The 72,089-nt window shown below is 39.6% G+C and overlaps 1 protein-coding gene across 1 annotated transcript; it reads right to left on the bottom strand.

Moving 5' to 3' along the window:
* Positions 1 to 33,519: 33,519 nt before the first annotated feature.
* Positions 33,520 to 69,369, bottom strand: SYT10 (synaptotagmin 10). The gene is made up of 7 exons (XM_056482585.1): positions 68,933 to 69,369; positions 56,795 to 57,152; positions 50,212 to 50,776; positions 39,809 to 39,929; positions 38,009 to 38,180; positions 36,395 to 36,524; positions 33,520 to 35,314 (listed from the first exon to the last, which is right to left on the bottom strand). Exons 1-7 carry the CDS (start codon positions 69,081 to 69,083, stop codon positions 35,243 to 35,245), a joined length of 1,569 nt encoding a protein of 522 aa, XP_056338560.1. The 5' UTR covers positions 69,084 to 69,369; the 3' UTR covers positions 33,520 to 35,242.
* Positions 69,370 to 72,089: the final 2,720 nt, after the last annotated feature.

Genomic DNA, 72,089 nt, shown 5'->3' with positions numbered 1-72,089 from the left:
TGGCTTCCACCATGGTCAGGACATAGCGCTTGCCCTGGCGGGTCTGAGGCAGTGTGATATAATCAATCTGCCAGGCCTCTCCATACTTATACTTAGACCACCGCCCCCCATACCAGAGGGGCTTTACCCGCTTGGCTTGCTTGATGGCAGCGCACGTGTCACAGTCGTGGATAACCTGGGAGATGCTGTCCATGGTTAAATCCACCCCTCAGTCTTGTGCTCACTTATAGGTGGCATCTCTGCCCTGATGACCCGAGGCATCATGGGCCCATCGAGCTAGGAACAACTCTCCCTTGTGTTCCCAATCTAAGTCTATCTTCGACACCCCTATCCTTGCAGCTTGATCTACTTGCTGATTATTTTGCTGCTCCTCATTGGCTCTCTTTCTGGGGACATGGGCGTCTACATGGCGAACTTTCACAGGTAGTCTCTCTAATCGAGTAGCGATGTCTTTCCACTCTTCAGCAGCCCAAATTGGTTTTCCTCTGCGCTGCCAGTTCGCCTCTTTCCATTTCTTCAACCATCCCCACAAAGCATTGGCTACCACCCAGGAATCAGTATATAAATAGAGTTTCGGCCAATTCTCTCTCTCTGCGATGTTAAGGGCCAGTTGGACGGCTTTGAGTTCTGCGAATTGACTGGATCCACCCTCTCCTTCAGTGGCCTCTGCAACCCGTCGTGTGGGGCTCCATACAGCTGCTTTCCATCTCCGGTTCATCCCCACGACGTGACAGGAACCGTCAGTGAATAGAGCATAGCGTTTTTCCTCTGCCGGTAGCTCGTTGTATGGTGGAGCTTCTTCAGCCCATGTCACTGGTTCTTGTTCTTCATCCGCGACACTGAAACTTTCACCTTCGGGCCAGTTTGTAATTATTTCTAGAATCCCAGGACGATTTAGTTTCCCGATTCTGGCACGCTGAGTGATGAGGGCTATCCACTTGCTCCATGTGGCACTGGTGGCATGGTGGGTTGAGGGAACCTTTCCGCTGAACATCCTTCTGAAGCGGCTTGGACTCCCTCATAGGCGGCCAAAATTTCCTTCTCTGTTGGGGTGTAATTGCCTTCGGACCCTCTGTAACTTCTGCTCCAGAATCCCAGGGGTCGGCCTCAGGTCTCACCAGGCACCTTCTGCCACAGGCTCCAGGACAAACCATGGTTCCCGGCTGCAGAGTAGAGCACATTCTTTACCTCTGGTCCCGTCCTGACTGGGCCAAGGGCCACTGCATGAGCGATCTCCTGCTTGATCTGGGCAAAAGCTTGTTGTTGTTCAGGGCCCCAGTGGAAATTGTTCTTCTTGCGAGTGACCTGGTGGAGAGGGCTCACAATCTGGCTGTACTCAGGGATGTGCATTCTCCAAAAGCCTATGGCACCTAGGAAAGCTTGTGTCTCCTTCTTGTTAGTAGGTGGGGACATAGCTGTAATTTTGTTAATGACATCAGTAGGAATCTGACGCCGTCCATCTTGCCACTTCACTCCCAGGAACTCGATCTCCTGCGCAGGTCCCTTAACCTTACTCTTCTTGATGGCGAAGCCGGCTTCCAGGAGAATTTGGATAATTTTCTCTCCTTTCTCAAACACTTCCGCTGCTGTGTTCCCCCATACGATGATGTCATCAATATATTGGAGATGTTCCGGAGCCTCACCCTTTTCCAGTGCAGCCTGGATCAGTCCATGACAGATGGTGGGACTGTGTTTCCACCCCTGGGGCAGTCGGTTCCAGGTGTACTGCACGCCCCTCCAGGTGAAAGCAAACTGAGTTCTGCACTCTGCGGCCAGAGGAATGGAGAAAAACGCACTGGCGATGTCAATGGTGGCATACCACCTTGCTGCCTTGGACTCCAGCTCGTACTGCAGCTTCAGCATGTCCGGCACAGCAGCGCTCAGCGGTGGAGTCACTTTATTCAAGGCACGACAGTCCACAGTCAGTCTCCCTTCTCCATTAGATTTTCGCACAGGCCAGATGGGGCTGTTGAAGGGTGAGTGGGTTTTGCTCACCACCCCTTGGCTCTCCAGTTCACGGATCATCTTGTGGATGGGTGTCAGGGTCCACACCACATGCAGAGTCCTGATAGGTTCTTTTAGGGATCTCAAAGCGCAAAAGACACAACAGGGGACAAAACCAGTTACTTTTGCAAAAGATGCACTTTTATTTAGTGCCAACAAAATGCGATAGAGGGACAGAGAGAGAGACAGAGACAGAGAGAGAGAGAAAAAGGGGGTTGGGATTATAGCTACCAGACGGGCAGACGATCCTCGTGGAACCAGCCAATAGATGTCTGTTGCCGTCCGGGGAGATCTCGGGGGTCTTCAGTTTGAAGGTGTGTTTTATAGTCCTTTCCAAGGCGTCGGGCGACTGGCCAAAAGGGAGGAAGATTTATGGACTATTGTATGTGGAGATCGTTGCTCAAAGAAGCAGGTGGAAACAGGACGGTCAGTCCTGCAGCAGCCTGCGTAGGAACAGCACACCGTGAGCAGTCCATTGTTCTCACACCTGTGGGAGCAGACCGGCCCTGGTTGGGATGGGCACCGCCTGAGAACAGTCACTTGGCATTCTTCTCTTCCCTGGCCAGCGCCTTTAAACTGCAGTTCTTTAGGCCTCAGGCGAGGGTCGTTGGGCAGAACAAACGAGAGGCTCAAAGATGGACTCTTACACCACCCCGTGACCAACGAGCGTCGCTGAGGATCTTCAGCAGTGTGATGTAGCATCTTCAGGACCCGTCATTGGTAGCATATCCCGGAAAACAGGGACAGAAAAATCAGGGATAAGAGGGAAAGAGGTAAGGAAAAGGAAAGAAATAGACACAAAATTAATAAATTAAAATAATCACAAGAAATTGATTGAAAACCAATTTTTCATAACTTGAAAAACAACTTTTCAAACAAATCAAACAAATCAGAATCATGACAAATTGAAAAACAATTTTTTCAAACAAATCAGAATTATGACAGATTGAAAAACAATTTTTCAAACAAATAGTTGAAAACTTTCAAACAATCAAAATTAATCAATAAAATAACTTTCAAACAATTATTAAAGCAAATCAATCAATAAAATAAAATAACTTTCAAATAATATTAAAGCAAATCAATATTGATTATAATATGTTTCTAAACATAATTAAAACTAATAATAATAATAATACCAATCATAAGAAGCAACAAACAATTCTAATCAATCTGCTGTTACAGGCTTAACTTTTACCGCTCGCTTATTTTGTCTGGTGTCAATAACTTTCGGGATATCTTTAGCAGATGGAGTAATGATCAGATTATGTGCTTCCATTGTTGATGCTAATTGTGTCAACCGTTTTACTATTCTCCAATTCAAGATGTATAGAATGGTTGACAAGACAAAACCGATCAAAACCAAAATTAAAAGCACAACAATGGGATGACACACTTTGTTTAGGATGCCAGTAGCAGTAGGTGACCACCCAAAAAGAGTGTCCCACCACCGGGGTTCAGCATCCCTTGTTACCCTTTCTAAAACCCGATGTATCTCTCTCACATCATGATGAACAGTCACCAGGGTCTTCTGTCCATTTTTCTTGATCTTTTCTAAGATTTCAATTAAGTCCTGGTGAATCAACAATTGTTTAATCAGAATAATGTTCATTCCAATGGGAGCAGGTGCTAATTGGTGAATCAGTGTAAAATTGGATTGCAAAAGGTGATAAGACATAACTGGGACAGTATAGGAAAAGTCACAGCCCATAATTGTGGTAAAATTACAAACACAAAGATTTGAATGATTCTTTACATTCACTGCTACATTTTCTACAAACACTAAGTTACAAGCAGTTCTTACACACACACATCCATTACCTATGTACACCAGCACTGTTGCAGGAGTTTCATCAAGATGTATTTCAAAATGACAGATATTTTGCTCTGTGTCTAAACAGATGTCTTGGGCCACAATAGCATTGCTTTCACAAATGAAACCCTGTTGCTCCCGAACAACACAAGATTCTAAATTAACAGTTTGCCATTTCTCACCAATTTGACGGGCCCATTCTCTATGCTCGAAAGGATAGAGAATAGCTCCATCATGATTTAGCCCTAATGCAGTGATAGGGAATATTGAATGTACGGAAACATTACATATGGTCAGTGCAAAGGCTGTTGCTGTGCTTATGCTAGGGTAGTAGTTTCACTAGGATTGGAATTCTTTTTCAAAATCATGAACATTATTCCAAATTATTCTCCGAATTTCAGTAGGAAAAGTGGTTTCCTCCACTTCTCGTATAATTGAGGCAGCAACCGACTGCATCCACAATTGAACCTGGATACAGCAGAGAGCTAAAGAAATGTTAGCCAATTTATTCATTAATACTTTTAAATCAATACTATTCAAAATTCCCAATCTTGTTCCCACAACACCGGTTATGTCTCTTGTTTGTTTCTTGAAAGGATCCTCCTGGTCTTGCATTGGCAATTTGACTTGTTTAAAAGACCATGCCGAATTAAGCAATATTTGTTGTTGGCCAGTTTTACCAAATTACCTAAGATCCAATTTTAAAGATTTTCAGGCTCAGTATAACCGGTGGTTGGGTAGTAGGTGTTATAACATTAACATCAAGTTCCCCTCAGTATTTTATATTGTTTTACCACACATAATTTCATAGGAAAATTGTACAACAGTTCAATTTTGATTTTGAATCTTCACAAAATAGAACACAGCTGTAAGGTCCTGTGCTGTAACTGTATACACGTTTGATGAGGGATTCAGCAATTAATCTTCATGTTCTGTGGTATTATTCTGTGAAAAGTAAACACAACAGAATCTGCCACAAAGAGGCAGGAGGTTAAAATGATGGAACTATTCAGCATGTAATGCAGATTGGGATTCTGTTAACTTCCCAGTAATTTGCTGCCAAAAAGGGAGCCACTCTGTACCTCCTTTAAACACAGGATAAGAATTAGTGTAGTTGCAGACAAAGGAGGCACTCCGTGCTTCAAGCTGGAAAACATTCCAAATAACCATCAGCAACCCAACCCAAGAGCCACCCCGTCCCCCAGCAATAATTTGTTCAGCAGAAACAACATTAGTGAACAAAAAATTAGTGAACAAAAATTGTTTGGGGGAGAGAGCAGAGGCTACTTTAATTACCGAGGCAGGTTTGTCATAGCTGCTACCCAAGCTCTTAGTTTCTGTTATTGCCAGATTTTTTACAGTTCTTTCTGTTACTGAGAATTTCTGGGCCACCTCGTCAGGGGGGGCAGTCCCAGTAGTGGCTGTCTTCAAAAACTTCACTTCCTGAGAAGGTGTTTGCATTTTCCCTGAGCCAATTTGCAAGTTAGGGCTTTCCAAATGGGAGATTATTTTTTGTTGGGTATCCCCCACTACTTCTATTTCATTTCTTCCCACAAGGGTATTATCAGTATATTGACAAACAGCCCTATTGTCAGGTTTGAGTTTTTGGTTTGGCCATACAGGGGAGTTTTGCAAGTCCTGTATAACCGGTTTGAGCCCTTCTTTGGCACCAGAAGGAGGAGGGTATTGTTTTACATTTACAGGTAATTGCATAGGTGATTTATAGCCAGCAGTGAGTTTTATTTCATGTATAATTTGCAAGCAGGCAGATTTTTGAATGTTTTCTAGGAGTTGGTCGGGAGTACCAACTAAAGCTACAAGGTCTCCCCTTTCCAAAGGGTTAAGCCCTGCTGCCCAAAAAACAGCGTGCTGAGTTAGGGACCATAAGTTACGTTTGACTTCTGTTGGTAAGAAAGTCCCATGTCCCCAGTACCCACTAGCTGCTTCTTCTGATGATTTAGTAGCAGTGTACAGGATTTTTGTAGTGGCTATTTGTGGGTCAAAATTCTCATCATTGATAAAACTGTATTCTGTTTTAACCAAAGGTCTCAAGCTAGGGCAGCAATATTCCCTACTATTTTTCATCAGAGTCAGTTCTTTTTGAGGATATAATAGATTAATTTCCTTTTCCTCTGTTTCTTTTGGTAAATCAGTGTGTTTTAAAGTGTTGGTGTGTTTTTGTTTTAGGGCAGCTCTTAAAGAATGATTCTCATCTCTTAAAGAATGAATTTCATCTCTCAAAGCGTGATTGTCATTCCTTTCTTCATCTAATTGTTTTTGCAAAATTTCCACTAAATTTTGTAGGGAGTCAATAATTGCTCTTTCTTCACTTCTTCGCGTAAAGCGAGTTTCTATAGCTGCTGTAAGACAGGCCCCCAAAACTGAGCAGAGAATGGTCTTATTTTTGCCCAGTTTGAATTTTGTTTCATGTTGCAAAGAATGTATCTTATCAATCACATTTTCTAAATTAAACCAGTTACTGTATGCCCAATCTTCATCCCCTTGGGAGGCTCTGGCTTTGTACTTAGCTAGCAAAGCATAAAAAGCATTTTTATCTTCTTCAGACATTTTTACGAAGGGACTAAAACTACTCTCAGGGAGGCACACTTAAAATTACACAAAAAGCACAGCTAAAACTGTGTTTCCCTTCTCGTCCCTGGAGCGGGTGAAGAGACCACACTACTTGGGAGGTACTACCTTAGTTACAAAACAGCTTGTCTCTTCGCAATCCCAAGTAGTCAACAACAAAACAACAAACACCCAGCCTTTAGCTGAGGACAATCCCCTTTCTTCCCTGCCTGGGTTAGGGGTCCAAAACAAGAAACACCCAGCCTTTAGCTGAGGACAAATCCCCTTTCTTCCCTGCCTGGGTTAGGGGTCCAAAACAAGAAAACACCCAGCCTTTAGCTGAGGACAACCCCTTTCTTCCCTGCCTGGGTTAGGGGTCCAAAACAAGAAAACACCCAGCCTTTAGCTGAGGACAACCCCTTTCTTCCCTGCCTGGGTTAGGGGTCCAACAAGAAAACACCCAGCCTTTAGCTGAGGACAATCCCCTTTCTTCCCTGCCTGGGTTAGGGGTCCAAAAACTGCCTGGGAGGTTCTCTCCTCAACTATAACAAGCAGCTCAACAACACATACACTACAAAAACACAAGTCCCATCTTTTGCACAGTTGAGATCCTTTACAAAAAATTCTCCGATAACTGAAATGGAGTTGATTCTCCACCTGGGTCTGTGTGCAGATTGTGGGAAGAACCCAATACCACCTCCCTTGCTTTCCAACACTGTTCAGTCCTTACGGTACTGACAGGCTGGGTGCGGCTGAAATGGCACAGGTCTTCCCCTGGTACAAAGTGCACAGAGAACCCCCAACTCCTCCAGTATCAGGGAATCCTGCCGACTACGCCAATTAAATGTCAGGGTCCACACCACATGCAGAGTCCTGATAGGTTCTTTTAGGGATCTCAAAGCGCAAAAGACACAACAGGGGACAAAACCAGTTACTTTTGCAAAAGATGCACTTTTATTTAGTGCCAACAAAATGCGATAGAGGGACAGAGAGAGAGACAGAGACAGAGAGAGAGAGAAAAAGGGAGTTGGGATTATAGCTACCAGACGGGCAGACGATCCTCATGGAACCAGCCAATAGATGTCTGTTGCCGTCCGGGGAGATCTCGGGGGTCTTCAGTTTGAAGGTGTGTTTTATAGTCCTTTCCAAGGCGTCGGGCGACTGGCCAAAAGGGAGGAAGATTTATGGACTATTGTATGTGGAGATCGTTGCTCAAAGAAGCAGGTGGAAACAGGACGGTCAGTCCTGCAGCAGCCTGCGTAGGAACAGCACACCGTGAGCAGTCCATTGTTCTCACACCTGTGGGAGCAGACCGGCCCTGGTTGGGATGGGCACTGCCTGAGAACAGTCACTTGGCATTCTTCTCTTCCCTGGCCAGCGCCTTTAAACTGCAGTTCTTTAGGCCTCAGGCGAGGGTCGTTGGGCAGAACAAACGAGAGGCTCAAAGATGGACTCTTACAATGGGGATCACAGCATCTCGAGTTGTTCTATATTGCCGGCAATGTACTATTGAAGTGGCAATCGGTACTCGTTGGTCTTCTCCTTTCAGCAGTCCTACTGTAATGGGATTCTCAGCCAGTCCAGGCAAGGTGTTCAATTGCCGGATGTGCTCTGCCATCACAGCTGCTATCCCGAATGCCCACTTAAGGCCTTTTGGGTCCTTAAAATACCCGCTCCGAAGGTAATCTATGCCCAAAATGCATGGGGCCTCTGGACCAGTCACAATAAAATGTTTCTTCCATTCCCTTCTAGTTAAACTCACTTCAGCTTCCACCAGGGTGAAGTCTTGTGAGCCACCTGTCACACCAGCGATAGAAACGGATTCTTCCCCCACATATCTTGATGGAATTATCAAACATTGGGCACCTGTGTCAACTAAAGTTCTGTACTTCTGTGGTTTCGATGTGCCAGGCCACCGAATCCACACAGGCCAAAAGACACGATTCTCCCTCGCCTCACCCTGGCTAGAGGCAGGGCCCCTCTAAGCCTGTTTATCTTTCTTTCCTGGGGCATGCATCTTAGAAGTTCCTTCGAGAGGGTCAGACATGTCATTATCACTATCATATTTGGCACTTTGGGTACGGGCAACAGGAGCGGCTCTCCTACGGATAGAACTTCCTCTTTCAGTCTTGCCTTCCTTCAAATCCCTCACCCGTCGTGCCAGAGCAGCCGTAGGCTTTCCATCCCACCTCCTCATGTTCTCTCCAGAATCCTGCAAGAAAAACCATAGCTCAGCCCGGGGAGTGTACCTCCTCTCCCCATCGGGAGAACGTCTACGTTGAGTGCCAGGACGTCTAATTTGCACAGCTGAAATTTGGAGGAGGTCCTCCTTAATTTCCTCCCTGAGCCTCTTATGATTTTCCTCTATCTTGTCCTCTAAATTTTGTAATCGTGTTTCCACGGCGCGATTCTGGCATGGGTTGGGCCATGCACAGCATCCGCGTATGCCCGGAGCTTCTTTGCCATGTCCAGCACCATTTCATATACCTCTTCCCGCTTCATTATTGCCAAAGCAGACGCATATTCAGATGGCCCGAGTCGTACCAGCTTCCTCCACATTACAGGTGTGCATGGTACCAGGTCTGGGTTCCTAGTTGTTATATCATCTGAAAAAATAATCTCCGCCACTGCCATCTCCCTCAGACGTTGGATCCCTTGCTCTATGGTTTTCCACTTGGTCTGCTGCATATACAGGTCATCAGCACACAGATGTCTTTGTGCTACGCTGTCTAAAACACGTGCCCAGAGGCTTTGAGGGTTAGCCTCCCTCATCATACCTTGATCGATGACCGAATCATGAGACAGGGATCTCAAATGTCTCACCTCAGTGCCGTCTAGGATAGTAGCCTCACCTGCCGCATCCCAAAGCCGGACCAGCCAACTAATTATGGATCCATCAGGCTGTCTTGTATAATCCTTTCTTAAACCCCGAAAATCTTTTAGGGAAAGGGACTCATTAGTAGTCTCTGATCTCACACTAGTTGTTTTAACTCTTGATTTAATATCAGGAGGCGTTGAAGGTCCTTCTCCTGCATCCTCATCATCATCCTCCACTGGCCAATCGGTCTTCTTGGTGCACTTTCCACTCCTTGTACTAGTAGCCACAGCCATTGGTTGAAGCTTACTTTCTAATTTCGTCCCTGTCCTCGAGCCTGGGGTGCTAACTACAGCCTGAGTAGCTGGCATAGTAGCTATGTTATCTCCCTGTTCCCTTTCCTTTGTTTGTTGTTCTCCACTATCTAACAGGGTACGATAAGCATACGCCAGAGCCCAGCTCACTGCAGTAATCTTTTTTTCCCTAGAGCTATTGTGGCATTTCTCTTTCAAATATTTTACCACCTCAGCCGGGTTCTGAATTTGCTCATGTGAAAAGTCCCAAACCATAGGATCAGAAAATTCCTTTAACATCTGGCCCAGGTCCTGCCATTTTCCACACCACTCAGGACTCCTCACACTTCGTCCTGCTGCTAAATCAGGAGTTGCACTAGCACCTCTAGAAATCTCAGCCCTGATTTTATATAAACTGTAAACTGTGTAGAGGAAGCTTACAACATTAAACATCAGAAAGATGATCTCTTTAATACTAAAGGAGAACTGCACATATCCTAATAACGATGTAAAAAATTCAGAGGAGACAAAGGGAAGCAAAGGCTGAAAAGCCTCCTCCCCTGCTTCTCCTCTAACAAACTGGATGCATATCCATAACCAGGATCCAGAAGATATCCCTGGAACCGATTCCAGCATCTTCATAAACCTCTTACAAGCCATTGCAACCAAGCCCAGTCCAATCAATATTTTGGTCATTATCCCTCTAGTATAAAAACTACAAATAAGGGACAGTACTGGAGCTATTTCCGGGCAGGAAAATAACCCCAAAGACCAAAGAGGCATTAAAACCTCAAAAAAACCCAGTATCCAGAACCACATACTGAAATCCATTCCAAACAGCATTATATACAGTTACACAGTTTTTTCCACTTTCTTCGGTTCCCCGTACGGGCCACCAAATTATTTGTCCAAGTTTAGGACAAAACTGGGGGGAAGCCTCCAAAGGAGCCCCCCAAAATAAGCCCCCCCTCACAATTCCTCCCCCCCACTGGGCTCGGAGAGAATTTTACTCGGGGGGAAAAGTGGAAAAAACTTGTTTATTAACAAACACAAGAAAAACACTTCCCAGCAACAGGAAAGTACAATCCCAGATGACAAAAACGTTTTCACCAGTGTGAGAGACGGTCGCTGCTGGGAAGGGCGAGAAGCTTCTTGGGCAGGCTCCGGAGGCAGTCTCTGATGTCCAGGTCCCGTCCGGAGCCGGTACAGATCTTGGAGCTGAAGGAGAGAAGGGGGAGGGGAAGGCAGCAGCCGGGGCACAGCCGGGGCAGAGCCAGGGCAGCAGCAGCGGGGCAGAAGCAGTGGGGCAGAAGCAGCGGGCAGCAAGCAGCAGCAAGCAGCAGCAAGCCAGGCAGCCGGGCAAGCAAGCAGCACAGCCCCGGGGCACCACCCCCCCGGGGGGGGAAAGGGCACCGGTGGCAGCTCCATGCAGACAGAGAGGTGTGGGGGTGGGAGAGGAGCAGACACAACACCAACCCAGGACAGTACACAAAAGAGATTCAGGTGTGAGCTGACCTTCAATTTACAAGGACACAAGAAAACATATGCGAAAGTCAAACACCCCCTTCCTCTTGAAGGAGGGTCAGGTTACATCTGATAGCACAGTTTCTGCATGCTGTTATAATGTTTACAGTGGAGATGGGAGACAGACAGGACCTCAATGCTTACACACCCCCTTTGTACCATTCAGAAACAGCAAAGGGCCCTGATTTGCCTGCTAAGCAGAGCTGCCTTAATTAAAGAGAAGTTTATCACAGATAAAACCTTGTAGCTGCTTGCCACTCAGTCTTCATCTTCCAAATACACTCAAGAAGAGGCCAGAGTTTGAGAGGAAAATATGCCTTATCTGTTCCAGTGCTTCTGGCTGTTTTAACATCACTGCAGAGCAAACTAAGATGAACAGAACTGGCTCCCAGAATTTTACACTTGAGCAGCATTTGGATGCAGCAAAGGATTCTCTTTGACACATATGGCAAAGCACTGCTCCTAAATCCACGTGTTTCTGGCTCAGCTCACCACTGACTTGCTGGTGCAGTGACTGGCTTTTTCTGAGACATGGGTCTTCATGTAAACACAAAACTTTGGTTCTGCATAGATCAGCCCTCTGCAGAATTTTAAAAGTTATGTTCATTCAAGTTTATTTCTTCTTACCTTTTCCAGTGAAGCCAATTATTGTGTGAACAGTCAATTAGCTGATACTTATTCTTTCTCTTTTTGTATTTGACAATCACCATTTTGAAAGCACACAATGGGAAACGTCTCATGATGACACTGTAATAAACAAAAGTGCCAAATGTGCCTCTAATTAGTTACACCTCCAGTGTTGAATGCACAGCCCTCACACTTCCAGTTTTCTTAGCACAATTTAACAATGGCAGAAGCAGAAATAACAAGCTTCTTTTATCCTGATTGACAACTCTTCATTTACAGGACAAAATGCATCAGGGCAACCACACTACAATACCTTTTTTCTCTTAATTCCTTGTTTTTTGTGCCTATTAATCCAGCATTTTATTTTTGGAATTCAGGAGCATGAAAGAGACACAGAAATCTGAAGTCTAATTAATTTCAAGTGAAATTCAAGTTTTCGAAGCTTTTAGAGGCTTTTTTTCCCACTTTCTCCTTTTAAGGTCTGCTACCATTTTTCTTTAAAATAAAGATTCCAGGTGAAACAGGAAGTTTTAAAAGGTGGAGTCCTGGGCTGGGCACAGTTTTCATTTACAGAGATTTTGATGCACCTGTGTGGTCATAAGTACTCTGAACTACTATAGTGGTCTCACTGGCCACTGCTCATGAAGTTTGCAGAGCATGGTAGCTGAAAGCGTGACGAAAAAGGGAGTGACAAAAGTAATTTCCCTCCATTCTTCCCCTCCCCGCCCCCCTCACCTTGAACTTTAGCATTATGCAGTGCCTTCATTTTTGTGGATTTTTTTTCTGGTTATGCTAGACTGCTGGAACACTGTTAAGCTGTTGGCTACCTGAAGACAACTTGATGTGCCTGAGGCAAGATGTGCACTATCCACCTATCAGCATAGAGGGTATGTGAAAGACACACAAAATTCCAAGAAAGAATCACTTCAGAAGACATCTTCAAGCTTGTACAGAGGATCTGAGCATCACTGGATAGGGTTCAGTCTGGCTGCAGAGATGATAATCTTCTTAAGAAACAAAATTTAGAGATCCTTCCTATCTCAACATCGAAGCAGAATGAAATGAAGAAAATTGCATAATTTAAAGTAGACATTTTCTTAAGGACAAATATTAAGGCCTTTCTTGGGCTCTGTATGCATGAACAAGACAGAGAAGGTGTCAGGTCTATGTCATTACTACATCTGAGGTAGCTGTCCTTCAAAGCTATTGTGACATCCAGCATACTCTGGATATCTGGCATCTCATGTCCCTATTGACCTTATTGGCAACCGATGCTCAGCTGGAATTTGAAAAGAACACAGACCCAGTTGTCCCTCACCATAATTTTTTTCCTACAGGAAGCCATTACAGACTGTCTTGTCCACCAGTCATGGTCACAGGACATCAGACACAGTTTAGATGGAGGCTGTGGGACCAGACAAAGAGTTAAAAACTTTTCGGGTATTTTATACATGGAGAGTGTTTTCATGTGGACAAGGGGCACCCCTGGGGATTAGATAAAGTGAATGAAAAACTTGGCCTTGATCTTGGTAGTTTTCTAAATCAGAAACCTTAAGGTTGAACTCTGAGAACTCCCTGTTTTTATTTGGAGAAGCAAGGGAGATAGGGTGGAGGGGAAAAATTTTTCAAAACACAACTACCTTTAAAATAGTGGAAGTGCATTGATTGAAGACAAAACTTTTATTCTGAGCATCTAAAATTATAAAAGCTACCTATTTCTACTAGTTTAGATTCATGAATCTATATTTTGTAGTATTTGTTAAAAGTAGGAACCTTTGAGATTACTGTCCCCAGCCACTATTTGACATTTGCCCATGTCCTTCCATGATCCACATTGCTGCTTCAGCCTTTGGGGGTTTCCAGGTGACACCTGAGCAGTCAGCCATTCAGTTGACCTCCATCCCTACTCATTTGCAAAATAGTTCTTAAATTCTCTGAAAGGCCTTCACACAGGTGGCTGCAACTTGATGTAGGCAGACCAAACACTTCCTCTGTTGTGTGTGTGTCGGCTTTTATGTCACTGGCCTTTGTAAAGTCCATAGCATGGACATACCAAAAATGCTTACAGAAATTTGGCTAATTCTAATTGATTTCTCATTTCTTTATTTTTCCTGAAGACTGTGTTACTCAACTGTATTTATACATATTTAGACTACATATGTGGCTCTATAAAAGATAAATGTTTTTTCATTTTTCTTGGGGTTTTTTTGTTTGTTTGTTTGTGTTTTTTTATCTACTTAGCAATCGCAAGCACACTGCAATAAGACAGAACAAGGCACAAAAGATGAGGAAAGAAAAGATATCTGCTCTGATCCAGCTGACAGTCGTGCAATTAAACTGCCAGGAAAGAAAACGAACGTGCTTTACTTGTCTAAAGAATGGTTTCAAGCCAAGCACATTTTGTACTGCACATTCAAGGAAGTAATTAGCATATCTGCCATTGTAATAGCCCAGCTGATGGGCAACAAGATATTAGTCACTGCAAATAGCTGCAGTTTGTGACTAAAGTAAATTACATGGATGCTTGTTTGACACCATTTATTTGATGAGAAAGAGCACACAAATGCATCCAAATAAATTAGAATGCAAATTACATTTGTGCCTTCCTTTTGAGAACAGGATTAAATTTATTGAAATAAATTTTTCATGCTTGCCTCACATTGGCTCGTGTATTTTTAAAGACTATGTGGGCCATAGACAATGGGCAATCAGAGATCCTTTAGTCTGTGCATTAGTACATTGGCTCTAAGAGCAGCAGAGGTGGGGATTATTCTGAGTCCATTTTCTGCAGTAGTGATATGGACAAATCCAGTAACATCCCATATAATTTTCTTTGTGTAGGACTCTATGCTCCCCAGGTGAGTCAAGAAACAATTCAGCTGAATCAGGTAATCATGAAAATGGAAGTATAATACAAGACTCAGTGCAGGAAGTAAATTGTTGCAAGGAACTACACTCGGGCCCAAAATCTCAGTGTCAGATGGGAAATAAGTCAGCCTCTGTTCTCACACTGGATAGGCTGGGATCAAGGACAATCATATTATTTTTTTTCTGATAGAAGCAAAACAAAACATAACAAAATCCAAACCATAGAAAGGAAATTTAGTCTTCTTTCTAAGTATTGCTTTCCATAAAATTTCCACTGGAGTAGTTATTTGAGTCTTCAAAAAGTCTATGTGTCCCTGCATAATCAAGGATATCACATGCTCAGCTGACACAATATGAATGGCAGATCTGATACAATAAGTATGTGTCAGCTCACATGTGACAGTAAATTCAGGATTAAATTATCTATAACCACTCACTAGGTGAGTCTTTATAAGGGTAAGGTCACAGCTGCATAGCATATCTCTATGCACTGGGGATGGTAATAGAAGCTCTTTGCTAAACTGCACTGTTGTTACAGAGACCTTGACATTGTACTGTGGCCGTAAAACCTGCACATCACCTTTTACAACATGCTAATCTTGGATGAAACTCACCATGGATTAAGAAACAGAAAGGACCTAGCAAACATTCCCACATACAGCAAGGCAGAGATTTTTTTTTTCACCTAGAAAAACATCTGATTTTAGGCACACAGTGAAATGTCAGCTGTGATTATCAAGATTACTACTGTAAGCAGGTATCCATAGGTGAATTGTGGAAAAGAGATAAAGCAGCATATTACCTGCATCTATTATTGATTACATGAGAAGCTCTAGGTATATAAGGAGCTCTGAAGAAGACATCCAAGAGGGATATGCTTACTTTTCCTAAATACCTCAAAAGGCACCAAATCCATTTAGCTCTTTGTCAGAGGACTCATTTTCATTTTATTGACCAAATCAAATTGAACTTCAGTAGTTTTAGATATAGTGTTCTTGGAGGAATCATCTGTTGGAATCTCTCTGTATGGGCCTTGCTGGCACAAATGTTAGCATCTTTGGTGGGGAAACACAGACATAGAACTGCAGACTTGCAGGTGGAATTGCAGTTTATACATAAGGAGGAACCACAGGGGAAATTTAATTCTCTTCAGGGGAAAAAACTCTCTTCAGAAAGGATTGCATTTTCTTTTATTTCTCAATAACTTCTTTCCTCCTGCTGCTTTTATTTTGATCCTTTTTTGGCTCTTGGCTGCAGTTTATGCTTTTATAAATTGGCAGTGGGAATACTGCATGCTTCCAATTCTCACTACTGCAAATGTTCTCATTGTTCATTCAAGAATTAATCCTGCATCTGGAATACAGTTAGACTTCTATTCCTAGCCCAGGTAGCCATTGTGAACTGAACTACCAGCTTTTTATTATTGACACATACAAAAGTAATATGATGATCTGATCTAAATATTAGCACATGCACAGCTGTGTATAGTGCTTGTGTCCAAGGTCTCTCCTGGAAGAGCATGACTTGACTGGAGGGTGAGAGCTGGGCTCCTGAAATAAGTGATTTGGGTGCTGTCAATGGGGTCAGTTCATATTCAACCTGCCTTCCCCACTGCCTTGTTCCAGGGCCTCACTGGGTTAACAAAAGATCTTTTTTTACAGAAGAGATGAGTAGACATTTGGTACGTAAATAAATGTCTGTACAAGCTGCAGTACAAGAGCAAGGCAGGCTCAAGGAGTAATTTGCTTTCCCTATTTATATATTTTTTGAACCTTTACAATTATTTTAAAACTTTTTAAAGTAATAAATGGATAATTCTCTCTTTTTTTTTTTTTTTTTATGGTTTAGATGCTGCATTACCAAAATGTATGTTACGTGTGGATAGTATTAATTTGTGATGCTTTTTTTGGGTTTGTTCTGGGCTTCTTTTGAGGTTGCCTTTTTTTCCTGGTTGGACTGCCTAAGAAGATGATTTATAATTTGTAATCTGCTTTACTTCCACATATAGTTTTGGTGCAACTTAGCAGGTGAAATTAGTCGGTGACATAAATGAACTTAATCTACATAAGCCTTTTCAGGAGACTGCAGTGCAGGAGGGAACGTAGCAGAGAGTCCTTGTAGTGTTCCAAGGTTTGGATAAAAAGAGAAGATGCAGGAAGGAGAAAGAGAAATTCTTCCATTTGCTGTGACAAAAAGGGAAGCTATTACTTTTATTCTTAAAAATGTGTTCAGCAGGTTGAGATATATGAAGCTGATGCAGCTTAGGGAGGCAGAGCGGGACTGAGGGGATTTGAAAGGTATGATCTATTCTCAGGGATGAGCAGAACAGGAAATATTTATCCATGCAAAGGGGTTGAAAAGCGAAGCAAACTAAGACTTTTCACAAGTGTGGTTGAAAACTGAAGGAAACCACAGACTTTTCACAAGTGTAAATGCCATACTCCTGATTCCAATAGTCCCAAATTCACGAGACTATCTAAAAACTTGAGTGATACTTACTTATGGATGGTTAATGTCAACATTTACACATATCTAAATTTGTAGCCTTCCAGGTATGCTACAGTTGCACTTTTCAAATTTTCAATTTCCAGATTCAGTTGCATATTTTTCAATTTTTTTTATTTTTTTTACTAAACACCTAGTACCTTCTTGAAGGGCCAAAGGCTGAAGTTTTGAGGCACAAAAAAATCAAATCCCTCAGAACAAATACAGCAGGATTCCAAAGAAACCTGAGATATCAGACAACTCCTTGGTCAAAAGGACCAGCTCTATGTTTTCATTTGTCCCTCATACAGACAAAAGCCCTATCCAAGATTAAAACAAGGCTATAGTAATCTTTATAGGCAATAAATAAATCTGTGAATTTGAAAACCCTTTACAGATTGAATACAGCAGCCAGTGTGCCAGTGCTCCTCAGAAACAATAACTGAACAATGTTATCTCTGCCTTAATCATCACGGAGGGCAATGGGATTGTTCCAGAAACAGGACTGTGAACTACAATGAATCCAGCTGTATATTCAGGCACTCTTCTTGGATGCAGGAAGTAAGAACACTCTTCTTCCTGGGAAAAATCCACCTTTGTTTGCAGAGACATGCTGTATCTATCCACATATCTCATTTGTTTCCATGGAATGCATAGTTATATTTGAATCAGAATGCTTGCAATTTGAATGTACATTCCAAAGTAAGATGCCTTATTGATATATTAAATCTAAATAATATAAAGTGACACTGAACACTCAGAGTAATTTGTCTGACTGCTGTCACTAAGCATTGCTTCTAAAGATAGATGATAAAACTCATTGAGATTTTCTGTTTCCTTGGTAAACAGCTGAAGGAAATGTGTCTGTGCTCCTCTGATCTTTGCCCTTGGGCTTTTTATTGGGATTAATATTGACATCACCAAGCCCTGTGCCAGTGGACAGAAAGACGAATAGCACATTCTGGTGACTAATTCAATGCCAACAGGATCAAGCAGCCTGAATTCAACATAGAAAAATATTCTTAATGGATCTCTCACAAGTTTAGGACAGAAACTAGCCCTTGGCAAGTGTCATCACTCACCAGACAAACAGCTGGAACTTTGAAAGCTTTTGAAGACATGAAAAAATATATTCTTACTCTTCAGCATTTCACCTTGCACAATCAGTTTAAAGACAGCTCCATTTTTAAATTCAACTTCTTCGGACAAACCAGTTATTTCGACATATCTGGCAATCTGCAGTGTTGAGCACAGAATTGTATCAACAAAACCAAACACCACCAGCCATGGTAGACTTACAGAATCAAAACTTTTACTAGTGACTTGTATGTTCCTTTTCCCTCCCTTTCCCTTCTTTTTCCTCTTTTTTTGTCAACTTTTCATCAATCTAGGCAGGATGGAAGTAGTGTTTAACAAGAGCAGATACTGATGGGCAAGGCAGAGTGTCACCCTTGCAACTGAAAACTGTGTTGGTAGGAAACAAGCTGTGCTGGTGGGATTCTGTTTTTGCAGGGAACAGAGCAGCTGGGTGCAGCCAGCTGCTTTGAGGACAGGATGTGTTCTTGCTTACACAGTGGAGAAAGAGCAGCATCCCACAAGTATCTTCTACAACAGCTCTGTTATGCCTGCAGTCATTCAGAGCAGAGTGGGGTGGTTTTCATGTCAAGTTCTTTATGCATGTGGGGAAGTAGAGAAGGTAGGAGAAGGGCTCAGCTTGGCTTTTTCAAAGTAAATTTAAAATGGAAATGACCTGGGTATGAGGGGATAACTTGTTATGAGAAGAGTCACACATGCTTTCCTTCCTGAAGCAAACAAGAGACCTCATGAAGACAATGAAATGTCACAGATTACACTGCTCCAGGCTGATCCTGGATTTTGCAAGTTCCATATCTGGGGAGAGAAGTAAGGCTCAATCCAGTCACCTAGATATCACCCATGATGGGTGAAGGACAGGAGCTGGTGCAGAGGGGGCATGCCTGCAATTTTTCTTTTCAATCCCACAGCTTGCTGAGATACAATCTCTAGCTGGAGCAAAATATAAATTTATATTCATTTGGAAATGGAAAAGAAACTAGATGTGAGTTTCCTAGTCATATATATAGCTCTTGAGGTAGGAGAAGAAAAAAAAAGATTCTAAAAGATTTTAACTTAATATGTTAAGTTATTCATATAGCATGCACTTATAAAAATTACTTGCAGATGTTAAATTAGTTTTCTGAAAGCTATGCTTGGTATCATTTTACTTGAGTATGCAGTCTGCGTTGTCTGCATAATAGAACTTAAATATCCAAATTCAATAAGAATGTAAATATTTAAATCTAATTTAAACTAACCGACAAGCACACAGATAAATATTGTCAGATTAGAATGTCAGTCAAAATTACACATAATTCAGTGCACTTGAAAAACAATCAGAGTTTATATGAGCTTGTGAATGCTTTATGCAATTAAATGGATACCAAAATTAACTTGCATTACCATGCTGTAGGCAGATTATCACAATCCTCTACCTAAGACCCTGTGTAGCAGCATGGCTGGGCAGTGTCAGCTTTCCTTCTCTCCTTTGAAAGCATTAGAAACCAAGCTCTACTGCTGCTCATATAAATGGTTCTATATGCCTGAATGACATTTGTTTTCCTGCTGGAGATATTTATGTAAAATCACTTAAAATCAGGCCAAGGGAATAATAGGAGCCAGTTGAAAGCAGCCAAACATTGTGGAGTTTGACACAAAACATATTTTGCTTTCTTTTTCTTATCTACCCTGGATTTCTTCCTTCTGTCTCACCTCAAAGGTTGCTTCTAACCTCCAGAATAGTGGTTGAATTTATGGTTATGCTGATCTCAGGTAGATCTCATTTGTGCCACAGCTAGAGTACATGACTCAGTTTCTGCTAGTGAAAATATTTGTGAGACAACGAGTATGGCCCTTCATAATATTGCAGTGGACAAGTAATTTTGAATACAAATTTGAATACAAATGATTTCATGGAGCTTGAGAAGAAGCTAAGCAAATGTTTCTTCTGATGCTTGCCACTATTTCATGCTTGTGTGACAGGTTCAATTCCCAAACTCTAAACTTAGTGGATTGATGTTATCAGGCTTCAGGAATAAAGAACTGATCAGTAGCTTAGGAATAAAATTTTATAAATAAAAAATAGACATACATTTGCAGTTTAGCCAGTAGCCACAATTCCTAACCAAAGTTTTGCTCCAACTTTTCCCTGTGAAATGGCCAATTGCTTCCTTACCCTTAGTGTGCTGCCTGGAGGTGATGGTCTCCAGGCAGGTGTTTCCCACCTTAGCAGTTAGAAGACCTGGCAGTGTCTAAACCTCATGTTTCAGACAAAGGCACAAGCTTCAAGAGAAAAGCAAAGGAGTGCTTGATGCTGTCCCTCTGGATGCCTTCCAGGTTTATGAGGTTGGCTGCTGTGCTGGTCAGGGCCCTGACCTTAAGGACCTGGGCACAGGTACTTCTTTGCATGGCTGTAATTTGTTAATGATGAGGAAGGTGCTAGATGACTAGGATGTTTATCCAGTTTGCTTCTGACTTGGTATCAACAGGGATTTTGTGTAGGATGCTTCCTTAACAAAAACTATTTAATGATTATATGATGCAGAGATGTCCGAATTTGATAGTTATGACTTGGTTTCATCTGCATGGATTTAGCAAATGCATTCTAAAGAACAAGGCTGAAGGCCAGAAAAACTTATTAGGCAGGTCGTTTGTGGACTAAATGGGCTTAGAGCTCAGAAATAAAGAGCTGTAAAGTCAGGAATTCCCAAATGTAAATTCCATTATGTTAGTTTCATCTATAATTAAGTACAAAGCAATTATTACATTGCAATATTTTTGGGGACTTTTTTGTTGTAATACCAACAAAATTAATATTCCATGAGCGAAATACAATCAATTCTGCATGAAACATGTCTGCACAATCCCACTATTGTTAAGGCTTTACAAATAATTTATTTTTATATAACATCACATACAGCATTTAATATGTAAAGTCTCAGATATTGACTTGGTTCCTGAATCTCAGTGAGTATATCATAGCAATAAAACCTCACAGAAAGTCTTCTTCAGTCAATCTGATTTTGATCCTCAAATGCTCTGGGTTGGAAATTGTCTTAGAGTTGGGACATAAAACAAATTCTTGTCAGTCTCACTCTTTGGAGCAAGGCAATTGTGTTCACCATTTTTCTTGAAAAACAGCACTAGAGCAAAGAGAATTTATACTGAACAGCTATGAAAGAAATTAAAATGGGAAACTGGCTGGTCAGCTTAACTGGAAATGCTCTCCATGGGATATGTAATGCAGACACAAAAAAAATTGGTTTTTTTTGAAGGCTGAGAACATAAAATATATCCTGGAGAAGGCAAAAAAAGCACCAGAGTGTGAGTGAGTATGCTCATCACTTCAGCAGAAGAGCTTAGGCTGTGATTGCTGCATTTTAAAATTCCAAAGGGGAGAGTGATAGATCAATTAAAGTATGGTGGGCATGTTAAGCAAAATCAATGCATGTGTAAATCAGAGCACTTGAACTGCTCCCAAAATGCCACTTTTCAGAACGTGACAAATGATAAAGATTTCTGTCTTTATTATGCCATAGACTTAAAGCTTTAAAAATAATGTTTTGTATTAGTGTAACCAGCATTGTGATCAACTAAGCTGCATCCAAGCAGCACAGAGGAGGGAGTTCATTCAGGACCTTTTGTTCTGAAAATGTTGTGTCTGTCTTTTGAGTTGAAAAACAGGTTCTGTTATCTACAGTAGTAGCAGCAGGAGGGCTTTTATTCAATTTTCAGAATGACATACTAAACAATATTGTGATAAAACTGTATTTCTGTCTCTTTATCTGAACCAATGTGTTTTAGAAGGATAAGAGGTTACTACATATATTTGCGGCCTCCTTATGCAGCACAGCTTTTCTTTTGGGACACTCACATCTTCCATGCAAAGTACAAATCCAAGCAGAAAATGAGAATTTTATGATCTAGAAGATGAGAGATCTGGATTCACTTCTGATCCCTGATTTTCTCTGGATCACTTTTAAAAGTGTTGAGCATTTTGTGCAGTGATTGAAAGCTAGTGCTCTTCTATGTGTGCAAGAATACTCAATAATTTTCAAGATTTTACCACGTATATTTTTTACTGGGCTTTGTTTACCTTTCTTTCTTCTCCTCTTTTCCTGACAAATCTCTTCTCTCTTCTGGTTCTTGCACCATTTTAAGCTGCACATTCTTCAGCTTCTCTGTGGGCTGGTAAATTTATTATTGTAAGGAATGAAGATATATTCAGGAAGCAAAAGAATTAGGACTTCATGCAGAAATTATATTTCACAGACTGCAATGAAATCTTAAAGATGATCATATTGCTTCTAAGCGAATTACAGACAGGGTTTCAAAATAAACTGTCATATTCATAGCCCTCAAAACCTATCACTCTACCGAAAATTACCCTTTTATATATATGAGTTTCCTGGGTTGAAATACAGGGTATTACCAGAAATGTGTACTCTGTTACCATCTGTTGAAGCCGGGTGGGGCAGTGACCCTTATCTTCGTGGGACAAATTATCTGCTAATGGGCCATCCTTAAAACCAGCTGAGGCAATCATCTTTATCTTTTCCACAACCCATCCTCCCTCCAGGAAGATATCATCTGCTACTAGCCCATTATGTCCCACTGTATTACTGATAAAATTACATCATCCCACTGGGAGATGCTCCAGCCAAGGGGAGCAGCCAAGCCTTTCCAACCCAGATGAAAACTGAGATTTTTAACACCAAAGTAGCCATCTTTCCACTTGATTCCAGAGGAAAACCGGACCTTTCCACATCATCTCTGAACCTTCAGAGGAAAACTGCACCTTCTACAGGAGCACTGCTTCAGCTGAACCACACCTGCCACTGCAGGAGGACTGCAGCCACCATTTAATGGGACTGCTACCAACACCCTGACTGATGGGGTGTCATGTTGTATTCTAAATCTCAGTGTTTTGGGCTTGTTCCCTGTAATACTGTATTTCAATTTTAGTTTTCCTAGTAAACAACTCTTAATACTATTTCCCATATCTTTGCCTCAGAGCCCCTTAATTTCAAAATTATAATAATTTGGAAGGAGGGGGTTCACATTCTCAATTTCAAACAGAGGCTCCTGCCTTTCTTAGCAGAGACCTGTCCTCCAAACCAGGGCAATGAGAGAGAGAATATTATGATTAAAGACAGTGGCAAACTGGAATGACATTACCCTAGAAAGACAAGCAGTTTTTCAAAGGAAACAGATCTTTCAATCACAGATGTGAACCAAGTCCCTGAATCGAAGCAGACAACAGAATTGCATTTAATATCTTAGCTAAATTTTGACTAGTTAATGTTCAGCCAGTATAGATCAGAAACAGGATGAGAACTTTAGATATATATATACCTAGTTTCTCTCAGAAGAATTGTATAACTCTGTCAAAAGGTCAAGTGCTTGTATGCTGTTTTGTCCCCCAGTGTTTGTAATATGGAATTTAAATATCTGGTAGAATGGGAATAGATCACATATCACTGACACTGAACATTTTCAGCTTGGTTTTCTTCTTTACACAGTCCTTGTAAGTGCCAGAAAAGATCTGTCTACCCTGGACCATCATTGCTTCATAAGGTGGTGTCATTAACACCAGTTCAGTTTAAACATAAAAATTCAAATTTGTCTATTCAAATCTGGCTATTCTTTTCCATTTAATGGTGGTAAATTTCTTGTCTGTTTGATCTGTATGATTGCACAACTAGAAAAAAGGAAGATGGAAACTAGGCTTGTGTCTCTTTAGTGAGATACTTAAATATTCTTAAATATTTAAAAAATATTAAATTGAATAGTTAATCCATTATTTAAAACAAGGTCTAATGACTTTGAAGATTACAGTAAACAATAGCATAGCAATCATAGCAGGAAATGGAAGATAATGTGAAAAGAATTACACAAAGTAATAATGGAGCTGCTTGATTTAATTGTTTTCACTCAAAGGTATTCTGTCTTGAAGCTTGCAAATCTGGTCACAGAAATATCCTTTGAGTCATCAGGGTGCAGAATTTTAAAGTAACAGTTTCATGAGAAGAAACCCCCATCTCAAGACAGAGCTGCTCAACTTAGGGCCATAATAATCCACTGATCTTTATTTACCTTTGAAAAGTTTGCTTTGGTATAAATGACAGAAAAAAAGTGAATAGTTTTAATCACTTTATTTATTGTTCAAAATACATATGAAACAATTAGAATAAAATTATTTCAAATGAATTCTTTTATTTTCCTTATCTTTTTTAAATATAAAATTATCACAAACTGTACACTTCATAACATCTTTTGAGGTTTCATTGTTACGTATTTTTTTCAGAACTGACAAATAGATTCACACTTTCTAGAGAATACATTGTAAAAATACTGAAATGTGTTATAGCTCTCAAAGGCTAGTGCAAAAAAACCCATTTACTATCAGTAGTACAATTTATGTTGTCAAGTTTCACAAATAGCGCATACAAAAAGCCAGTAACACAAGTTCAAAAAGTTCTGTTTTCTTGTCTCTATAATGCAGAAGCCAAGGATATTGACTTGAACAATGTCTAGGTATTAAATCACAGACTTCATTTAAAAAGTCACATCATGAACACTGAATAAAGGGTACTAAAACAGGTATTTAATATTAGACCTTGGTCAGCCAACACCACATAGCAAGAAGAGACGAAATCTTAGAAGAACTCTGCAGTTCTTTGTAAGCTACATAGACTTGGCAACATTTCTGATCTAATAATAAAGATTATTTTAAAGGTAGGGAGTTCTGTTAGGGTTTGGGCCAGTTAGGCCCTAATCCAGAACCCTCACTGTCACAGCAAAGATGCTTATCCTGACAGGCGTTGCGTTGAGTGCTTTCTTTTAAGATATCAAGATATTAAGTGTTTAAATATTAAGTGGGTTTTTTTCAGCTGTCAGTATTTTCTGTGACCAGGAACTCCATTTTAACTTCCTACCTTTTGAAGCATACACTCTGGACAATGCCTTCCCCACAACCAAGCATATACTAGGAAAACATGATGCTCTGTGCTGAAGCAAAGATGTGGCTAATTTCTGTTCTCCTCCCCCTGCTTCAGTTTTCACAAGGAGTGCACTGAAGCCAGTCAGCTCAAATGCAGCACGGACTACAAGCTCATGGAAAGGAAGGAGAAGCTTTCTGGGCCTCCCCTTGTGGTGGCTGGAAGAGCACCTGGATGGTTCAGAGGAGCCAGTGATACAGTCCTGCTGCTGGAGGTGGTGGGTGCTGGGCAGAGCAGGGAGCTCGTCTGGCTTTCCACTCCCATCCCAGCCAGAGGGCTATACTGGCATGGAGGGAGCTGAGATTAACAGGTCATTTTTAACACAGTATTTCACATGGTTTGCTGAGCAAACACCCTCCTGATCTCCCCCAGAAAGTGGAGAAGGCACAAGTCAGAAGTGCCTCTCCCAGTCAGGATGCCAGCTTGCCAACTTCTAGTATATAAAACTACCCATATCCCATCCTTAGATATGTGCATTTAAGTCCAACATATCCTACAGAAACCTAAATAGAGAAGCATAGAAAGAATTTAGACCTACATTTGGAAGAAAGAGAACCAAAAAGCAATACTAAATATATATCTATGCTTTTTCTTTCTATTGAGAAATTGTTTTCTATTCATTTAACAAAATTAAACTTTGTTCAATATTTTTTCCATAGAAATATAGACTGAAAAGAAGTGCTTTATATCTGATGTGCAACAGGACTGTCTAAAAACTCCATATGAAAAGTTTAGTCTATACACACACCCTCTGAGCTTCAAAACAATGGTGTTTTGTGGAAACCTGCAGACCACCATTAAATAGGAAATATCTGTGAAAATACATCACCTCCATGTCTGACTACATACCACAGATATTTTTATTTACCAAGTCAGGCAGGTGAGTCTCATCTTTCCTACCAGTATCAGTAAAATTGGCATTTGCAATAATAGTTCATACCCTAGAGATGGGCCGAAGACATCTAATATAGTCAGAGCTGTTAGAAAGTGGTAAAAATCCATGGTGGATGTAAGAGAGATCATTCTGCTTGCCTTGAAACTGGGCTTATTTCATAAGATGCTATGACATATCCTCATGTGTAACCTGATGCAGAGTGCACCAAAATCAATAGCAATGGTCCTGCTATTCAACATTGGGCTGGCCAAGTACATAGTGCTGTGCTTTCAGAGGAAATGACATATTAAAAAGACCTACAGAATGACTTTGCTGGATACATTTAATGATCTATTGTCATGATATTAGGAAAATATTTTCATTTGAATTAATACAAGAACAACTGGAGTATAAAGTAGCAAATGATTAGCCCAAAAGAAAGCTCACTTTGAAAGGGTGCTAGAATTCTTTTATATTTGAAATAGAGTGATGAATAGATTTTTTAGCAATGCAAAATATATAAATGAATGTGTACTGTTAATACTTACACTTAATTAGGCTGAATTGAATCACTTTTATTGCGTTATATTATTCCAATAACTATTTAAACTACATTAGATACATTTATTGTTTTGTGTTTTTCTAGAGATAGCCCAAAAAGTGAGGTGGAATATTCTAATTCTAGTCAGTAAAAATTCCATAAAAAGCAAAATGTCTTTTTGTCAACATCTTGATATTTTGCTGCCACAGATATTTTTTGCTGAGAGGCTTTTTTCCTTTTTTTTTTTTTTTTTTTTTTGCATCCATATTATTTTCAGTGTATGAGTAGATTGGTACTTTAGTACCACTTCTTGCCCTGCTAAAGATTGAATTATAAGGTTCTGTTTTGAGAAAAAGTCCATTTTAAACAACAGTACAAGAAAAAAAAGGAAAGAAAATTTAAAAAGCCACGTTGGCATCATTTGAATGAAATCTCTTTTCTCAGCACAGATTGCTCATCATCAAGGGCTCTTTGGGTAGAACTGTTCTTTGACTTCATAGACTGCCCTGTGCCTGGAGGGATTTTCGGGGTTAAACCTCAGAGTTTCTCTGAAACCTGGCTGTGACCTACAATTGTTTGTCTGCTACTGGCAAGTAGCTAAAGTGCAATAGTGCCAGGCTCCCTTTCAGAGGAATACAGAAAAGGTCCAGCTGTGCAGATTTTGGCTGTTGGCTAAGATAAAGCTACATTTCTCATTAGTGATACTGATTCCCTAGCCCAAGAACTGAAAAGGTTGTAGATTTAAATAAATTAATCAAGTTCTTGTTCTATAAGGATAATTAAGATCATTAAACATTTATAATACATGAAGCTTGAAAGGAACAGATTTAAGATATGTGATGTGTTCTTTGGAAAGTCCACAAAATCTGCTTTTTCATTTCCTGTGGTAGCCAAATCTCCATTTATATGAAGAAGAAAGATACACCCGTCCACAAATACACATTTGACAAAAATAATTACAGCTGGCAATTCTCTTGCTCAGCTATGCAGTCATTTCCCTCATAACTATTATTACACAATTAAGACTCAGAAAACTGTGGTGAGGGAAGTAATGGTCCTCTATTGATCACTCTGATTTTTAATAAGAGGCAGCCACTCCCAGGGTGAAACATTCACAATACACCCACTACTATGTGCCAATCTGGGACAAAGGAATAAGAATCCATTATTTAGCTGAACCTCCATGAATAGGAAGGACAGGAGGAGACAGGATTTGGCTGAAACCTCAGCTCCAGGACCCTAATCATACACAAAGACCTGTGGGACAATAAATGAGAAATACACCATAATTATGACTTCAGATTTTTGAGTCATTCAGATTTTTGAGAGAATTAGCACCTGCAGCAGTCCAATAACTTCTCCACCATTTTGTGGTATTAGTTGAGGCTTGACTTGAGAACAAAACCAGTACCTTGTGTACCACAGCAGTATTTCCAGAGGTGTTTGCTATTGGTGATTCAAACACTCTTTGTCAGAAGCTTTGATAATGTGAAGAGGTGACATTATATAAAAATGTTTTTTCACCTATTAGAGATCTTCCAACCTATGTCAGGTGCAAATAAAACCATTACAGCATCTAGAGAGAAATATGTCTGAGTACATGCGGGATATATCCGTTTTCTGCCTCAATTTTGCTGCAAGGAAAAGACTGAGGGATAGGACGTGCCATGAGCAAACTACCAGTGCTCTTCGCACTGTGAATCCTCTGATAGGAAGATCTGTGGGGCAGAGGGTGGTTTTTATTTTAAGAACAGACTCAGGTTCTGAAATTGGCTCTTACTACCCAGCTGCTTTGTGAGCTTGTAATGGTCATACAAGATATGAGGTAGGGGAATCACATCAAAAATCTCCTTCGATTTGGAAGTAATTTTTATGCATACATTTTTCTCTCTTTTTTTCTGGAGAGCTGTTTTCATACTCTATACACTTTTCATCTCCTCTCGTCTCCTATTATGGCTCAGTCGTCACTAAAGGTTTTAAATATTTTTTTGTTCAGTCCTCTTCTAATTATCAGTCTCAATTCATAGCATATTGAAAAAAGCAACTTGACCCTTTTCCTCTCCTCTTGCAGACTACTTTTATGGAAATGTATCTGCTCCACAAAAACATCCAACAGCCTACAATTTCTCCTGAAATTAACCTAGAAAAACGTCTCAAACCAGCCCCAAAAACAGATTCCTTTTGTCAGCACTAATCTTAAGTTCCTAAAATTCCTGTCTGTGATGTTGACAAACATTTTTGATATTTGAAAGTACACAGGGTCAGGCAACCAGCAATTCTATACCTGCAGGAAAATATTGCTTTATAATCAGAAACACAGTCTTTCCTTTTTAAACTAAGAAATCCCAGTATATTAGGTCTTAAATCTATACCATTATTCTACTCAGGAAAGCAATTTTAAGCATATTCTAGAGCTTTATTTATTGTATAGAAAGTTTTTACTCCCCGCTCTTGTTTAATTTTATTTTATTTATTAAAATTTTATTTTACTTATTAAAATTTTATTTTACTTTCCTCATGGGTGGATGCATGGATAGATTTACTTTACTTCAGGATCTTGAATTTTTAAGGTATGAAAATATCCCAAATCCCATGTTTAAAAGCAATCTCTCAAAAACACTTACATGCTTGTATTTTGAGGGAGAGGGAAATTGTATAAAAGGAGGTTGCTGTCATGAAAATATGTTTCTGGAACTCTTTTCTAATCAATGACTTTGTGGAGCTGTGATGAAAGAGCTGGCCCCTCATCCTTTCCTTGGCCTGTCTTCAGTTATTTTTTTTGGGTCAGGCTTCCTGACTTCACCTCTTCAGGGGAGAGGCAGGATTTCATAATTCTTTAATTTTTGCTGGGCTTTGGGACACCCTTGTCTGTCATAGTCATAACTATGCCAACCCAGGCAGTCTGAATGGATTTGCAACTTTTCTTTTAGGGAGTCTGTGAATACTCCACTTCATTAAAAACAAAATGGTATTTAAATATTTAATCTTAAATATGCAAACTTAAATATTTCAAATAAATGGAATTGAAAATAATAGTTTATATGCATGTTTGCCCTGCCTCAAGCTTTCCCATCCATTAATGGGAGAGCAACCAAGCCTATTTTCTCTGTAAACTACAGTACCAGCTTGCATCCCCAGCCTGCTCAGGCATAAATCTTGTCTGCTCTGAATCAGATCTCTTGATCTTTCCTGTGCTTTTTTCCCTATGCCTGCTTGGGATTTAGCTATTTTCACATCTTTTCAAACTGGCTATAGCATCAGCAGACTCATCCAGCTAACCAAGATGAACATTAACATTTTATGCAGCTCATTTGCTCCTGAGAGACACTCCCCTATCAAACATTTTCTGCCTGTTTTCCCCTAAAGTAGATTTATTGAACACACCTAGTTCAGGACCAATAGTCAACATATTGTGTTAATAAATTATTCCACTTTCATCACAGCAGCTCTGTGACTTCCTGCAGATCCAACTTCCAGAACATACCACCTTGATTTATTTTTCAGGGATTCATCATTCCTTTTCCACAGGAGGGAGCTTTGGTGTTCTGGCAACCTTTATAACCTGTATTTATATGTATTAGTTTTGTTTTGACAATGTTGCTACTGACGATCTTCAATAGCATCGACACGGCTCAGCAACACAGGCTTAGCCACAGAGTGCTGTAAGAAATGTCCTCCCTTGGATCAGCAAAGCACAAACACTTGTCCTTAGCACCAACAAAGTGAATAGACCCCATGATGGCAGAGTGTTAAACCGGTTTTTCCTGTTAGGCAAATTGAACGTGCTTTTTGCCCTTCCAGGGGTCTGAGCCCCATCTAGCACAAGAATCAGTCTATACTTGGGTGGAAAAAAATCCACACGGCAATAGCAGAGGCATTCTCCTCTCTGAGCCTGCAAAGAGGTTTCCCAGCAACAGCAACATTGTAGAGGTGCTATCAGAAAAAATATAAAATCACAGCCCCGAGCACCTGCTATCATCAGACATCCCTTAGCATTCAGCACAAGACTGAAGGTATTAGTTCCATTTTCCTGACCAGATTTCCCTGTGAAATTCAAATCCCACCTCCTACTTCACTTTCCCTTAGATTTTTAGCTCCTGGTTTTCTGCATGCTGTTAAAAAAGCCTGCCGTTTTCCAGGGTTAACGGAAAAGCAAAATTGTGAAGGAGATATTCATCTAGATGGGTAAACAAAAGACACTTTAGAACTTTTAGAAGTTAAGGTATTATTTGCCTTGGAAAAGGCAAATGGCTGTGATCAGCACCCCAATTAACTCCTTTGCTTAATGCTGATGCTTCTTCAGGAACGTGCTTCTTTTGTCCTGTTTTACAGCAGAGAAAGAAAGGACAAGTGGTAAAATTATTGGAATTATTACCAGTTTCAGGAAGAAGGTTTCCATTTCAGGGCATTTGCAGGTGCTTGGAACTACTTTGTGTCCACTGCCATATTTTCCTTCCTCTTTTCTAACTCTGTGGTCTGCTCTGTGCCATAATTTAGTAGTTTTCAGAGAGATCAGTTTTGACTGGCAAGGCTCAGAAGCTAAATGAAAGTTAATCTTGAGTTAAACTGAGTCTCTGCTGTGGTGTGGATGAGAGAGAAAATGTCCCAGCAAAACATGCATTCATATTTCTAATATATATGGTATATTTTATCCATATTTTGGATTGTCCAACACCTACTACATGAGCTTTGTCCAAAAGTCACCTCACTGTCTGATTGAAATATATGCCATATTTTGACACCTGCTGAATTTTCAAACACGTTCATTTGTAGAAATAGCGTGAACTTTTCAGGTCAAGGAACATTCAGTACAAATTTGTCAAGTGTTTATCATGAACTGAAATGTATTTCTGATTAGGTGTGGGTGTTCTATTGTAACAGAAGTGCTAAATAATAGTGATTGTACATCCAGCAAATGCAAGCACTTGTATGTGCAAACCTAGGTTTTTGCATGCTTGAATAAGGTGATTTTCAAATTTGGCAGGCACATTTACGGATTTCTGAAAAATTTTACATTTTCAGCAGAAGAAGAACTCTATTTCTGAGTTCTGTAATACCCTTCTTTTAAATGTCTACTCACTCAAAAAATATAGTCAAATTACTTTAAAAGCCTATGAAATTAATAGAGTATAATAAAAAGTTAGTACATACAAAAGTTTATAAAAAAGACATAGCAAAATAATCTTGGAACTAGACTATCATGTATATGTTGTACATCATCATGTTAAAAATTTTAAAAGGACTTCATTGAATCCAATTAAAAAGCTGAAAAAGAGGAGAAAATAATGGATCAAATTAGTCTTTTAACTAATTTTGCTCTAAATAATTGCTCCAAAAATGCATCTGCAGAAAGACATTAGCTAACTGACTTTTTTTTTCTCTTGACAAAAATCAATCCAATGAAAACATTTGTTGGCTTAATATTTTCTTCAAAAATATTGGAAGTGGTGGTGATTCTTTAAAAAAAAATGTATAATTTAGTTCCTTAAACTAAGAAGTCCAAAGAATTGTATTTATTGAAGAAGAAATTTTGCAGGGAAAATTGCTGGCCACTTTATCTCTGAGCAATATTCACATTCCTAAGCCCAGCATAGACAAAAGATAGTGAGGAAAGAGCTGGTTGCTTGCTGGAGATTGAGGGGAAGGGCCATGTCAGCAGCACTATGAAATGCTGTGATCCAAAGTTGAGATCATGGAGTCCAGTATGTGACTTAAATCTTTGTGAGCTTGTGCTCACCTGTGCAGTATGAAAGTATAAAAAAAGCCAGTCCGCGCAAATACAATTCTTATTAAGCACTGGTATTGTTTCCAGTAAACTGCTTCAAGAATAATAATTCAGGCGTTTAGGAAAGGAAGCTTTTCTAAGTGATGTGAAAGTACTACAGCATATTTTAAACCAGTCTTTTGCCACATTTGATTTTTCCCAAATTAGGGTAATGCATGAAATGTGGGAGAAATGCGGATAAGCAGGGAAAAAAAATTAATCAGGATGAAAGCAGGGAACTTGCAACTTCTCCAAATTGCCAAATTAAAATATTTAGAATTCCTTAGTAAAGGTATATATCGATCAACATAGTCCTTGACTTAAACTGTGCTAAGTTCTTCCTTGGCGCTTCTGGGATGTCGCTGAGAATAACTCGTGAACAAGGCTCTAAAGCCAATGGTTGGGTTATACTAAGTACATATCCTGTCTTTTGAGATAGCTAAGGAAACAATGGGGGGGGGGAAAAGTCTTTTTCATTAATTCTGTTAATCACTTCTAAGGGAATAAATATAATTACTTAGGGGATCATTTTTGAAGTTAGATGTCCAGATGATTTAGCAGCTTGATTTCTCTTAGATGCAGAGCACCTATCAATCAAGTTTAGACACAGAAGTCATTCACTATTGTCATTAACAATACCAAAAATAACACAATGAGGGGCACAAACGGAGCCTTTGGTATTTGACAACTATTAAAATTTAAGAAAATGAATCTTGAAATACCTTACTACCTATGATGAAACATACAGTATACTCATGGAGAACAGTAAAATAGGTTAAAATATGTTGCTCATTCATGAACATTTATGCTACATTTGATTGTGAATTTGTTCGCTTTTTGGATATTAGGTGCAAAAAAGTGCAAAGAATATTTAGTTAACTGTTACAGTACCACATTACAAAAAGTTTTTCTCGGGCACAAAGGCCACTGTTGATATAATTTATGTTAAGATAAATGTATATATAAAATAGTTTTTCAGTCTCCATATATATATATATATATATCTGTTTCTATATCAGCATTGCAGAATCATGTTGAAAATGATCTAGGCTACAGAATTTTTTAGGATAACAATGATGGGAGGGAAAAAACCTCACAGAGGAGAGTATGTTCTCCTATTAAAAAAATTACTCATCCAGAGCAAATGGAGGAATGAAATTCTGCAAGGCTGCTCTGTATTTATGGTGATGAAAAAGCAGGGAGGGTCAGTGTTCCACATTACCAATCCCCTCTGGGAGAGACCATTTTGTTTTGTTTTGTTTTGTTTTGTTTTTCTTATTTGTAAAGATTGTCTGAGAGATTGATTTTGATATTTATTTGCCTGCTTGCTGTGTTCATAGGCACAGGAGGCACGGTACAAAAGCTTTTTTTTTTTTTTTTAATTTTTTTTTATTTAGGTACACCTGTAATATTAAGACCAGACCTGCCAGCTTTTCTGGAGCAGCTGTGACACTTCAAGGTCTTAGAGTTTTTTGCCTGTCTTAGAGATTAGTCTGTGGCTTAGAAGGACTGGATCTGCAGGAACACATTCTGCATCATCCAGGCTAAACCAACTCAAAACGGTTCTTCTGAAGTTTGCCAAAACAACATTTTCCCTTCATATCCAGATTAATTCACAAAATTTCTTTCATTATCATAAGTTAATCTTCCTTTGGTGTTTTTCTCCTGCATGACTCTTCTGTAAAAATGTTGTTTTGAAAAACACTGTTTCCTCAGTTTTCTTTATATATATTGCAAAGATATGGCACAATGTGCCACCACCCAACTTTGTTCTAATTACAGTCCAGTTTTCAAAACCTCAGACCCAATCATACCATCTGTGCTACACTCTTCACAGAAAGAAAGAAAAAAGGAAAAAAGAAACTACCAATCTGATTTATCTTGCTGAGGTAAACTGCAGTGTTTAGATATAAATCCACAAAATAATATCTAGTTTTCTTCTAGTTTCTAAAGTATCTATCTACAGCCAATAGACTTTTGTGTATGCTGTCACTGTGTATTCTAATAAATAAGTTTACTTGCTTGTAAAATAGTCACATTTAAATTTTTGTCTCCATAGACTGACAGAAAACACATCTCAAATTCATATTTAGTTTATATGTCTAGAGGCATCCAGCCAGCAACCAGAAACTAAATTCCATGTGTTTTGTGCACTCAGTCAAAATAACTTCAAAGATATTTAAGTCTGTCACATTAAATCAAGAATCACAAAAATGTTGTGGGTAACCGCAATATTTGGTCAATTTTTTGAAGAGATAAATCACATTAAATCAATTTCTTTACTTCTGAGCATTCTCTCCTCTGCAGTTTGACTTCTGTAGAGATGCAGCTGTTATCATGGGTGCTGGAAGGTTATAACTCATACCTGTTTCATAAGGGCTGGACTAAAACCCACTGAAGTCAGTAAATCCACCTCATTGGCTCCAGTGGGCTTTAAATCAGCCCTTCCTCCCTGCCCAAGGAATTAACTGATTTTCCAGATACTCAAAACATGACAACAGGTTGGTTTTTTTTTTCTTTTCATGCAACATTCAGCTTGAAGTGCTATCTTGCAGTCATAGAGGATTTAGTGCAATTTAGAAGGAATTTACAACATGAGCTGTATATGATTATTTACTCTCCCTCAAAAGAATTAGGTGTTAAAAGCTGCAGTAGTTTTGAATTGCTTAAAGGATTTTTTTTTTCTTGTTTCTTTGCCTATGAAAAGCTACAGGTACCATCAAAACACTGCTTAAATATGACACTGGATATATGATAGAGATAAAACAGGTGAATAAATTTGCATAAGGAAGGGTTATATTTGACTCGAATCAACTTCATTCACACATTAACAAATAATTATAAATTGTCATATAAGACTTAGAATAGGAAAGATGTATTTTGATAAAAAAATCTGATACAGTTCAACTGCGGAAGCCAAACTTTCTGTTTATGTAGATGTGAGCTATGAGGGAGCTTTGGACACTGACCGTGATGAATCCACTCTTGCTCCCTAGGGTGTAAGCGGTGGTTTGGGTGAGGAGCAGGATCCCTGGCTATCAAAACTGGTTGCTCGGCCAGGTAGCTGCAAGAAAAGTGTTATTTTTACAAATGTCGTCATATATGGCTGTGCATCATTTCAGAGGATGAGAGACTCTCTCAGAAAAGAATCCAGATCACATCTAGACACTTTCTAGTCTCTGGATCAAAGTCTGCGGCATCAAGGTCTCCAACAGAACTAATAATGGAAAGAAAATTTCTGAAGTGACATTCTAAAATTGCCTCTGACTTGTTTCTCAGGAGTGGGTTTATTTCACCAACAGGGGTGGTACCTCTGTCTCCTAATTTACATAAATCAGATAGAGCAATGAACCTCTAAAAGACACTTCTCTGCTGCTTTGACTCAGTTTCCTTGTCCCCACACTCTTCCTAGTGTTTTTCTGAAGCCTTGATATTATGCTTTTGCTGCCTGTCACAGGACATGTTGCCCAGCCATGTGCTACAGAGTGGGGAAATCAGATGGCCTCAGGCAACAATTCATTTTTCTACAGATTGCTTTTGTGATGGGCTAAACAGTGCCTCTGTGCCCTGCTGCTTCCTAAGGCTTCAATATATGTATTTCTTAGTCCAGAGCTGTGAGGATTTTGTGTACAGAGCACTAACAATGTTCAATAGATCGCAGATGGAGTCCAAGCCCAGTGACTTGTAGATATAATCACCCCTACATTTGAAAAAGTAAGTAAGTGTCTGTTGAATAACTCTGGAGGGAGCTGCTGGTATGTTGCCACAATTAAGCCTAATTTGCAGGCCAGTTCCAGATTAATGTTTTAGCAACAACAGTTTATGCTAAAGATTTTTGAATAGGAAATGATTGCTTTTGAAATTTTTGCAAATGATCTCTTCTAAGTAGCTGTAAGTTCTTTATCATAATATCTGGAAATTTTAAATGTCTAAATGTAATCTTACAATGTCATCAGCACATAATGGAAACTGTTGAAAAGGACCTTTTAAGTGATAGAGAAACCCATGCAGCTAGATTCAGGCTGTGCTAATGATCTTCTATCTGATCTATAGGTGCTGCACTGAATTTCATGACTCTCAGAACCCCATAAATGTGGGGGACAAGAACATTCAATATCAAGGAGAAAATTTTGCTACTCCTTACCTCTACTAATGGGTGCCAGTGAGTTATTGGTTTACGTGGGTAAGCCAACATTTCATTCCAGTGATCTCTTCCAAGGCCTTCGGCATCAATTCCTGTCCGGCATACTCCAATGACCTCATTGTGCCCTACTCTGAGAATTGTAGAGAGAAAAAATCTATTTTTAATAAAAAATAGTTTTAATATAATCTGATACACATTTCTGTTTATTGGTTTAGTGTGGCTCAGAATACGTGAACAAAGTTTTCACATCATTTATTACAGATATTAGTTTTAACGGTGTAGTGTAGTAATATTAAATTCTGTAATGGTAACATCAAAAACCACCAGCCACTAGCAGAGTGCTTCTAGCAGCTATAAAAATAGCAATGAAAACATTGGGTTACAACCCAAAAGACACAAGGACAGAAAAGGATCATAATACACAAATTTATCTGAAGGAAAACATGCTTGAATTTTGTGGGAGAGGAAGGTGAAGGAAAATGATGGGGAATACATTTCCTGCTGCAAATGCTTCAGATATAATTTCATAAACTATTTCTCAGCTCTAGCTGTTGTGATCTTTGGAAGTTCAGTCACAACTGTGAAAGGTAACAGTCACAGCTGTAATAGGCTATATTTGAATACTTCGTGCTCCTCACAGTGCCATAAACTAGTTGAGGAGCACCAGAAAATAATTTTCTGTACCTTGACTCTATGTACCTTAGAATAATGCTTTCCAATTTCCCCTTAGCAAGGCCTGGGAAAGGAGGAGCTGAGGAGCACTGAAAGTGTGCAAGCTGCTGTGCTCCTTCCCTGCTAATGGTACCATGGTGCCACTCATGTCTGACTGAGTAAGTCTTCCTGGCAGAACTTGGGAGAACAACCAGAAATCTGATGGCAAGGGAAAACAGTCCGAAGGGTGATGCTACTAAATTGGACTTTCACTGTTTATTTGCCCTGCAATCTCAAGAGCTCATTACTAATAGCTCTTGAATGAAGCAGACTTGGCTTGGGCAGAATTCTGTCAGTCACGTCTTCATCAATGTACAGTTCTTGAGCCACTCTAAGCAGGAGTGTCTTCCTGTCAATTCTCACTGGAGCCATAGATAATTAACCTTAGACATGTTATCAATGAGAGCTGAACCCAAAGGTTATATATTGAAAGTTACATGTTGAAAGGTTATTTTTCTGAATCAACTGAAGAATTAATTATTACCTAATTCAATTATGTAATTAGCATTTAATTCCTTTTTAGTGGTTGAAATTTTCTTTAATTTCAGATACCTGTTAGTTAAATAGAAATTAGAGGTGTGAGGGTCTTTTTAAAGCTAGAAGATATTCCTGATTTATAAAGTTTGTACATAGTCCAGCCTCCAAAACCGGACAGGAATGTATGTCAGGGTTAGTGTCCTGAAAGAAAACTGAGACGAATTTCTTCCTCATCTCAGTTATTTATGACACAGATAAAATGCCATGTGCTATAAAAGGTATGGAAGCTTTAAAGCTCTCCAGGAAAGGCCCCCAAGGCTTTATCTTTTGTGACACTGAAGCTGCCTGTAAGCTCAAGGAGGCAGAAAGCAGTCACCTGCATTGATCAGGAATTGTCTCAATGGTCAGCAAGTGAACTGTGCTTACCTGTCATAATCCATCACTGCAATGGAGAGGCTGACTTGGTCCACGTTTTCTGGAGGGATATCAAAGATGATGGCCTCATTATAAACGGGATTCAGGGTATTCTTCTTTGTGGTTGTTTTCCGCTTTTTCAGTCTCCGACCCTCGCACATCAGTGACACTTTGACATATGGATCTAAGTAAAGATAATTAGTTCATGCATTAGGACTCAACGCCATTCAGATGTGTAGCGGAAGAGCAATACTTGTGGTAGGAATGTTATACTGCTAAGGTAAAAGATTGCAAATATTTGAGTGACCCTGGCAAACAGCTTTCATCGAGCTGTAAGTGCAAAGGAAAGTGCGCTGGTTTTGCCTGGGGCGGGGGGTCTGAGAGGAGGAGCACGGGGCACGGAAACAGGAGGGCTGCTTCCCCTGCGCAGCTCCCTCTGTGGGCTGCAGGGACCAATCGGAGGGCTGGTTTAATAATTGACAGCCTGAGTAACCAATTAAAAAGTTATTTCGCTTTCATAAATTATACCGATAAAATTAATCTTCCTCTTTCGCTTCCATTGAAGAGGGAGGCAATGACCGGCCCCGCCGCGGCCCAGCGCTGGGGGAGCCCACCGAGGCCCCCTCCGCCTGTTCTCGGCTGGGGCCCTGGCGGCCGGGAGACAGGGAAACCTTTCCTGGCGTCCTGGTCCCTCCCCAGGGCGGCCACAGCTCGACCTGGGCTCTGCCGCTGGAAGTGCAGCTGGGCTTTGCAGTTTCATCTCCTTTTCCACACAGCCCATGTGGCCCGGAAAGCCCTGGCACAGTTTCCAGCATGGCCTGGCCCAGCTCTTTCACATTCTGGGTGCAAGTTTAGCCCTTCTAATGCCTAAATAAAGCTGCAGATCTCCTGAGCTCCCCTGAAGGAGAGGAATAAAGCAAGGAGTATACTGAAGTCAGTGGAATGAAAGCTGAGTTTCCAGATGGGAAGAGATTGAAGAGATGCCACTGATAAGTGGCTGAAAAACCTTTTTTGTGGGCTATAAGGGGACTGGACTACACTAAAATTTCCTTAAACTGTGGAAAACTATGATGCGGGGGTTAAAGTGCTTGAGGAAAAAGATCCTTTGCCCTGAGGGAATGGGGCTCTCTATTCTCGAGACTGGAAAGATGGACAGAGACATTTGATGGAAAAAGTGATGAATAGAACTTTTTGTCTTTGAACAGCTTGCCCTTAAAAGTAATACCCCATCTATGTGGCATAACCCATAATACAGCTCTGGAAAGACTGTGAAGATGGGAGGAATTTCTACAATTTGCAAATTTTCCCCGGGTGGATGCAAATTGCGGAAGTGAAGACACCCCCTATGCCTAAACAAAAAAAGGGACTTTTCTCTCTTAAGTGAACTGAAATGACTATTTAAGTGGAAAACGACTGAAGTGTTCTGTGTATGTTGTTGTTAAGAAATATAGAAGGCGGGGGGAAGGAGGGAATGATCTGGAAATTTTATTCTAAATTTATTTTTTTGTGTGTGTTATTAATAAATCACTTCTGTATACCCTTTTAAGTTTTAGGCCTGCCTTGTCTTTGCTCCTAAATCCTATCTCTAAAAGAAATGGAATATATTAAAATTAGCAAACCCAAATCAAACCAAGATAGAAAGGTACAGGCATTCTGAACAGACACACTGGCTGGCAGTCCATCTAAACAGGATCTGTTTCCATTCTTCTGCTACTTCCATCCCACAGCCATGTTAGACACACAAAACCCAATGAGTTCTTATTCATCCCCTTCCCAAATAGACTCTGCCTTGTTTAAAAGAAGTAGATTCACCTGATGCACCAGTTATATCCATTGCTTTGAGATTCCGACATTTGATGACTGTCAAAGTCATTCTCCCAGCAGTAGGCAAATAACAAAGAGAAAACATGATCTCACCCAAATCTATGCTTTCCTGAAAAAGAAAAGCAATTATTAGAAACCTGATAATACTACCAAAATTCAGTTCAGATCACGTGAAACTGTAAGATTTTTTTAACAAGGAAAGAGGCTTCTTTTGCAGCCTCAGATGCTACTGAAGAGGTCACAAGCAATTTTCAAAAAAATATTCTCATAAAGTACAGGAGGGGTAACAACAAAATAATACTCTAGGGACAAGATCTTCAATAATTAAACTGAGAAATTAAAAAAAAAACAGAGACAAAACTTTCTGGATTTCTGGTCTTTTTGTGTTGAGTTGACACAAATGAAAAGATGCTGAAGGTAGAATGTCAAGTTCTGCTCTTGAAAAAGCTCATACTCCATCATCCTCAATAGAAAGAAATCTGATGAAATATTTAGGAATATTTAGGTCATGCACATTTACATGCCCTTTAGACACTGGGATTTATGTAGGAGAATAATTTCTGCACAGGTATTTGTATAAAAAGCTAATCCTGTCTTAAGGGCTTCAAAAAGAACATGCATGTAAAAGTTGCTCTCTTTAGTGTTCTTAATGTGCTTTGGAACATTGCTTTGTTTCAGAAGAAAAGGCTCAACAGCAACTTTTTGGAGGATAACATATTTAGAAGGATGGATAGAGTCAAGATGAATGTTAATAATCCTCACAAAGAGATAGGTTCTGTATTGAGACACTAAGTACTCATGCAATAGGATGTTGCCATACAGTTTAGATGCTAATATACTTGAGACAGGTAACCTAAGGAGGAGAGTTTCTACCAGCTCTTATTTTTTCCTTTTCTCAGTTACAAAATTATCCTAACACTGCAAAAGTTTAGGTTTTGAGATGTTCATTATGTTCTAAATTTTAAATACCCCTTTGCTACCTCTCTATCACCCAGAAAACAGCATATTAAGAACTTAGGATATGAGTTTGTAAGGGGCTTGTAAGGAAGCCACTCTGTAAGGCAACCACTCTCAAACATCTCATGTGATCTCTAAGGGCTTTTTTTTTGACTGATACTAAAAAGCTTATTTTTAACATCTCAGCTTCAATATTTTATCCATCAAACCTACAGTTACCCTGAGACTACAAATTTGTTTGAGAGCTGCCAGATTTACTGTACAGCTGTTCTAGTATTAGAAGGCAAGCATAATATATTTCTAAATGAAACATATTAAAATAATGATTGCTTTGTAGATGAAAAATATATTGTTTACAGTTATACGGCAAGACTGGGCTTCTTGTTCACATTCTTCAGCTGCTTATGTGAACAGTTCTATTGACTTCCTTCAGGCTATTACTCTCTCTAAATTGAAACAAATATTTCACATCTTTCTTGGGTAAAGATGGACTTAATCACATGCTTCGGGGTATGTTTTTTTTGTATTTAGTTTTGTTATTGTTTTTTTCCCCCTGCATTGCAGGCTAGATTGAAGAATACAGTTGTGGAATAGTTTTATCGTCTCTGTTGTAGTGGTAATAAAATATTGACTTCTGTGTAGGTTGGTCAATTCACATGTTCGGTCAATTTGCTGGGATTTTGTTTTGAAAATTACTAGTTTGATGAGCATGTGAACATGCACTGTGTGCAAATTTCATGCTTGCCAGAATTTCAAATTTCTCAGAATTTCAAAATAATTGAGCTCATTCAGTTCACACAGGACAAATACAGCTATTTGACCTCTCCCTTTCTTTGCCACAAAAGCTACAGAATTTTGTGCCACAAAGTAACTTACCAACCTCAATTTTCTATTTCAGAAAACAAATAAATTTTGAACAAATGAATAGTAATTATTTCCACTCATTTGTTACAGCGGCAAGTGATGTCTTACATTTTACAGTTCTGACATTCTGTACACTGTTTCAAGCAGAGTTTCTCTTACTGGGATTACTCTCTGAGTTTAAAGACTGATGGTTGTTTCTCATATCCATATATCAAATAGATCTCACTCTTTTATCTGAAAAGAAAATAGAGTTCCCTGAGTTTCAGTGCCTCAAAGTTACCAAAGGTCTACGTTGAAAAAGCTGATGAAGATGGGTTGGATCTTGAAACACCATGAGTAGCTTGTAAAAAGATCTAATTTTTTCCTCTTCAGAGAGATGGCTTCAAAAAAGTAATTTTTGAAGATGGGAGTATGAACTTGAGTGTTCTTTTATTTCTTTTGTAAAATAAATTGGGTAGAGTTTGTGTGAGCTCAGCTGATAAATAAGAATACAGACAGGACTATGTACTACGGCTTAAATACTTTAAAAGAAGCATTGCTCAAAATGCTTACCAAACTAACTCCATTGTTATTCTATAGGACATTTTTGAGGAGCAAAGAAAATCACTTTCTGCTCTGAGTACCTGCTGAGACTGGTCTTTCTTCATACAGGAGTGTGAATGTGTGAAGTTCTAAATGTTCTTTTGAAGAATTAAGATTAAAGTTATAGTATTCCTATATATTATAGTACAAGAAACTGGGTATTGCATAAACTGAGATATCTCCATTTTCACACATACACTTTTATTGCTAATTTGAGCACTAGAGATTCATAAATTTGGAGCCGAAAACACAGATTCAGACCTAGATTATAACATAATAACACTTTGTTTTGTTTTATTTTTAAACTTCTCATGGCAGTTTTTGTTAATCACATTGATTATCATGAGTAGCATTTTAAAATTCCCTGGATTCTTAAACATTACCAATTTTAGTTGAGATTCAAATATAGGATTCAATTTAATTTAGAATCTAATTTTTATGGAAAATTAATGTTTTTCTCACTTTATGATTCACTACATAACAAAGTTGACACAAGTAATCTGACAGTGGAACCCTTCAGTACAAGCAAATCTGGAGAAACCAAGGCACAGACTGCCCACAACAGTCACATTTGCATTACAGTGCCTCAAACAATACACTACTCACAAGACACAATACAGTGGTTTGCTTTTGTGCACATTTTTAAATAATCCTGAGATTGCCTTATATGTATCATGTATTTTCTGAAAATTGAATATGACTTAGATAACTCCCATGACACTTCATCTCTTTCATAGACCTATTTTGAGTTTTTCTTCTTGAACTAAATTTGAGTTTCAATTAACAACTAGATATATGGATAATTGTAATGATTGCCTCCCCGTGGCTTCCACTATCAGGAGCAGAAAAACCAGCATTGGGCACAGCTAAAAGGGAAAGGATGTGAGGGGAAATTTGGAGAACTTGTAGAGAAGCATCAGTTAAACTGATTGAGGTTTTTAAACTGCTGTTGCTGGAAGAAGCTTTGCTGCTACTTCAATTAATTTTCACAGTTGTTCCCACTAAATTAACTAAAAGAGACAACTTTTAACTAGGAACCTCCACAAGTTCAGTGGGAAAGGTGGCTATAGATCCTTCCATGTTCAGGGTGGTTTCTACTCACATACCAACCCCATAACTCTGAAACTTAACAGGAAAACCGTTTTTTGCCTATACTGATAGTTGAATAACTTTCATTGTCTCCATCTTCTATGCCAGCATCTTAACTGATTTCCTATGATAGCAAGGGTAAAAAGCTTATAAGGACTTGATATGTGAAAAAAGGTATAATTTCTGAGTCACAAGTGAACTTTAGACCATTTTTCCACTGATGTTTGTTTCTTCTTTTTTTCCACTAGTTTTTCAAGTTTTAATCTTAAAACAGCAACTTGCTATGTATTCTTACAATGAACTATGTAAGAACTAGAACTACTGGAAGAAGCTACTGGAACTGGAAAATTTGCATCCTTTTATTGTTACTAGTCTGTCATCAATTTCCATGGTTAAAATAACAAGTATCTCCCTAATTAATAGTAGATATTAGATTCCCTTAAAAAATTACTTGTTGGTACTTTATTTATCATTCAGATTATCATAATCCAAAGTAACAATTTCAGTTCTTAATCTCAATTTTAATATCTGGAACTACATTCCTATTAATTGTAATTGGAATTAGGTTTTAAAGACTGCTTGTAAGAGTAGCATAACAAAAATACTAATGACAGCATGAATTCCATTTGTACTTGATTTCTAAACAAATTATTTGCAAATTTCATTCTCAGTTCTCTGTATTTTGAGCAAGCCGCTGTAATAAATAATAATAGTAATTTTCTAGTTAGCTAGGAAGGTATTCAGCATTTGCTTTTCTAGACTTTTGGCTGTTTCCTTTAGTAACACTGAAAACTCTCCTTCTAAATAGCATGCAAATTAAAAAAAAAAACTGCATTGGCAGAGCTAGACCTTTGGATTACTCGATTATTGCAGGAAGATAATTCACCCATAGCACAGATTTCTCTTTCTCTGTTTTTAGAAACATATTGTATGTATTTCTGCTTTCAAATAAAAGCTATTGAACTTAAGCTTCAAGAATCAGGGATAAAATATAACAATGAATGTTGGGAGTTGGATAGAAAGCGAAAAAAAACCATGTCGCCTGAGAAAATTAGCTATATCAAGAGTTAAAAGAGTGATAGTAAAGAACAGAACAGATAAATCTACCAGTCTGTTTTCTCATTTGTGCATTTAGAATCCCATGGTACCCTTGCTATCACAGAAATTATTAAAGTTCTGTGAGGTTCAAACTGGAGAGCTAATTCTACTACCTCTCAAGAGGATTTTCCTTTGGAAACCTTGTCCCCTCCTCTATATTTATTTTCATCTTCTGTTATTCTTTGCATATCAAACCCAGCTCTTTCCTTCGTCTCAGCACCAGTTCCTGATTGAGCTGCTGCCCTGGGAAATGAATCAATTAAGTGCGTGTTCTTGCCTCTGTGGAAGACAGTATGGAAACAGAGAGCTGCCCTATAATAACTGTGTCTTCTGCTTGTGGAGAGGTTAATGCTTGTCTGAACCTGTCACCCTGAATGCTCTAGGTAAGCTCTGCTGCAGGTTGCAGCCCTGCTGGCAGGAGGAAGACACCCTGAGACTGCAGAATGCCCTCAGTAGTGGCCTGGAAGCCTCCTGGGTGCTTCTTGTGCTACTCCCTCTGTACAGAACCATCTGTCTTGTGCACTGGGGGGTTTTTACATCTTGCCAGGAAGCAAGGAAGCCCATTCCTGCCTGGAAACAGCTGAGAACAGAGGTGCTTCTGTGAACTAACTGTGACAGGAGAATGAACCAAAGTGTATATGGCCTCCCATAGAAAGCTGCTTTTCTGAAGCTGCAGTGCAATGTTTGCAAAGAAACTTAGCAGTGAGAAACTTAGAGAGCTCTCAGGGCACAGCAGGTCAGACAAGTCATGCACCTGCTGCCACAATGCAGAGATACTAAAATCCCTTGAGGAAACCATTTACCTAATATTTATTACTTTTAGGGTAGAGTGAAAATAGCATTTTGCCCCTAGAAAATCAAAATATTCAAATAATTGTTGCTTCAAATTAAAAGAAACATTAAATAATAATAATAATAGAAACCTTCCCTGCCTTTAGTAACAGGACAAAACCCCACACTTTCTCCATCATCTTTTCTAGTTATAAACCAGACCTAAAGCAGTTCCAAACATAAATTAATGTCTCCAGAATGTTTCGTATAAAGACTGATCCAGAGTGTTCTCTCACTTGCTCAGCAGCAGCAGCAGTCACATGGATCCCTTCTAACACAGGGCAGAAATGACAAATGTCAGCAGTTCTTGGCTTAGGAGAGGCCATTACAGAGATAATAAATGTTGCTACACTGACAAGCTCTGAGTCTTTCACACCTGTTTAAGGTTCTGTTAAAGCTTTCAGGTGCATTTCCAGAAACATTGATAAGTGCATTCTGATAAAGGTGGGTACCTGCGGCGCTTAGCCCACTGCACTGCTGTTGATAAAACATTTCCTTGTACTGCTGCTCTTTGAGCACTAAGAAACAGGAAAATCCTTAAAATGTGGCCTCAAGGTTGGGCTACAAAAGACACCTCTGTCAGCCCTCTGCCATAGTTGCCCTGCTCAGGGAAAGGTCTAAAGCTTTGCTCACTTACAAAAAAGGGGGTATGGAGTAAACAAAGCAAAGATTATGCTCTGGATGAAATTCAGGTGTGGGCTTCATTCTTGTTTGATGAGGAAAACAGAAGAATCTATTTCCATAACAGAGACCAGCAGTCAGCAGAATTACCTGTGTTATTTCCTACTCTGGCAAGTGTTTGATATAGATGAACTGAGACAAATGTTACTGTCCTACTTATTTAAAAATATGTATATATAAGCACTTCTGTATTCCCCAGTGATGCTAGTCAATTAAATTCCAATTGCTTTGGAAACAGAAATCATGCACCATGGACATCACATGAAGGCTATGTCCTTACAAAATATGCTTTTACATTCCACTTCACAAATGAGCAAACTGCAGCAATGAAATGCCTGGTGTTGGAGAACTAAATAATAATCAAATTCCATCTGTCTACATGAGATAATTCAAGAGGCTACAAGTACATGACAATTTGATGGCTAAGATTCCCAAGAGATTACCATTGTTGGAAATGGAAATAATGTTCCTCTAAATTCAGAGCTTTAATTTTTTTTCCAATTGCATAGTTTTCTACAACTGGTTACTCTAACAGACTTCACAGGATACCTACAGAAAAAAAATTCTTCTGACAGTCACTAGCCAATTTTTTTAGGCAACAGCATTAGAGGAAGTTTCCAAAGCAGGTGATAATTTTTAAAAATATTATAGGACCTTAATAAACATTCACATGCAGAAATTGTTGGATCACTGGCAGTAGACTTCTTGCCTAGAAAATGTTAAGACACTCAATATTAGAAGTGCTTGTTAGCAATTCCAGAAAAAGTGTTTTCTTTTTTTAAAGTATGCGGTATATTTTGATAGTAACAAACCTCAGAAATGTATGCAAAACTTGGGAACACTTGACAATAACAGAAGCCTCATGTGTTGATTAAACAATCCATTTGATATTATTTGCTTGCCTCTAATGCTATGAATTAATTTCTCAAGTGTAGTGAGAACTGCAGTATTCCAATATACTGAACAACCTTCACAGGTAGTCCAAAGCTGTCTCTCGATTTTTATTTTTTATTTATTTTAAAAAATTTATTAGGTGAACAGAAACAAATGATGGATTATTTATTGAAAATTCAACCACCCATTTACAAGCAGAATTTGGGGATATATCAGATATCTAAGGTATTTTTCCTACTCTACTGATTTTGCTCTAAATTTATGTTAATAATCTAACATCAAGAAATTAATACACTTTAGCACTTAGAACAGGTACATGTCACATATTATCAGACATGGTATGTTTTCAACACCATATATAACAAAGAAAAAATGGTATGTATAAAAAAATAAAGGTAAAGTCCAAACTACAAAATGTGAATAAATATCAGCATCTGGAAACAATAGAATAAAAATGAGTGTGTGTATGTGGGCCAATCCTGTACTTCCATAGAATAATTTCAAATTATTATTAGGAGCAAAGAAAGCATTTAAAAACTGTAGATTCACACAGATCATTGACTTTAGAGCCAAAGGACTTAGTGCAACCATCCAGTCTGATTTTCCCAGACTATATTTCCTGTACCAAGTAAACTCTTCATGGTTGTGTAAGCAAATATTTTAAGAATTATGTTAGCTACTGACAAAGTGTTGTTGCATAACAAATTATCTCCTGATCTCCTGTGGTAATTTCCTTCACAGGCAAAATGTTGCAATCCGTTTTTCTTGGTGAATGTCTCTAGTAGTGTTTAAGACTGCAGTTCGGAGTCATAAGAATAGATTCTTTTCACACTGGTAATAGGAATTGTTTTTACCCTAATTTTAACTTCTGAGTAGAAAATTCTTGTCCGTGGAAGAGATGGAAAAGATTCACAGATGAGGAGAGGCTGCTTCCACTGTTTTTTTTTAAGTTTTGGACTAATTATTTGATCTATCACTTCTATTATTTTCCATATCGACCATTTAGCAACAGCACAAGCTGACCACTGAGTGTAGGAATTATGTCTGAACAGAGACAAAAAACTTCTCAGAACATACAACAAAACAGAGCAAAGGTGAAGAAGCAAAAAGCATGAGAGAAATGTATTTGTAGAATGGCATCTTGGTTCCTGGGCTCTCCTGGGTGGGGTATGGCCTTTTCCACTCACACAGCCTGCCTGATTTTCAGAGATTCTTTATTAACACCAAAGCATATTTGCTTGAATCAGAATTATTTTCCACCAGTTGTAGAACTGGCTGGATCTTTTTCAAGGCCTATCAAAGTTCAGCTGATTCTGGCCAACATTAGTCATTTAACTGCTAGTTAGTGACTCTGGTAAACTTTAAATCTGGTGTTTAAGACAGTAAGTCCTCACTGGTTAATATCTCATAGAGTGTTTATTCATGTGCAGGTTTGCCTCTTTCAATTTACAGTTTATGAAATGCCAGAACTGGAAACAGCTCAAACACAAGGCAGCACATTGCACATACAGTTACTGGATATCTTCTAGGAAGGCTTTATTTTTCCAGACAAAAAATCAATTGCCAGTTTCTTACATGATTTTCTGAGAATAGGGTAAAGTTTGTGAAAGCTGATGAGGTTACCCAACACTGGAAGGTATCTCAATTTTATGCACCTATTGTTGATGGTTTAAGTGGAGACAAACTTTTCATACACATGCAGTACTTCAAACTATACTGACTGAAAGGCTGAAATCCAAAAACCTCATGCTTTCTTTTAAGCTTAACAGATGAAAACGCCATCAGAGTGAGTTAGGCACTAAAGCTGCATGCACTAGTGAGGAAGAAACTTGAATTAGGATCCAGTGCCAAGTTTAGCAACAATTTTCATCCATATGTGTATTAGTATCAACCCCAGATGCATCATCTGGTATGGTATTTCAATCTGCTCAAAACTAGTGATGAACAGTCCAGAGATTATTATTTCCTGAAACTGTTCTAGTTATCAGTTAAAAATCTCATAGACACACCTGCTGCAAGTGACCAGTGAGATTTTAAGTAATTACTAAAATACTAAAGACAATATCAAAGCTAGAAGAAATTTTAATAAATGGTTACTTGGACTAATATTCCAAGACCTTAAACAAAGATTCAATTTTAAGCTTGAGAACACAATTCTTAAAGTTACCTTAAATCTGAGCTTCATCAAACTAAGCATACACAGATTCAGATTTCTGGAGGTGTGCTGAAGGCTGTTCAGAGCAGCTTGGTAGGCCTAACAGTCAAAATAAATAGCTGCTGTTGTGAATTCACATTTGAAAACTGCCTCCACTATTCTACACTCTCTGGTATTTTTCCTTTCTCACGCATCACAGTGCTCATGCTCAAATTGGTGAGGCCATATCAGTGCTCCTTGTCCTAATCATGCAGAGCTAGACCTGTCTGTCTAGCAGGTATGAACATCATGAAAGCATTTGGTGAAAAATGCCTGGGAAGTCTCTGGCTGCAGAGAAGGGATGGTGTGAAGCTCCTGTCACTTATACGTAGTACTGCTTTGTCTTCTGTTCATCCCTGTGTGGAAATCTGGCCCATGCAGAAATCCTGGGATGAGTCACACCCATAGAATCAAGGATGGGAAAACTTCTATATAAATAGCATGCTAGTTAAAAAGAAAGTGAAACCAAATCCAAAACACCCTACACCTCACTATTTTAACTGTTGGGTTTTTTCCCCCATTTAAACCCCAGCCAGGGAGGATAAGCTTGGAATTCAAGGTTAACAAAGCAATATCTGGAGACTGCTGTTCTCTGATAGCATGCCATTCATCCTGTCACCCATGCACCGACCTCCTTTTCTTGCTTGAAACAATAAACAAATTAATTTCTATTTTCTAATTCTTGTTGCTTGTGCCTCTTGAGTTTTCCTAGCAACCAGCAGCAGTGCAGATACAACTACTGGGGACCCTAAGCACAGTGCAGTCAGCAAAGTACATTTTACACTTCAAGCACTTTCAGCCTCTTTTCCTTACCAAGATTTCTAACCTATGAGAATTTCCTAACAAGAGCAATACATTTTTCCTTAATAGATCGTCATTTTTCAGGAAAAGGTGTTTTGATAACAGGAAAATGTTGTTAGTTCTGACTAAGCAATGACTTCCATGATGTAATATTTAATTAATAAATGTAATTTATATGCACACAGTAAGATGACAGTATGCTCCCAGAAGATTTTTTGGCAATTAAATTTTATATCTTCCTAAGCACTACTCTCTGTGCTCAAAAGAAAATATTGACAGCTCCTCTTTTTATTTTTTTTTTAATTTATTTTGGACTCTGCTGATAAACAGGATATACTGCCAAAAACTGCAAAAGAGAAGTGAAATTATGGTGTTAATGCATTTGTAATACATTACTTACTGTGGTGGCACAGTGGATGTCTTTCCATACATTGGCTTCCCTGGAGAGATCTGAGACTTCAAAAAGGTTATCAAGAATAACTTCCCCAATCATGTCATGTCTAGAAAATCTGTCAAAATCATAAACACTGAAATGCAATTTCCTGTTGCTGAGTTGATCATAGGCTACAGGAAACTGAAAGGTTTCATCAAAGACAGGATTTAATGTCTTTCTGTGAACTCGTGTCTGAAACTTCTTTTTCCTATCTGGAAGCAGATAAATCTTAACGTAGGGGTCGGATGTTCCTGTGAAGTCTTTAGCAGGCAGATCTAATGCTTTGACAATTGTGACAGCCAGAAGTTCATTCTCATAATCATACCGGAGAGTGAAGTTAAGTTTTCCACATGTTTTCACATCTTCTTGTTGCCCATCGGAATCCACAGACTTCTGTTTGTAGAGTTCTGGTTTTATTCTCCCAATGCTGGTTGTGGTCTCTCCCCTTTGCAGAACTGGGTCTGTCCCCATGTTAAAATCAACACTGGACACTTGCATCTGTCTTGGCAAGTGCCTCCTGAAAGAATTGTGCCTGCACACACACACACACAGACACACAGACACACAAACCAAGCCATGGTTATCTCTGGGAAAAGACCATCTCTCAATAGAAAATATAAGAACAAATTAATGAGGGCTCTTCTCTTTAAAGGACTTTAAAAAATAATCCTCTCCACACCCCCTTCAGTGTCTTGTAAGTGTTACAGCATCTTTGAGAGGAAATGATCATTAAGAATTAATTTCTTGGCCCAGGAGACACCCAGTGTCCCAGAAATAAAGATATTTATATATTTGCTTTCAGACTATGCAGCTGAAACTGAATTCATGTTCTTTCACAGAACGAGTTGACAGTTTCAAGATCTCATGATCCCACTTTGCTAGGGCCTGGGTAAAGTACAGTCAAACATTAAAAAAAAAAGCACTTGCAGAATTTTCATCAGTAATCTCTGCTTTTCAGAGGCATTCCATGGTGGCTTTCCAATTAAATATTTACCAGCCTTCACAGTGATCACCATGAAAGGTGCCTGAAAGAGAAATGTAGAGCTGTGTCTGGAGCATTTTGGCACAGTGCTTTGCCATCCTACAAAATTTTATATATAACTGCTTGGTATCTGCTACTCTGAGGTGCAGGCTGCCTCCTTCAAAAGCACTGGGAATATTTTGTTCTGCCTGCAATACATTTCAAAGTTTTGTCAACAATTTTCTGTCACTGTTTTTTTTTCTTTTTCCTTTTGTTCTCATGGTCTGCTGTCAGTGTATTCCTGTACCACTAGAAAGAAACAGTATTGCAATTCTCAATACAATGCTGCATAAACATATGTATTTTTGGGCATATCTTGGTTTATGGATCTGAATGGAAAGTTGTGCCATTCCTACTAAAGAGTGAAATCAAATCTCTGGTGTGCCATACAACCTTAGAGTAGTACAAAAACACTGGTCAAACAGCTTCACAGCATTTATCAGCAGCAGATGCCATTATGACTACACTACCCAGTTTATTTTTTAGGCATTTTCACATTTCCTTGGTACTTCTCTACCCCAACAATCTGTGCTGCCAAAGCTTACCACCTCCTCCTGTGAGCACACTTAGTTGCCATTATAGAACAATCCGATTGTCAGAATTTCCTCTGCTTTTTGCAATCAATTGCTTATTAATGCCACACGTAGCCTTGCCTTATTACTTGGTTTCCCTGTGGTGTTGTGTTCTGAAAACAAGAGGTGTCACAGCTGCATGTTTCTTAGTTTAGATCAGAAATGAAAATTGTCCATTTGAAAGCAACCAGGACTCATTTCATAGATATTATTTGTATTTTTCCTGTAAGTGTAGAGATTGCAGAGGGCATGAAACACAAAACTGCCGCAGTTCAGCTGAGCAGAGACACAAGAGTGTAAGCTGCAGCTATTAAATAATGGACAAGAACATTTCTCCTTTCAGCTGTTTCAGTCCTGTTAGGTGTAGGGAGGAGTCCTAGCTCAACACATGAACAGGGTAGGGAGAGCTTCATAGCCAAGACTTGAAGAAGCTCAAAAAAAGCTCAAAAAATCCAGGTGTTTCGATATCAAATTTAGATGAACAATACACCTCTCTTGTAACACACTTTGCTGTTCTTTCTTTACAGATAGACAGTTGAACGATTTTCTTCACCCTTAAATGTTAAAACTCCCTGAATACATAGTGTCTAATATCCACACTGGAATGGAGTGAGGAATGAAAAGGCCCTGACTGGTCAGAAAAGTAGAATATTGTCCACAGGGAGTTTCACAGCTGTTCTTGTGCTTTTTCCCTCCAAGAAGTGCAACCTCATAAGTGTGCCAAAACATGGAGAAGGAGCTGAACTCCACCCAAAATGTAAGTCAATAAATTCCTGGGCAGACAGCAGTTTTGGGGCAATCTTTTTAGTATCTTTGACTCATAATGAGGTCCAGGAAGATCTGTGTTGCTGCTACTTCTGTCAGTGCTAAGGAAACCTGTGCAGAGGCCTCCGTGACTGCTCCTCACATCTGCAGCTGTACTACTGAGATGCCCAGATAATCACAGAGTGATAGAATAGTTTGAGTTGGAGAGGACCTTAAAGGTGATCCAGTTCCAAGCCCCTGCCATGGGGGCATTGTGTTCAAACCCTGTTGCACATAAGCAGCAGCTAAAACTGCCTTTGCAGGGGAAACAGTGAAGCGTATTGTACAACATCAGTTTGAGCAAAAACAGGCACACGAAAAATTCTCTTCAACTTCTCTTGCACTTTTGACAATCTGGGTTAATGGAAGCAAAAGCAATATATAAAACCCCAAATGTATGATTTCTAAGATACCAGCTTTCTTTTAAATTTTAAGACTTCATGCACTTCAGATCCTCTACTGAATTGTTGCGAGATGTCACTAAGTAAAAGAATGCATTTATATTGCTGTTCCCTGTGGGAATCAGCAGCACTTTTGCTCTAGTAAGCCAAAGTCCTAATTACACAGTGCCTAGTATCTGTTCTGAATCACAGCATTTCACCAAGACAGCTAATTGGTCTGTTAATTATTAAGATGTTTCATTGTTGTCATGGCAACATATTTATCTTCCTTTGTTCTGCAGTAACAAAGGGATTAATGACTGTGATAATGAAATACAAGGATGTCAGAAAACCAGGTTGTTAAAATGTGGAAGAGCTACCAATATCTTCAAATTCAGGTACTTCAACCTCTACTGACTCTCGAGCACTCCTATAGTAGACTTGCCTTCCATAACAGAATAAATTCATTTTGAGTAGCAAATTCATTTTGATAGCAAATCTGTATATAAATCTAATATAAAACTGTATTTTCATGGCCCTAATGACACTATGAAGCTGATTTCTGACTCACTAAGCCTGCCACATCTGTAATAAAAGAGAGGAATGGGATGCTGATTTATGACATGACTTGAGATTTATGAGCGGTGACTCGGGTCTAGCTTTCTTAGATGGTATTAGAACAATCTTTTTGTCCAAATCTAGAAAAATTCATGATCCCTGGTGGTACTTAGAACAAAAGCTTCCCTCTTCTCCTTGCAAACAGGTATGTTTGTTTTTCTTTAACCTTAACAAACCCAAGCACCTCACTTTTACCTTTGTGCCTCCTGGGAATTGACTGGCTCAACACGTTCCTCTCCAGCTGATGCTAATGAGCAAGAAGCATGCTCTTGGAAAATACAGGTAAATGTTTGAAGAATGGATTTTCATAGAAGCAATAAACTGTATTTATTGTGATAGCAAAATACTATCCCAAAGTATGGGAAACAGTGGTTGTCAATAACATATAGCAAAATTATTTGCAAATGAGCACCACTGCTGCAGTTCTTCTGCTGTAGTGTACTAGTTAGTTGGTATCAAGGACTAAAGAGCTTTTAACAAACAACTTTTCTCATATTATCAAGGACTATGAAAAATATGTAGTTATAACTAAACAGAAATGCATAATTTCCTCACACTAACATGTCTCTGTGTTAAATGCACAGTCTAAAAAATGTGATCAGGCACATTTGATTGTTGTTCTGAATGACCTGTTAAAATCCTCCTGCTTTGATTATAATGAATTAATATGATTTCATTTATTATATTAAGAGCTGATGGTTGCATGAAACCTTCACAGAACTGGTTACAATGCCTTAATTTGCCCCAGCTCAGGTGAGATCAGTGCACAGGAGATAATCCAGATAGCAAACAATTCTCTCAGATCCTTTGTCAATGGAATACATTTGGGAGAAGGTGCATCTGAATCCCTCAGGACTCCTGAGGACAGCAAAGCAGTGCTGCATTGGGGATGGAGCAAGAGAAGATGCGATCTCTGCTTCTGCCTTCAGCTCCGATTTGTTTAGAGTCCCCCAGTCAAGGACACCAGACTCAGGTTTCAGTTATTTTGCTGGTACATTGTTGCCAGCTGGGCTTAATACACAATAAGGAATAATTCAGAAACCTGGTCTAAATGTCCAGCCTTATTCTCATATGTGATACACTTGGCAGAAGAAATTAATATGGGCTGTTAAGTTAGGACTCCCTTAAGGCAGGCAGGGTTTAGATAAAATGCGGTTACAAACAGAAGGATCACCACTTCTGGGTCATTTTTAAGGCACATGTCATTCTAAACATATTTTGTAAAAGGATGCAGAATTTTTCACCAAAATCTAAAAGGTGATGTTTCCAAACACCTACTGATTGCTACTGATTGGCTGTGGTGGGACAATCACTTAAAGCACAGGAACTGTCCCTTTCAGAGGAGATTTAACCCTGATAATCTGAAGAAGATGAAAAGAAACTCCCTTACAAGGTTGCAGAAAGACTGGTATTGATAGGAAGTTTTACTTTTGTAAAACTATCCTTGGCTTTACAAATATTTTGTATTCATTTAGATCCCAGTTCAAATCACATTAGACACCTGTAAGAATATTTTCACTGTGTGAAGTAGATCCGGACCATATCCCTGGAACTTCGTTCTTTCCCTATAGTACCACTGGGACTATTCAAGTTCATTTGCTAACTAGCTATTTCTTCTGTCTATTCAGGAGGTCAGACAGTGTGAATACTTGGATTTGATGGATTAAGACTCTTTCAGTTAATATCCTTTTAGGCAGCAGTAAGCTGGGTAATGGGCTAAACTACCAGTTTTTGGTCCTCTGTGTTTAGTGTAACAGTTGCAAGCTCAGAATTATCAGAGTGTTGTGGGAATGTTCCTCAGCGTGGTTTGGAGGCTGTGCTCCTGTTCTGAGCAGATGGATACAGTAGCAGGAGCCAGGCATAGCCAGGGTAATGTGGCTTAAGGCCAGCTGGACAGTCTCATAATTCAGGAGATGCTTTGGCTGCTAAAGTAAGTCAGACCTCCTCTGGTTGGAGTGCTCTCATTTTGGGAGCTTCCCGTGGCTTCCTGTTGGCTGTTCTGCGAGGTTGGAATAGCTGAGAAAAGCACTTGAGCACTTACTGCCACAACGAGTGCACTGAGCTGGCAAAACATTGTCTTTAGGGCTCCCAGGAGGCTGGCAAAGTATGTGCCCACTCAGTGTAAAGCATGTGTCTTCTCCTTTTGCCTCTAATTATTGTGACTGTGAGCCTTTTTGTTTGTTTCTTTGGGTTTAGTGGGTTTTTTCATTTGGCTGGTTTGGACTTATTTTTTTTTTCTTTTGACAGCATATGTTTCCTTAGCAAACGGCATTTTGAGAATAAAGCTACTTCCTACACAGTATCTGTACTGTAACCTATGGCATTATGCAATATTTCAGGTGCCTCTTTTAGCCTTAATTTTTCCCAATATTTGCTTATAAAACAATCCCCTTTTCATTCCAGGATTTCATCTTTGCAGTTCATTGTTTGTTTCCATGCATTACATTTGCTGACAGTGTTTGAAGAAAATCCCATTAGAATCTATAGATCCCTGAATGTCTTTACTGCTTTTCAATATAAAGTGGCACCTAATGCAAAATTAAAGTTTGTGTCCTCCACTTTAATATTAGAGAAAACACTAAGGAATGCTGTGTGCTTGTCATTTATTTATAGACCTATATGGAATCTATACAGCTTTAAGATCAGTCCACAAGGATCTGTATTTTTATGCTGGAATTTTAATTCCTTCATAATCAGCAAACTGTGTCTTAAGGAAATGTGCCATCAACAATGAATCTATCATTTATTTGGTTGAGAGGGAAACTTTCATCTGCAAAACCAACTGATATATCTATAAAAAATATCTCTGTGAAAATCTAGATTTGCAGTTCTATAAAAAAAACACTGAAATATGTTTTCCTGTAATCAAAACCCAAAAGGGAAATGCTTAAAGTAGCAACATCTATCTTTACAAAGTAGTAGAAGATGTAGATTTCACTTTCATATGTTAAAATGATTATGTAACTGAAGGTACACTAAATGTTTCAGAATATTCTGTCCAAAGAACACTGTAGCTTCACATTCACATGACTGATGTTTCACCCATAACTGCTAAGAAACCTGTGAATAATCCAGGATCTTGGAAATTTTCATCAATGTTCCTGCTCTACTTGTTCCTGGGAAAGGTGCCAGGAGTGTGAGTGCCTCTCACTTACCTTGATGAGGACGTGGGCTCGGTGATCTGTCTCTGCATCCGAGCATGTCTGATCAGGTGCTCTTTCAGCGCGTTCTGGACCTCTGCTGGTATATCAGGTGAAGTGTGGCTGATTTTCAGTGCGGCTTCAAGTACCTTGGTCGTAGCTTTCCCATTCTCTTTAACTTCCTTTTTCTCGCTGTTCTCCAAAACCTCTGTAGGAGCACTGGAGTTGCTCTGTGGGACATTACTGGCACTGGAAGTGAGAGGTTTGCTCCTCCAGCAGGGCCAACACAGCTTCCAAAAGACAAAAAGCGAGACCACCAGCAAAGCGAGCCCACAGAAGCTGACGACAACTGCTAAGAGACTGACTGAAACGTCTGCAAGGAATTAGAAACAAAAATCATCATGACAGACAAACATGCAGAGGAAAAAAAAAATTAAAAATGACAAAGGCAAGGAGATAGAACATTTTTATAATTATGTTTGTGTAGAGCTTTTAAGGTTGTGTGTTTTTTCTTTTTATTTTTTTTCTTTGATATCTAAGCCTGTACCTTTAAGATGTTATTATTTTCTAGTATCTGCTTCACAAACACTCCTTTAATTGTTCAGACCAAGGGCCAGTATACTGGCCACATACTCACCACATACTCAGACATCCTTCTCAGGAAGTTCCCTTCTCAGGAAGGAAGGAAACAATCCCAAAAACTCCCAGCTATTGTTGGCTAAGGACTTTGAGATCAGTAGGTGAAAGAAATATTGACCTACTTTGCTAAAGCAAAATTATTATAATCAAACAACAAATATCCTCACTGAGAAGCAAACACATGAGAATTCTGTTCACAAATATAGATCTCCAATTTTGAAAACAAGTACCTATATAGACAGCCATCTCCTTATGGATACTGTAGACTTCCCTTTACTTACTGGCTTCAGGTGGAGGACACAGCTCCTGGAAACATGAACTTTAATTTCAGTCAGAGGTTGTTGATGCTTCGTTCTTTAGAACATATATTTAGAATATCAAGAACATGTCAATGTAAAGTTAAGTCACAGTCAACATTTTCTCTCAGTACACGTGAAGACAGATCAGATCTAAACTGCTAGGCTGATGCACAAATTTCATAAAGATTTGCCAGATTTCTGACTCCATACCAACTGCTTCAGAAACATTTTTAAAACCTAGCATTTAAGCATAAATAGGAACAAGATAAAGTCTACCATAAATAAGAGATTTCTGTGATTAAATCCTCAGCTCTGGACCAAGACTTTGTTAGACCAAGATAGCACAGATATATCAGTATCTAAGATTCTGCTGTGAAAATGCAGCTGGCTTCAGAGAACATAGTGAAATGCCCTGAGCTGTACAGAGATCATGCTGTACACTGAGCTACTCCTGCTGCCCTGTATTTGACTTTTGTTGCCAAAACTGCTTAGAATATCTAATAGCCTGGCCAAAGATAGGAAAACAGATTTCATACCAACAAAATTCCGTGGACACACTTTTATTTTAGGAGATGGTAGACCACCAGGACTACCAGTTGAGCCTTAAGTAGGAGTTTTATTCTATGTGACATGCTTCCATTTGATTTTTCCAGTATCCTGTAATCTTATAACAAAAAACTTCCTTTTCTTTTCAAAAGAGTCTTTTATATGCCTTGAAATTATTCACTAAACCCTGCTTAAATATCCTTCAAGTAACAGATGCTGCTCTTTGTTACAACAAGTTTTGACAGTTTAACACCTAATACTTTGTATCCATAACTCCAGGCTACAGCATACTAAACTGGATCACTGGAAAAGTGAAAAGAGGGTTTGAGTATATTTTTATAGATTTGTACATGAGCAAAAAGGTATGGATAAGCTCCATGAAACAGTATGTACCTTACCAGCCCATATGAGAATTGACGATAGAAAGATGAAGCAGAATTATGATAGAAAGCTGAAGATGAAAATTTGGGAAAATTTTCTTTATTAATATATAATATCCAGGTGCATCTCTCAGTAACAAACACTGAACTTACAGACTACTCCTCACGAAAATGCATGAAAAAAGCAAAAAAATATAGAAAATGTGGTCTGGAGATCATACCCTCCCAGTCAATTCCTAGCCATGGACAGGAATTAGAATAGGAAAATGATCATTCTTGATGAGTGGTTTGGGTATGGCCCATCTATTTCACCAGATGACAGACATTAATAGGAAGGAGAGAGGCTCTTTCATGACCTCAGTGCCAGAGAATGGTCTGTAGTGTGTTGACTGACATATGCCGGAGGTCCACCAAAGCTGCTCTGTCAGAACCCTCGTCAGATGGACATCGGAAAAAATATAACAAAAAGCTTGTGGGTCAAGATCCTTCCCAAGGGAAAGATCACTCAGCAATTACTGTCATGGGCAAAACAGACATAACTTGGGGAAATAAATTTGTTACCAATCAAATCAATGGTGACTAATCAAACCATAAAACACTTTCCCCCACTCCTCGCTTCTTCTGGGACTCAATTTCAGTCCTGCTTTCTCTACCTCCCCCCTCCAGCAGCACGGAGGGATGGGCAAAATGAGGCTGCATCAGTTCATCACACATTGCCTCTGCTGCTCCATCCTCTTCAAGACTTCTCACACCCTTTCTCTGCTGCTTTCCTCCAGTGTGTGGTTCCTGCCACATGAGACAATCCTGCATGAATTCCAGTGGGAGTCCTTCTCATGCACTGCTCCAGGGTCCCTTCCACTGGGAGCAGACTGCTCCAGCACCAGCCCACTACAGGGTCATAAGTGTTGCCAGGAAACCTGCTCCAGTGAGGGATCCTGTCTCCACAGGTCCACAGATCCTGCCAGGAGCCTTCTAAAGGGTGGGCTCCTCACAGGGTCACTGCCTCCTTTGGGAATTCACCTGCTTTGGGTTTGGGATGCTCCTGGGCTGCAGAGGTGAAGACCAGCAGTGGGAGGCAACTCACACCTGGGGCTTCTCTTTCCCTTCTTCACAGACCTTGGTGTCTGCAGAGTTGTTCCTCACATATTCTGATTCCCCTCTTCCAGCTGCTGATGTGCAGCAGATTTTTTTTCCCTTCAAAAATGTTTTCCTGCAACCCCTGTGTCTGAGGGGCTTCACCTAGGCAATCCTTATGCCAGCTGGCCTTGGCTCTGTTGGAAATGGGGGAAGCTTCCAGCAGCTGCTCACAGAAAACCCCCTCCTGCTACCAAAACCTGGCCAGGCAAATCCAATACACAGTCAAAAGCAAATTTAATATATTCAGCCAGAGGCAGGCCTCACTGAAGAACCTTCTTTGATAGATTGAACCAGAAAAAATTGTCAGGCAGCCTGGCCAAATTTTTTTCTGTTCTCAAAGTGTGACAAAAAGTAGAACTCTTGAAAATATTGGTGGTCTGCTAGAAATAAATAGAAACTAAGAGTAAAAAGAAATGAAAAATAAAAAAAAAGGAAAGGAAAGGAAAGGAAAGGAAAGGAAAGGAAAGGAAAGGAAAGGAAAGGAAAGGAAAGGAAAGGAAAGGAAAGGAAAGGAAAGGAAAGGAAAGGAAAGGAAAGGAAAGGAAAGGAAAGGAAAGGAAAGGAAAGGAAAGGAAAGGAAAGGAAAGGAAAGGAAAGGAAGAGAAAGAAAAGAAAAGAAAAGAAAAGAAAAGAAAAGAAAAGAAAAGAAAAGAAAAGAAAAGAAAAGAAAAGAAAAGAAAAGAAAAGAAAAGAAAAATAAATTAAATTTTGGGTGATTTAGAATATTTTCTACTCAGTTTAGGGACGGTTGGCAAAATTAGGTTATATTTTGAGAGGAAGACTTTTAGAACTGAAAATTGTAGGGTTTTTTTTCCATTTGGAAAATGTTGAAGGAGGATGTTTTAACATCTTTGAAGCTGCTGGAAACATTTCAAAACCAGAAATACGAAAATTGATCCCTTCCAGCAGAGCTTCAATTTGATGAATAGATACTATCAGCTGAAAAACATTGCATCAAAGCATTTCTAATTTAATTTTTTCACTGCAAGACATTTTTCAAGCCTTCAAATAACTTGTTGTCTCCCTTCAACACCTACTCCTGTACTTCAACTTTCTCTAAGCAGTTTTTCTGTGTTTCCATTAAACTACTTCAAAGTTGAAAAAGCTCACTTAATCTTTACAGAAGAGGTATGTTTTATATCTGTAAAACAATCATATGAAACATCTAAAGTCTCACAAGCAGAGATAAGGACCTAATTCTATAAACAGTTGTAGTCTCAAATTTTGCTATTTTATTAATGAATTAAAGAACCTCAGATATTGAATTTCATAGTGCAACAAATACAGGAAATATTTGATATGCAAGGAAGTTGACCAAATAGTTATTTACGAAAAACTACTTAATTACATTTATTGCCATAACTGTTAAGAAGCAATCACTATGGCATAAAATAAAAATTGACATAAAAAGCATATTGTTTCATGTCCTTCCTTCTGTCAGCCACTCAACTGAGTGATTGCAAGATATTTGTTGCTATCTGAAGACTGAAATAATCTAAGAGCACACAAACCCTTTGTGTGTTATGCTGGATATATATCTTATGTTAAGTTTTAAAAGGAAGTTTGGTTGAAGAATGTAAAACATTGAGAGAAAGTTCTGCAGACTTGGAGCTTCTTCACATCTCTGCCAAAGAGTCCTGGTGGGCAAGAAAAATGTGTACTGAAGGATGGATTTGTCATCAGACTAGGGTTGCACTTCACATACATAAGTATTATTTACAAATATAGAACTGGGGACAAATTGAAAGAGTGCCCAAGTTTTTAAGGACAAAAGGAGATACAGACACTGCTGAAACAGTATTAATTGTCAACATTGTGAATAATGTTCTTACTGGTCTCTGGTCCAAAAGAAAACAAAAACCATCTTGAACAACTCTTTCTGAATAAGTAATTGCAGCTTGTCTGCTATGATTTAGATTTGCACAGGACATTCCTCTGAAAAGTCAGAAACATTACAGAATTATGCATTTCCCATTCTTGTTCTCATGCTTGATATACTCAGGAATGTCAAGAAGATTTTTTTTCTAATACCTACTCATTATGGTCAGTGGGAGATCTTCCAATGTCTTCATTTCATTCCTGATGAACTCCCTTTACTGATGTCTGTCCTAAATGTCATCTTTCTAGTCTTGATAAAAATTTAATAACTGAAAGTGTCATGTTTCCTCATGGTTTTCTATTTAAAACTACTCTTTCAAAATATGGAATTTTAGACAATTTTATATTTCTAATTTCTATATTTCTCTTAAGAAAGGCATGTCTATTGAGAAGCTTCAAAAATTCTCTGCATTTTTATAAATATCCTCTGATACATTTCTACTATAAAGTCTACTTGAGACCCAGTCTCTTGTGTCAGGCAGGTACTTCAGGAACATCCCTATGTTTTGCTTTTTATTTTTCTTTTCTGGATGCTTGGAAATGTCTCGAGCATTGGGTTCAGTGCTATGGATTCCAAAATTTTTTTATTTGAAACTTGCCTCAGAAAAATTCTGCCCATGGATCCATTTGCAAATATGAACATTGGCAGACTTCCATTTCAAAACCAAATTAAGGTCACTTACATTTTACACAATATATGCCGCATGAGGCTGAACTTGGAAAAACATACTCCACAAATCCATGAACTTGACTGGAGACAGAAACAACACACAGTGCTGTGATGTAGACACCCAGCTGTATGAGGGTCAGGCAATCTGATGTCAATGTAAAGAGAATGGATTTTTCCCAGAAAAGGAGCAGGGGTGAAAGGAACACTTGGGGAAAGAGAGGGTCCTAGTCTCTTCTGGGCCATTTCTTTGTTTATATTTAATCTTGGTTCTCTTAAATATTTAAAGTGCAATGTCTGTAACTTGTGTTCAAACATATTTTTCTTTAACTTTGAATTTTTTATCTTGTTCATTGAGCCATAAGGAACTTCACCCCTTCCATAATAAAGGAACTCTTGTGTATGTAATAACCAGGAGTTGGCTCAATCAGATAAATTAATGTCTCTGGTTTTCTAGGATTTGAAGGGAAGCAGGGCCTTTATAAATTATAAAAAGGCCTGGGGCCAATAAATTTCCCCTATCCCCATGTACATTAAGTAGTTCGTTCCACCTATCATTTCTGCTGTTTGGTTTTCCTTGGGAAAATTTTAAGCATATAAAAACTTGCTGGTAATAATTTTTACTCTGCATTAGCAAATCTTCCGCAATTACCTCTGTTTCATCCAAATCCTTTCAAATGGGGACATGATGCTCTGGCATGCCTCAGAAAGTGGCAGGTGCAGAGTTGCATTTTCTCCCTCAATCTGAGTCTGTCAAAATACCTGATTTAGATATCAAATGGCAAAAAAAGCCTTTCATTTAAAAGAGTAGGTGTGACTTCCTCTGCTGTTCTCATGGAGAAGCATCCTTAGAAGATCTTCAAACTTTTACTCTGGCCTTACAGTCAGTGTGTTCCTTCCCTGTTAACTCATTCTGGTGTCTGAATTTGTTCCACACAGCCACCACCGTGTTCTGGCTGGTAGATCACTTCTTAATGCTAGCAGAAACCTATGATAGCTTTTTATGAATTCAGGGATCATTGTGATTTACTACATGATCAGAGCACACAGAATTATTAATCTCTTGTCAAAATCAATTTATCTCAGCTATATTAGAGATGATGGTTCTCACTTTTGCCTGGCTGTGTGTGTAAATTATTGGTCCTCATTCTCAAGGCTTTTTCTGGCCTACATACTTTTCATATTGTTGACTCTCAATCTCAACTGGAGGGACTTTCTGCTAGACCCACACCCACCCATGAAAAAAACCCCAGCCTTAGGCTTGGTCCTGTGCAAGTGTCAGACTTTTGAGGATCTCTGTGTCTACACAAAGCCCTCATTATCATCTTTCAGACAAGACAAGTAAATTAGAACACATCATAAGCTCACTGGACTGCTGTTCACCACAAGCATACCATAAGCTGTGAGGAGGTTCATGCAGCTGAAGTGTCATTTTTGAATTGTCATGGCTATGTTTATTCTTACCCAGCATTATATAACAAGCATCTCACACATATGACAGGACCCAGGAAAACACTATGTCTCTTCATCATCTTTACAGATATATCCTCCAGACAGTATAAATCTTTTTGTATTCCCCCCCTGTATTTCTTTAAGAAATGTGTATGGAGGAAGATTGTTTTGTAAACCTCTTGCTTTTACTGTGTATCACTGCTATCTGCATTGTTGTGACTGCCTTCACATTTGCTGTAAATAAATCTGGTCTCGGCAGTATGTTTCCCCTCTGTTTTGCCTTTATGCTGCTGAATTAGATGCATTTCTGGTTTTCACAGCTTGTTAACACTGATTTTGTAAGTTACATTTTTCAGTAACCCTGTACTTTTTTCCCCACCAAGCCTTATTTCTCTGATAGTAACATTGACCTAACCAGGTGATGAACTGTATGGTAAATAATTTGGCTGGTCTATTAACTGTTAAAATGTTTGTTATTTGATATTCTCACATTCCCCTGTAGCAGGGACACTGTTTCATTTTTCTGTAACAGAATGCTCACTTGTTTCACACAACACTTACTTTATCATAAAGAAAAATGCTCCTCACTTGTATGACATTCCTACACTGATCACAGTAGCCTTCACCTTTTTCCAAGCCATTTTTTGTCCCCTCTGTGCCTACTTTGGCACAGTTGAGAAGAATTTACAAGCACTCTGTGGGGTAAACCTGTTTTCCCCCCTCCCCTAAATACATCCAGGCAGTGCAAGCGTGTCCACAGCTCACACTGTTTGTGGATGTGCACACATTGTGTGCATAAGCACAGCGTGTGCAAAGGACCCAAGACTGAATGTAAAGCATCAGCTGCTATCCAGCAGGTTAAGAGCTGTCAGAAGAGCTTCTGACAGCCAACAGGAGGCACATGCCAGCTTCAGCAGGAGGACAAAAGGCATTGCTCTTCGTGGAAGAGTCTCTATTACAGACTGGGTCCAGTGCTTTCTTACTCCATCTGTACTTTTATAGCAAACTATCAGTCAGGGGTAGGGTTAAAAACTTGGTAGGTTAAACTGTTATGTTAACAGAATAACTATCTGTAGAATATTTACATGAATAACAAATGATTCCCTAGAAGCTGATGCTCTTTGCATGGTCAACTTTCAAAAATCAATAGTCTGACAAGCAAAGGGTCAAGAGTGAACATCACTCTCAAGATATTCACTACCCACTCTAGTGGGCTAAAATATGCCCTCAGTGTTTATAAAAGAGCTGGGTTTCCAGCCCTGTAATAAACATTGGCCACCCATGGGAACTGATTATGAGAGAGTAGTTTTGCATGACCAGCAGGCCTAAAAAAAGGCAAAGAGCACAAAGTACCCACCACTTTCAGAGGACATAAAATGAATTTTAAACATGTGTCCCTAGAGCAGAATGTCCAAACTCCTCTTATTATGCTGTATGCAATTGGCTTAATCTTCAGAAATGCTCACAACTGGGACCTTTGATGTGCTTGGTTCCTTTGAAAATGAGGAGGGATGCTAAGCTGGAAAAAAATAATTAGAGTCCTTTATTAATGAGATAACCTAAGCCTAGATACCAGTATAAGCACACTGCATATATGAGTTTGGGACAGTTACAGAAAATTATTAATTTACTAAGTTTAGAGATAAATTTTATTATGTGAAATCCTGCTCATCCAGTCTCCATTTATTTTCCTCCTTAACTCTTATAATTGACATCTTAATTATTTTGTCTAAATGACTGGAGGTGTAAAATAAAAACGGAACAGCTGCACATCTAATTGAGCATTCTGCCAAAAATGCTATAACTTCCAGAAGAAAGCTCACAGTCATCCAATCATACAAAGGTACCATAAACCTAAATAGCTTCCTAATCTTTTCACTTGAGCATTCCCCTGAGATGAGCGAATTAATAGTTCTTGTAACTACCAGGGAAGAAAATATAACAGCAGATGTCTATATTCACTTAAGTTCTTAGAAATTTACAAAATTTTCTGTCTCATGAAGAATATTAGTTATGAGTTCTGTAGATTGATTGTTCATTACACTAAAAATGATAACCCTTTCTTGACCCCAGTAGTGAGCAATAATTGAGGGTCCTAAGATGTTGGTGATGACACTGAGGGGAAAAATGTTGAATAATCAGTCATTTCTTTAATGTAAACCAAACTGTTCCTCAGGCAGGAAACCTGAATATCTCCCCTTTCTGCTTTGTTGCTTCATTTTGTTATACTCTGCCTTCCCAGAGCCATACTCACCATTTTTTTCCTTCTGATTGTGTCTCTGGCTTCCTCTTTTGTTTGTTTGTGTTATCATTTTAATGCTTCTTTCTCTCATCTAGGCATATATGCTATCAAAAAAAAAATCACTGCTCAGGATCTCTGCTTCCCTCTGAAACTTCTTGGGTCATGGGGTCAATATTGTCAACATTTTGCTTCAAGCCTGTGATTGGGTGATGCATCTTCTGCCTCAAGCAGCTGATTCCTCTGAGAAGCTTGGCTGCTTTTCGTGGTCTAGCTGAACAGAAAGCTATCACCACACTCACTAACATAATCATACCAATGCAGTTCTAGTTGCACTTCACAGTATTTTCAACTTCCAGAACATGTTTTTATCTTTGTATTAAATAGAAATGGTCTGCTTTCCTTTTTACCATCCACTCTCTTATTTGCTTGTACTGTTCTTTCCTTTCCAAACATGTGTTTCCTTATGGTTTACTGAATCATAGAATATTCTGAGTTGGAAGGGACCCACAAGGACCACCTAGTCCAACCCTTGGCCCTGCACAGGACCATCCCCAAGAATCACACCATGTGCCTGGAAGCATTGTCCAAATGCTTCTTGAGCTCTGTCAGGCTTGGTACCATTTAGACTTCTTTAGTGACATCTCATTAGTGATTTTTGCCTATTCTACCTTTGTGACACTTTTAGGTATCTTTTTGCGATGAGAAAAACTGAAGGAACTTAATGTTTCAGCTTTTATTGAGGAGGATCTATCATAGTTCAATGCTCTGGAAAACATTAGCTTTATCCATAGAGAAGACAAGGAATTCCATGTGTATTTGAAGAGGATATATAGCATGGCTCACCTTTCAATGACATCACTTCTCTCAGCTTAAACTTTATTTAGGGTATTTCTGCTCATAAAATTGTTGCAAGTTTTATTTATATCTTGTCTACCCAAGTGTTTACATATTAAAATATTGTCAATTATCAACAATGACAGTGTGTTTGTTCCTTCTCTGGAGACAGAGTATTAATATATGTTCATTAGCAGTGTTGTTACTGAGATAATACTCAATATACTGTGGTTCTTAATAAAGTTGACACCCATCATCTAATATTGGTTTCCTTTTAAGGGGGGAAAAAGTGAGATTCAGGAATTTAACTGTGATGTGGTACCTAGTGGTTCCAGCTCCTGGTCTGTTAACTATACTTTTTTCCCTACTCCAACAACTGTAAGGTAGTTAGGGTTTACAAATGGAAACCCAAGAAGATGATTGACTTTCAAGAAATGTTGAAAAAGAATCTCTTCTTATTATATACAATGCAAAATCGAACCAAGTTTCTAAACAGCAAATCTAGGTTTACCTCATGGAATGTTTTGTGCCATTCACATCTCATCTGTTTATACACCAAATTCGCAGAGCCAAATTTTCCAGGCTCCATAGGGTAATGATATTTTCATTCAACCTTCTACCATTCAGACCGTGAAGATTAACACAGAGCATGATCAGAATATTCCTGATCCATGCTGGGGGAAAGGCTGCAGCCCTCTCGCCCCTCCTCACCTTGCTGCCCTGCCCTGGCAGTTGAGTTGGGCTGGGCTGAGTAGTGCAGGGTCAGACAGCAGTGATTTTGATCTGAGATACTACAAATAACCCGAGATTTGTGCTAAAATCTGTGGATATTCAAAGAAAATAAAGCAACAAAAGCCCATCAGCTGCAGTGGCAGCGACAGTACAGCTGGGGCACACACTGAGAACCTGCTGCTTTACATGAACCAGTGTTAATTTATTTAATTTGCACTGTTACACTTGGCATTTGCTGGCCATAAAGCAAGCTGCTCATTTGCATTTATGGACAGACAGTAGAGGTTATCAATCCCTTCTAGCAGAAATTAAGCACAGAACTTCGACCAATTTTCAAGCCCTGCCCTAAATATAAGTGCCAAGTAAAAGCAAGGTGTCCAGAGAGCACCACACAGGATAATGTAAAAGGGAAGTGTCGATTCCAAAAAGTGCAGAAAATCTATATATCCGAGACCAAAGACACGGCTATTAGGACTCAAAACCTTAGTTTCAATATGACCATTTTTCTGAATTTGGAATGTTTAAATTAACCTGGATTTTCTCCTTCCACCCTACCCAAATTTTCCCGGATAAGTGTCATGGGCCGGACCGAAATTCTGCCCTGACCCCACAGGCTCCCACTACCTGTCAGACGGCTCTCCCGCCTCCCCCAGGGATGAGCGGAAAGGATGCAAAATACTCAAATCCGCTCAGAAAGGGGAGACTGCCCTCCCTGCCACCTCCCCTCCCCAGCCTGTTGCACGGGCCCCAGCGCCACACGCCAAAGGCAGAGGGCCGGCGGAGGACAAGAGAGGGCGAGCGGCTGCAGACCACGCGTGGCGCGCTCGGAACCCCTGCCCACCCGTGAGAAGAGCATCGGACGCAGCCTCTGCCCCTCTCCCTGCCCGCACGGCCCCGCACACACACGCAGCAGCAGCTCGGGCGAGCTTTCCGTACAGACGAATTCCCGTCGTGGGGAAAACCTTGCCGAAGCGAAGCCGCAGATGGCAAACGAGCGAGCTGCGGGGGTACGGCGCCGTCTCCGGAGGCGATTTCTGTCCCCTCGGCACCCGTCCGTGCTCCCCGGCGCCAAGCCCGCACCCTCGCCCGCTGTCTCCAAGTTTGCCCCGCAGCGCTGGTCCCCGCCCTGGCGGTCCCGGAGCTCCCCTCAGCGCTCCCCGGCAGCCTCGGCGGGCTGCGAGAGGGAGCGGATTTTAAAGCGGACTGCGTGCCTGGCCCCCCCCCTCCGCCCCCTCCGCACGCAGGGAAAGCAAAGGAAAAAGTTGCGCTCTCCGGCCGCCCACGCCCCGCTGTCCGCCCCGCGGCGGCGGCAGGACGAGCCGCCGGCGGGGCGGTGTCGGTCCGTACCTGTGCCGCCGATGCCCTGCCGGGCGCTCTCCAGGGGGAAGATGCCGGCGCACTTCTCCCGCTCCACCTGCCCGCCCAGGCAGAGCTCCGAGATGATCTGCAGCGCCTTGTGGCAGAGGCTGCCCACGCCGTCCTCCGCCGGGAAACTCATCTTGTGGCCCGGCCGCCGCCGCTAGGCCATGACCGGCGCGGGACGGCTCCGCGCCCGACCCGCGCTGCCTCCCGCGGGGAGCGGAGCGGGGCGTAGCGGGAGCAGCGGCGGCGGCGCCGGGAACGGCGCGAGTGCACCGAAGAAGTAGTGAAGGAGCGGGGGGAGGCAAATAAAAAAAAAAGGGGGGGGGGGCAGGGAAAAAAATAAAAAGAGGGGGAAAAAATAAATACCCACTTAGCAACGCCTTTTGTGGCTCCGGGCTCCGGCAGACGGCTCGGCCAATGGCAGCCCGGCGCGTGGGGCGGGGGGCCTCACATCCCCCGGGAAACTTTTTCATCCCCGCCCCGCGGCTGAGCGGAAAGGTGGGCGCAGCGCTGTCCACTCCCGCCCGCAGGACCCCCGGCCCCGGGGGCAGCGGGGCGCTCCGGGCGCAGCTCTTCGCGGTTCATCGCCCTGCCCAGCACGAAGCGGAGCTGGTTCCCCACAGCCCCGCTCGTTCTTCCCCCAGCGTTTATTCAGATGTGACCTCGGCCGGGTGATCTACCGAGCCGCGTCGAGTAACTTCATTGACCAAATCATCATCTCCACTCCACTTCTCTGCAGTGGAGGGAGCGGGACGGCTGACTTTGTCCATTTGTTTAACTTCTGAAGGAGTTAGAGGAACCTTACAGTTGTCTGGTCGGTTTCCTCAAAAAATTCTATAAAGTTGGGCTATTTTATATATAAAAAAGTTGGAGGTACGAAGTGTGTTTGAATATACTTCTAAAAATCAGCTCAGCATATACCACTAGCGGTTGTTTCAGTTACTGGCTGCAGAGCTGAACAAGACTTCATCTGTTGATGTGTTCATCTGCTTACTGAAATTCTGACACAATTTTATGTTTGTGAGGGAAAATTCCTCTAGTTCAATGGCATATATATGTCTTGCAATGCTTAATTCTAACTAGGCATAGCTGGAAGGATATCTGCTAGCAGTTTACATAGCAGCACTGCCTGTAGTCTGCTGCTTCGGTGTCTCAGTTTCATGGGCACCAGAAGTTAGCTTCTATGCTGCTGTGCTTTCTTTTCCCTCTGGATTTTGAATTTTTTATCTCTTACCTGTAAATAAATATCTCTAGAAAACTGTCAAGTTTAACAGTTGAAAACTTTTTAACCATCCTTTGATAGCTGAATTATGGAATAATAATATGAATTATTATTCCAGTTTTAATTCTGAAATTCTATACTTTATATAGCATAGATACTTGTTAAAAACACAAGAAGATACTTCTAAACCCCAGCCTTTTGGTGTTTTGAAGGAGCATGCATGTATACAGATGAATTCATGCGCATGCAGTTTTCAAAATCTTAGCAAACTAATAGACTGGTTTGTACACAAACTGTAACATCAACACAAAATCTGTCCAGCAGAGCTTTTTTTCACATATATAACATGTATTTTAGAAATATCAGATGCTGCTAAAGAAATGTTCTCCATTCAATGCTTTTCCCAAGATTAGCATTGTCAAAACTCTGTGTTAATGCTGCAAAATGTTCTGTCAAATCTTAAAATGTTTAGACTGTAACTAGTCACGGCACAGAATTGTGGAGGTCTATTTGAAGACTTCTTTCACCCTCATAGGGACCTAAATCTCTATAATTATTAAAATAATCTTGCTAGCAATAAAAGAAGTGTGTAGATATTTTCATTACAGTGAAGGCAACTGCTGCCTACTTCCAAACTTCAAAATATGAACATATTTACTGTCTGTGTGACATTTTCAGTCCTGTTCCCAAAATTCTATTATGCATCACCAACTAATAATTAAGCAGTCTGTTTTGAGTCTTTGAGACATACCCAGAACTCTAGCAAAAACTAACAGGAGATGCATATGAATAGAAAGGGTCTTAATCAGAAATTTGTTTTAATGGGAGCAAGGACTGCATTTAAAGGCTGAGACCTGAGCTCCTCCACTTCAGAACTTTTCTACAAACTGTAGTCCATGAATGAAATTTTCTGTCTCTGCAGTGAATGGCAGCTTTGCCACTGGTTATAATAAAGTCCCACATATAGACCAGTTTGCTTTTTTATTTATGTTGTGAGACTTTGGTGCATTTCTATATTGCTTGTCTTTGAACACAAAACCTCCATTTCAGTGAAAATCCCACCACCTTGGTGTCACTGATATTATAGATGCAGAAAAGCACAAACAGGTGTATTCTACAGTAAATTTTTTATAAAAAGAACCTACTTTTGAAGATTTTCAGGCAGGTATCTGGAAGTGGATACTCAACTCATCTCTCTTAGATATCCTAAATATTTTTTATAAATGCTTTTAGGTATACAGCAAACACCAGCCACACTAATTAGTATTACTGTGACTTTTTCAGAGGCATCTAAAGTACCTAAATCCTGTTCTTCAGCAAGTAGCATGGATATAAACTTATATTAATCAATAGAATAGTTTTTCTCAGTCTAAATATTATGAAATTAGTTTCACTAGGAGGTTAATGATTCTTCTGGTGAGATATACTGACTAACTTGTCCTAAACCAGTTGCAGAAACAACTTATTGTTGAAGTCAAGTTATTAATGAAGAAGATGCTATACTTTTCTACTGAGGATTTTAGTCTTAAATTTAAATCCAGATTATCAATCATGGCATTTTTCTCCAATATGTTCTTTCAGTGAAAAACTACTTTTTCTGCATATGGAAGGACATAACAGCTTGTTTTCAAGCTACAACTCCTACTGCTTTGGTTTTCAATAGCCTGGCAATTTTAAATTTAATGTGCAGCTTCATCGTGTGCCCTGCTAACCACAAAGACAATTAATTTTCCCATTGGGAGAGATCTCACACAGTGTTTTAGGACAGAGTAACCTCTTGGTTCATGGGCCAGTCGGTGCCACCAGACCAGACCACACCTGCTCCTGCTGTACTGACTGCTGGTCATTACCAGGTTCATACTGGCTTGACAGCTCCCTGTTGGCTAAGGAAGAAAATTTCTCTTTTTTCAAATCAATTTC

Source organism: Oenanthe melanoleuca, chromosome 1A (assembly GCF_029582105.1).
Source record: "Oenanthe melanoleuca isolate GR-GAL-2019-014 chromosome 1A, OMel1.0, whole genome shotgun sequence".
Taxonomy (NCBI): Eukaryota; Metazoa; Chordata; class Aves; order Passeriformes; family Muscicapidae; genus Oenanthe; species Oenanthe melanoleuca.
The sequence above is the reverse complement of the archived record's forward strand: the minus strand, read 5'-3'. Positions and strand labels throughout refer to the sequence as shown.

Coding starts and splice junctions, on each gene's coding strand:
- SYT10 (XM_056482585.1), bottom strand. CDS start 69,083: ATGAGTTTCCCGGCGGAGGACGGCGTGGGCAGCCTCTGCCACAAGGCG. Junction 50,777..56,794: donor GAGCCCACGTCCTCATCAAG/GTAAGTGAGAGG, acceptor GTGTGTGTGCAG/GCACAATTCTTTCAGGAGGC. Junction 39,930..50,211: donor ACATCCACTGTGCCACCACA/GTAAGTAATGTA, acceptor TTTCTTTTTCAG/GAAAGCATAGATTTGGGTGA.